The 72,089-nt window shown below is 41.2% G+C and overlaps 8 protein-coding genes across 8 annotated transcripts; all 8 read left to right on the top strand.

Moving 5' to 3' along the window:
- The first annotated feature begins 17,024 nt into the window (after positions 1-17,024).
- LOC145397094 (protein FAM200B-like) lies at positions 17,025-17,411 on the top strand. The gene has a single exon (XM_080270299.1). It carries the CDS (start codon positions 17,025-17,027, stop codon positions 17,409-17,411), a length of 387 nt encoding a protein of 128 aa, XP_080126425.1.
- A 4,425-nt stretch (positions 17,412-21,836) lies between these two features.
- LOC145397093 (protein FAM200B-like) lies at positions 21,837-22,223 on the top strand. Its single transcript, XM_080270298.1, has one exon. It carries the CDS (start codon positions 21,837-21,839, stop codon positions 22,221-22,223), a length of 387 nt encoding a protein of 128 aa, XP_080126424.1.
- Positions 22,224-26,645: 4,422 nt separating this feature from the next.
- LOC145397092 (protein FAM200B-like) lies at positions 26,646-27,032 on the top strand. The gene has a single exon (XM_080270297.1). It carries the CDS (start codon positions 26,646-26,648, stop codon positions 27,030-27,032), a length of 387 nt encoding a protein of 128 aa, XP_080126423.1.
- Positions 27,033-31,458: 4,426 nt separating this feature from the next.
- LOC145397091 (protein FAM200B-like) lies at positions 31,459-31,845 on the top strand. Its single transcript, XM_080270296.1, has one exon. The coding sequence runs from the start codon at positions 31,459-31,461 to the stop codon at positions 31,843-31,845; it is 387 nt and encodes a 128-aa protein (XP_080126422.1).
- A 4,429-nt stretch (positions 31,846-36,274) lies between these two features.
- LOC145397090 (protein FAM200B-like) lies at positions 36,275-36,661 on the top strand. The gene has a single exon (XM_080270295.1). The coding sequence runs from the start codon at positions 36,275-36,277 to the stop codon at positions 36,659-36,661; it is 387 nt and encodes a 128-aa protein (XP_080126421.1).
- A 4,424-nt stretch (positions 36,662-41,085) lies between these two features.
- On the top strand, positions 41,086-41,472 carry LOC145397089 (protein FAM200B-like). The gene has a single exon (XM_080270294.1). It carries the CDS (start codon positions 41,086-41,088, stop codon positions 41,470-41,472), a length of 387 nt encoding a protein of 128 aa, XP_080126420.1.
- Positions 41,473-46,665: 5,193 nt separating this feature from the next.
- LOC145397087 (protein FAM200B-like) lies at positions 46,666-47,052 on the top strand. The gene has a single exon (XM_080270293.1). The coding sequence runs from the start codon at positions 46,666-46,668 to the stop codon at positions 47,050-47,052; it is 387 nt and encodes a 128-aa protein (XP_080126419.1).
- A 4,428-nt stretch (positions 47,053-51,480) lies between these two features.
- Positions 51,481-51,867, top strand: LOC145397086 (protein FAM200B-like). The gene has a single exon (XM_080270292.1). It carries the CDS (start codon positions 51,481-51,483, stop codon positions 51,865-51,867), a length of 387 nt encoding a protein of 128 aa, XP_080126418.1.
- Positions 51,868-72,089: the final 20,222 nt, after the last annotated feature.

Here is a 72,089-nt window from a genome sequence, read left to right as displayed (position 1 = left end):
AGATATAAGTGTTATATAGTAATAGAAATATAAAGTGTGAGGGGTTTTATGAATAATAAATGACAGAGTACCAAGAGCAAACTAGTGCCAGTGCGACGATTAGATGCGCTCGTAATTTCCATTGCTTTCACAGTGTTTTTTTTTTGGAGTATGGATCCCAAACTACTTGAAAATTGTAGAATAGTGTTTATAGTGTTTGTATCTGGCTGTGGTAATCACATTACGGGTTGTCGGGAAGTGTAAAGTGGAGACTTCGTTACCCTATTTCAGAGGTCTCCACAAGTCCTACGGTAACAGGCGAAGGCTCAACAATCATTCTAGGAGAAAGCTGAAGGTAAGTGCCATAAGCATATGTAATTTTATTATTCTAGGACTAATAACTGATTTTTGGCAAATATTTGTTGAGAGTCTGTCGGAGCCCAAATAACCCCGCGGCACATGCAAGTCATTGGTAAACAAGCCCGCAGTGTAGGGGTTAAGATGCCATGTGCAATGGCAAAGCTTTCGCCAAAGTCTTGAATGGTTGTATAATGTGACCTATATTTTCTATGATATTATCGTCAATTGTATCATCTCTGTGTAAATACTTTTGCTGTACTTCTGTCATAGTGAAGAGAAGGGCGAATATCAAATAAGGTAGTGTCAGATATAAAATGCATATGAAAACTACTACTATCTATCTATGATGTATGAAAGTTATACAGTTACAATAATGTAATATTTGATAACAAATTCATTGTCGGTATATCAGATCACCAGTTGTCCGTGTTTTAGATAAAAACACACTGTTGGTATGTAATGCCATTAAACATATGTGTAGGTAAATTTACAAGTGTTTTACTTCTAATCGATCTGTCTTTGATGCAGTTGAACTAACACATGTGGTGAACGACAAACAGAATTATAGGGCTGAAACTGATGTGAACTTTTATTTATTTTATATATATATATATATATATATATATATATATATATATATATATATAAACTATATATATATATATATATATATATATATATATATGTACAGTATATATATATATATATATATATATATATATATATATATATATATTAAGTAGAAGAAAATAAATGGAATGTTAGAGTTGAAACCTGTAAATCAGAGGTTCTTAACCTGGGGGCACGCCTCCTAGGGGGGGGCTTGAGTAATTTCCAGGGGGGAGGAGTGAGCCCAGGGGAAAAAGTAGGAATTTCTCTAATTATATTTGTAATTCTCTTAACAAGAGTGTAGCTAATATTGAGATGATAATGAAAACAAAACAAAACTATCGCCTTTACTAATTTTAGTATTCTATACACTTCTAGGCTTACCATTTCCTGTGCTTATTAACCCGCCGACTCCCAATGACGTACATATACATCCACACATTTTGTCACTGTGACTCCCGTTGATGTATATAAATGCACAGCAATTGTAAGATCCCTAATTAGCACAATTTTCATATTTTACACGTGATTTTTGGTACATATACATGGGACATCTTCCGCTACAAGATGCCAGGGAAGGTCGATGCCTTACCCTGATGACCTCCCCCTCCCACACACCATTGTCTCGGCAATTCACCTGTTACCAGTGACCTGGCCAGTAAAGACATGTCACCCACGGTACAATATTCAAGGCCAGAGTGATTCCCCAATCGATGACAATGTGGGGGACAAAGTTTTCGTAGAATTAGAGGAAGAAACAGTCAGAAATGAAAATCAGGTCATGTCGCCAAAAAAGGTCAGGTATGTTGATGTGTTTGGTGAGTGAAACAATGCTTATATTGCCTATATTACTGTGTGAAAACCAATATACTCTCGCACTACATATAAATTCATACCAAATAAATAAATAAATACTGTTTATGAGTGGTGTGGAATAGTTACCCTCCCACTGAACTCATTTTCTTTGAAGCCAGTCTGATAGGAAACCCAGTAAGATAAGGGGTACTGCTACATGTAACCAGTATTTTAAACCTCAGGTGAGTGATTTGTTTGTGAATTTTTGATGTTTCTCACCAAAAGTGGAGGTTTGAGCTAAAACAATTTTTTTTCCAAAATTGGTCGGGACTGGGGGGAGTCAGTGGTAGAAAATCGGTCAGGACAGGGCGTGTTGTCATGTGGTGGTGATATGACCATGTAGTGGTGCTTATGACCATGTTGTGATGTTTGTTAACCCTCTCAAGCACAGTCACGCGATTTGCATTCCATGTGGTTTGTTACAGAGAAGCACAGTCATGCGAATCGCGTTCCTAAGCAAAAAAAATTCACCAAAAATTAAGTTTCCGGGTGATTTGCATCAAATTTTGATGGTGTTCTAGCGAGTGCTTTGCTTTCCCGTGGAAAGGCATTGGCAACACTGAGGCACTTCATGAGGCCCAGCACGTAGCAATAAACCTCAGTCTTTTTCAATCAGCCAGGCGATACAGCTGCATCAAGTGTCCTGTCCCTTAAACTCCTACTAATTCTCCCCCTCCCACCTGAGTCGAAGCCCCTATGGACTCAGTGTGATAATCCATTATATGTGAGCATATTTGTATGTGATATTGCCAATGGAACATAGATATATGTCATGAAAAGGAATGATGCCCATTATCATTCGAGGTTTCGCCTCTCGCCCTACCCTAGGCCGTATGGCATGAGTACAAATACATATATAATGAAGCCAATCCCTAAACTCTATTTTGTGTGAAAGATGTTGTGGCTGGCTTGGTGAGATTATCGAACTAGTTAGTGTTATGGACACCATAAATCATAGTGTGGAATGAGGCAGGCATCATGTATGCTTTATAGTCGGGAAGGGATAATTAGAGGTGTTTAGGGATGGAATTATTGTGATTCTGATAGTGAAAATGCATATGGAATTGCGTGAAATATACGTCAAACATGCTGCAAGTGTCTGTGAAGGAGTGTGGTATGTGCCAATACAATAGTGTTGCATTGTACTCTCCTGGCGAAGGATGCGCATCACAGTCACGTTGAACCGTAGTAAGGACGGGAATAATTGCGGAGGTTGGGGTGGAATCATTGCGGTAGTCATGTATTTGTGTATGATATAGTGTGAAGTGTAAGTGAAATGTGCCACGTATCCTCGTGATGGCATAAGTTATGGTGCGTAGTGGAGGTTAACAATACCTTAGCGGCAGGTGTCCTCAGGAGATAGGGACGCCTAGGAATGATGGACATCATTGAACAGGCACTGTACCTTGGTCTGACATTTAGTGATAACTTATACATTGTGTAAATATACATGAACTGTGCTGTGAGTGTTAGTTTAGGTGCATAGTGTAGCTAAGTGATACTTTAGTGGCAGGTGTGCTGGGAAAGGTAACGACACCAAGGAACAAGGGACGTCAGTGGACAGGTACTGTGCCTTGCTAAAACAATTGTTGAAATTTATTATTCTTATGTGAAATGTTTGTGATGTGTGCCATGAGTGTTCGTGGAAAATATTGTATCATGTGTTGGGGGAACATTTGGGGAAGGAGGGGAAAATATGTCTGTGTATATATATATATATATATATATATATATATATATATATATATATATATATATATATATATGAGGGAGTATATCATATTTGGGGGAAACCTTTAGATATTGTGAGGGAGTATATCATGTGTGTGGTAAAACTTAGGGGAAGGAGGGCCGAAAAATAAAATAAATAAATAAAATATACCTATCTATCTATCTATCTATTGCCAGATGCTTGAATCCCGTTCAGGGTGGCCACAAACAAAGATATACAATTATATATATATATATATATATATATATATATATATATATATATATATATAAGGCATCTAGCAGCAGAGTTACGTATGTGCTAGAGGGTTACTGTGGGTTATTAACGCTTAAATTTGAAGAGTGTGTACAGTCACGCGTACTAATTTCTGCTCAGGGGTTACCCCTTCCTTCCCCCCTCTACCCTGGACAGAGGGAAGGGGGGAATCGCGAACAAGTCTACCCCGCCTTCTGCCCCCAACTCCCCCACCCTCCACCTCCAGCTACCAGTTACTGATTAGACACAAATTTTCTCATGTCCTGTAAACATGACTAAACTGTCATCGCACACGCTTTCAACGGCCAAGATTTGGACTATATTTTTAGAATAAATTATTACCGTATTGAACTGCATTCTCAAATTGAAAATATTCACCATCATTGTAATCCAGTGTCGTCCGCTGCACAATTCTGGGTTCCAGGCCACGTCCAAGTACTGGCCCAGCTGAGGCTGGGGGCCAGTACTTGGACACGGCCTCCCAATGGCTAGACACTCGTGGTGCATATGTTCCTCTGCCATGTGGGAGCAGACTTCCTCTATAGGTTTTCAAGGTCTAAAACACATGACGCTTGCCCATCTGCCAGCCAGCCATAAGGGTCATTTTTGTATGAAGCTTTATACAGGGAGGATCTAGAATGCTCCACCTACATATTGATGGGAATAACTCACCATCGGTCATTTTTGGCGCATAAGTCACTCTGCCGCTAGACGCCCCATATATATATATATATATATATATATATATGGCACACACTCACGGAGGCCAGTGGACAGTTATGAGACTGAGAAAAGACACTGAAAAGATATCCTTTATGTGAACTGTTTGTAAATGGCGTAGCAATTGGCCGTATGGAAAGATATAACATGACTTGAGTAGTGCTACTCTCAATGGAAGGTGTTGTGTGACAGTGAATAATATCTCATCTTTTCCAGCTGAGACCCTAAAAATCTCATGCATGACTTTCTGTGCCAGTGCTTGCCAAAATGGAGAAGAAAGGTTTGTCTTCTGATGAGTGGCAAAAGGTTCTCTTCAAGGAGAAGACCGAGAGCGATGTAGATGAGCTGAGCGATGTTTCAAGTGAGGAGGGCTGGGTCGATGTCCAAGAGCATTCCCCTCGGGCGGCTTTGCCCACACTTGTCCCACGACGGGAGCAGACACTGCCACCACCAGCTTCGGGACTATCGGCCCAGCCATTGTCTTCAATTGGACAACAGGCATCGCCTTGGCTTCGACCTCGCTCCTACAGCCATCGCGGTCTCTCCACCTCAATCCTCCAGTTCCCCATTGGCCAAGCCTATGTCACCGGCAGCAGGGCCTAGTTACATGACACTGGCACCTGCATGCGGCGCAGTGTCTGTGGCGCAACTGGTGCAGGCAACGACTGTGTCATCGTCCCCAGTCCAGTCGACAAGGGCACTGTCTCCAACAGCATTCATCCCCCCTGACGTTTTCCAGCAGCAGGAGACAGTCTCGTTGTCCTCATCGTCGGAACCCTCTCCATCTCGACGAGGCCAACGTGGTCTACGGCCTGGCTATGGGGAGCGGCCAAAGGGTGTCCGAGGAGGCACAAGGGTGTCGGTACACCAACCCACTGCCACCACTGTGGGAGGAGTTGCCGCAGTGGATCCAGGGTGGAGAAGTGGCCCTTTCACACCAGCTAATGGGCCCTTCACAGGATCCCCAGGAATGAAGGTGGATCTGCCAACAACTCCTTTCCAGTTCTTCCAGCTGTTCTTCACCAGGGAGTTGTTGACATTTTTCATCCATGAGATCAACAGCTCTGCATCATTCCTGGGGACTGCATTGGATGCATGGTTCATCTGCAATGAAGAGGAGATGGCCAAGTTCCTGGGGCTGTACATTTTCATGAGGGTGATGAGTCTGTTGAGCATCAGGCATTACTGGATGAGATCCCGCCTCCAGAACTACCCCATGTTCACGCAAGTGATGAGTGGAAGGCGATTCAGGGCCATCCTGAAACACATCCATGCCTTCATCTCACTTACCATACCCCAGGACAATAACAACCGGCTCATCAGGGTTCACACGGTGATGGAGTACCTCCTTCAGCAGTTCCAGAACACCTACTTATCCAAGGAGCACCTCAGCCTGGACGAGGGCTCACTGCCGTGGAAGGGGCGTCTAAGCTTCCGAGTATACATCCCCATGAAGCCCTCAAAGTATTCAATCAAGCTTTATATCCTGGCTGAGGTTTCCTTGGGTTACTTCTGGAATTTCGAGGTGTATATGGGGCAGAAGAGGGTGCTGGAGACCACCGTGTTGAGCCTCATAAAACCATGGAAGGATCAGGGATACAAAGTTTACATGGACAACTATTATAACTCTCCATCCCTGTGCAAACGCCTCTTTAGTGCAGGAACCTATGTGTGTGGAACCCTACCCCTGGCAAGAGGAGCACCAAAGCGGCCGCACGACATCGCAGGGACCAAGAACCTGCCAGAGGGGGGGCATGACAGCGATGCACAAGGACAACGTGATGATATTGCTGTGGAAGGACAAGCACATCGTCAATATGGTCCCCACCTTCCACAGCACAAGCACTGTCCAGAAGCAGGTTCAAGGGAAGACCAGGGCTCCTGACAGGAGGACAGCCTATGTCTAGAAGACCGTGGACAAGCCCGTCGAGGTGGATGCCTACAATCAACACATGGGTGGGGTGGACCACTTCTGCCAGGTGGTCCAGTACTACCCCATCCAGCGGTGGGCTGTGAAATGGACCAAGAGGATCACCTTCTATTTCATCCACATGGCCATTTTCAATGCATTCGCCCAGTACATGAAGTGCTCACTCAGGTCAGTCAGGCTGCTTGAATTCGTGGAGGTAGTGGACAAGCTCCTCTACTTTGATGAAGCAGAGTGGCCTGCATCAGGGCGCATCATCCACCATGACCCTGACCTTCCAACCCAATGGCCATTTGGATATCCAGCACCTGTGGCACCTGCTGCAGCACCAGCACAGGTGCTTATCACCACTGGCTTCTGCACCAACACCACCATCTCCAGGAGGAGGGACAGCACAGGAGTCAACACCACCATTACCTGCAGGACCAGCTCAGGTGCTGAGAGAACCTTCACCAGTTCCAGGTCCATCGGGAGAACCTGCTGAAGCTGCCATGCCCAGGCCTGCAGGTGCACCTCCAAGACAACAGGACCGGGGAACACAAAGAGGACATCCAACCAAGCTTCGTCGTTTCATCAACGACAGAGTGTGGTTGGATAACACACTGGGCGAAGATGAGGAGGGACACAAGTCACATGTTTCCTGTTTATGATGTGGCACTGTGCGTGGGTGATTGCTTCAAACGGTTCCATGCCGAATGAAGTATTCCCTAGTGCAGCGTACACACACACACACACACACACACACACACAAATGAGGACAGTAATAAAGGAAAAGATGTCTGGATGGAGGGAAGTAACAAGTGGAGTCCCTCAAGGCTCAGTGTTGGCGCCAGTAATGTTCCTGATTTACGTAAATGATATGGTAGATGGAGTGAACAGTTATGCGAGTCTGTTTGCTGATGATGTAAAGATCTTGAGGAAGATAGAGGTTGAGGAGGATTGTAAAATACTGCAGGAGGATTTGGATAGGATACACAGTTGGAGTCGGATGTGGGAAATGAAATTAAATGTAAAGAAATGTAAAATATTGGAAATGGGTAAAAGTACCAGGAGACCATCACTGAATTATTTTTTGGGTAATGAATTAATCACAAAAAGGAGAGAAGAGAAAGATTTGGGAGTGCTGGTCCAAGATAGTTTGTCACCAGAAAAGCACATTAACAAGATAGTTGGAGAGACTTATAAGCTCTTGACTAACATAAGAGTAGCATTTCATTATATGGATGAGGAAATGATGAAAAAATTGATAGTGGCCATGATCCGCCCCAGGTTAGAATATGCAGCGGTAGTGTGGTCCCCACACAAAAAGAAAGATATAAACAAGATTGAGAGAATACAAAGAACAGCAACCAAGATGGTCCCCAGTCTGACAGACCTGTCATACAGAGAGAGGCTGGAAAAACTGGATTTGCCTTCGTTAGAGGAAAGAAGAAAGAGGGGAGACATGATTGCGGTGTTCAGGACCATGGTGGGAGTAGATAAAATTGACAAAGAAGATCTGTTTGTATGGGATAAGAGAACAACAAGAGGACATGGAATGAAATTGAAAAAGTCAAGCTGCTCGAAGGATATTAAGAAATATAGCTTTCCTTACAGAAGTATAGACTTATGGAATAGCCTGGACAAAGAGATCGTCCAGTCTAAAAACTTAAACGAGTTTAAAGTTAAATTCGACTTATTGAGAAACAGTGACGGAAACCCACGAGCATAGTACATTCCGTGTATATCACAATTAGGTATATTCTTAAATATTTGGAACGACTTAGACAAAGAGGTGGTGCATGAGAAAAACATTCATGTGTGTAAAGGTAGACTTGATAAATGTGGATATGGAGACAGGACAACAGGAGCATTGCTCAATTCCTGTATACTACAAATAGGTAAATACAAATAGGTAAATACACACACACACACACACACACACACACACACACACACACAAACACTCACACTAACACACCTACACAGACACTCACACAGACATTCACACACACACATACACACACACACACACACAGGGAGTCAATCGATGCAGACGTGCGACATCGGAGCTCCGTATCAAAACAACACGGCCAGTGGCATTACCTAAATTAGTATCTTTGTATGAGTCAAGCTCTGTACCAGGTTAGACTAAATGATTTTTCATTATTAAAAGGAAAAAAATAATAAGTTTAAACAAGACTTGTTCAAACAGAAAAGAGAACCAAGATGAAAAAAATGCGCTGAGTCAGCTGAGGTTTGTTTAGAATACAGCAACACAGGGAAAGTGTACATACTCCGTAAGTACATACTCTGTTCTTTTAGTATTGCAAAATGGATACATACTTTAGTAAAGTAAATTTGGAAAAGAAAAGGGATAAAGGTAAAAAGCAAAATGATGATTTCTACCAAGAACTGGTTGAAGTAGAGACTCACAATAGACTGGTTGAACGTGTACACAAACTAGAAATGGCTTTCAAAAATGAAATTGATGAAATAAAGAAGCAGATGCACTTGCAAAAGGAAGAAATAGAAAAACTAGGAAGGGAGGCCAACAAGAAAGACACAACCATCAGTGAACTAACAGTGGAATTGAGTACACTTAGGAAGAAAATGGGTGAAATGGCAAGTACAGTAGTCAGTCATGAGAGTGTTATGGAAGGGTTAAAAAATGACACAGAGACAATTAGGCAAATAAGCAGTCTTATAGACCAGAGCAGTGATATTGAGGAGAAGATAACACAGGTAAATGAAGCTGTGCAAAGCTACAAAAATGATATGGAAACCACGTATGCTGAAATGGTGAAAGTAAGGAAAGACTTAGAAACAAGGGTGGAGGAAAAAAGCATTAAACAGGAAGTGAAAAGAATAATCCAAAACAATCCAAAGTTAGTCAGAGATTCAGTAGATATAAACAAATCTATAGTAATAACTGGTATAGAAGAGGAAGAAGTAAAAAACAAGATCACAAGAGACAAAAAGGCAATGGCAAATGTAATGAGCTTACTGAAAGAAGTATCAGAGGAAATCTGTAGTAAAGACATAGAGGAACACAAAAGGTTAGGGAAATACGAGAAAAGCAAGACAAGACCTCTAAAGGTGACTTTCCTGAGTTTAAACACTGTGGAGGAGGTACTAAAAAATGCAAAGAATCTTATGGAAAAAGAGGAGTTCAAAAATGTATGGATAAAAAGATGCCTAACACAAGAGGAACTGGAATTACTGAGAGAGAAGAGGGAGGAAGCAAAAACAAAAAATGAGGGAAGATCAGAAGAGGAGAAGAAATTTTTTTTTACAAAGTAAGAGGATTGCAGGTACGAAAGTGGTACATAAACAGGATGGAAAAAAAAGGAAGAAGGTAGTAAAACCATGTCATGACAAGTTTATAAACAAGATGATAAAGTTGATGTACTCAAATGTGGATGGAATGGTATCTATATTACTAGAGATGAATGATTATGTCAGAGAAAATGAACCACAAATAATATGCCTAACTGAAACAAAATTATCACCAAGGATATCCAATGACATACTAAGCTTAGAGGAATACAATATATGGAGAAGAGACAGAAATTTAAAAAAAGGAGGAGGAATTATAATATTAACTAAGAAAAATCTAAAAATCAATGAAATAAAACTAGATATACCATCACAAGTAGAACTGATTGCAGTAGAGATCAACACATCTGAAGGGAAATTAATTGTTGCCAATTTGTACATGCCACCCAGATCAAACACATGGGAAAGAGACGAATATGAGGACCTGGCAGAGAGTACAATCCAGAGTTTAAGATCATTACTACATAAAATGGAAGAGAAATCAGAAAGAATTATACTAACTGGGGACTTCAATACAAAAATAAATTGGAATACTCTAGATATAATTAGCCAAGTAAGCTGTTGGGACCAAAAGCTCCTGGATCTCGTGCAAGAGTTTTTCCTAACGCAACATGTGAGGGAAACCACCAGAAAAAGAGGACTCGATATACCTTCAGTGCTAGATCTAATATTTACTAGGCAAAAAAATGATATTGACAGTTTAATATATCACCCTCCACTTCGCAAAAGCGATCATGCAGTACTAAATTACAACTTCAGCATAGCATATGACAGTTAACAGCAATGAAAGTTACATAAAGAGCCTAAACTATAAAAAAGGAAATTATCAAGACCTAAAGAAGTATTTCTTAGAAGTTGATTGGGAAAATAAGCTTAGAGGACAAGATTTAAATGCTGTATATTTAAAAATTCTGTGAATTTTATGAAATAGGAGGCCAGAAGTACATCCCACAGCACAAAGAAGCAGATAAGAAAATACAGAAATGGTTCAATACAGAATGTAAAAAATCAAAAGAAAGAAGAGATTTGTTGTGGAATAGATACAGAAGATACAATAGTGAAAGGGCGTATAATAATTACAAACAGGCAAGAAACGATTATACAAGAATAAGGAGGGAAGCCCAAAAACAGTTTGAGGAGGATATAATAAATAAAGGTACTGATCAACCAAAGCTGTTTTACAGCTACATCAGAAGGAAAACCAAATTAAAAGATATAATACAATCCATTACGGATGAGGGAATCACTTTTACACAAGAGAAAGATATTTGTGAAGCACTAAATAAGAATTTCCAATTAGTTTTTACAAAAGAAAAAAAATTTGAAAAGGACTATGTGGAACATGCATGTCCACACATACTACCAGATATACAAATAGCAGAAAAAGCAATACAGGAGGAGTTAAGTAAATTAGACAGAGGAAAAGCAAGTGGTCCTGATGAAATTTCATGTTGGGTACTACGAGAATGTGCAAAGGAGTTAACCCTTTAACCGCGGGTATTGTTTTGGTCTGACTGTCCTCTCCCGCGGGGGTTTCAGCCAAATGTAAACAAACCTTTAAACCTTAATAACTCTGCACAGAATAAAGCTAGAGAAAAAAATAAGGTACCATTAGAAAGTACTAACCTTCAGCTTTCCATTGATGTAGGTTTCATGACTTTATTGACTTTCACAGGACAGGCAGTGCCGTTAGAAGTGAGGGGTGTAAAATCACTATTTTTCGCTCACACACCATTACCTTCGCTCATACACCATTACCAAATGCCAACCTCATTCTGATAATAATACTATAAACATATATGAACACTGCACATACGATAAACACCCACTCTGTGTTCACTGAGGCAGGTATAAGGCACTGTAATTACCCACACTTCACTGCCACATCAGCGGTGTTGTAATCACTATTTTTCGCTCACACACCATTACCAAATGCCAACCTCATTCTGATAATAATACTATAAACATATATGAACACTGCACATACGATAAACACCAACTCTGTGTTCACTGAGGGAGGTAAAAGGCACTGTAATTGCCCGCACTTCACTGCCACATCAGCGGTGTTGTAATCACTATTTTTCGCTCACACACCATTACCAAATGCCAATCACATTCTGATAATAATACTGTAAACATATATGAACACTGCACATACGATAAACACCCACTCTGTGTTCACTGAGACAGGTAAAAGGCACTGTAATTGCCTGCACTTCACTGCCACATCAGGATGTGTTGTCACTCACACAGCTGGACAGATACTGATGCGTGCTTGGTCAGGGGTGGGGTGGGGGGCCCAGGGGGTGGGAGGTGGGGCCCCCGGGGGGGGAGGAGGCAGGTGGGGGTCGGCTGGAGTGAAAGAACTTAATAGCTACTCTCCCTTGAAACAATTGGCGCACGGAAAAAACGCGGGGTATTCAAAATATTCACAAACATTCGAGAATGACACCCGCGGTTTGGTCCAGTTTTTGCAACGTCATTCTGGAATGACACCCACGGTTAAAGGGTTAAGTATACCATTATTTTTAATTTTCAAGAAATCCTTCACTCAAGGTAAACTACCTGACATTTGGAAGAAAGCAAATATTGTCCTCTTATTCAAGAAAGGAAATAGACAAAATCCACTCAACTACCGACCAGTATCACTGACCAGTGTTGTAAGCAAGGTATTAGAAAAGCTTATAAGAAAAGCTTGGGTAAATCATCTAGAAGAACACAGTATGATAACAGAAAGACAGTTTGGTTTCAGAAAAGGAAAATCATGTGTTACTAATCTGTTGAGCTACTATGACAGAGTAACAAACACAATACAGGAAAGAGAAGGATGGGTGGACAGTATCTATTTAGATTTCAATAATGCTTTTGACACAGTACCACACCAAAGACTTTTATGGGAACTACCATCAAGGAGAAAATTCGAGGCAAACTGTTTTGTTGGATGCAAGATTTTCTCATAAAAAGAGAAATGAGAACAGTACTAAGAGGAAACTACTCATCATGGAAAGAAGTGACTAGTGGAGTACCACAGGGTTCAGTGCTGGCACCAATCATGTTTTTAGTGTATATAAATGTTATAAACGGTAAAACTGGAAATGAGAGCTATCTGAATATGTTTGCAGATGATGCAAAAGTACAAAGGAGAATTACTAACACAGACTCTTGTAAAGAGCTACAAGAAGAATTAAATAAACTTCATGAATGGAGTAATACATGGCAAATAGAATTCAATGTGGACAAGTGTCATGTAATCATGTTTGGTAAAAGTGGAAAAAGACCTGATTGGGATTATAAGTTAGGAAATAAAACCCTACACACATCAGAAAGAGAGAAGGACCTAGGTGTGATTATCAATAACAAACTATCTCCGGCTGACCACATCAGCGAGAAGGTACGGAACATGTATGCACTGCTTGCAAATATGAGAATAGCATTCACATATATAAATGAAGACATGCTAAGAAGGATAATAGCATCATTCATTAGACCAACCCTGGAATATGCATCAGTAGTCTGGAGCCCTCATCTCAAAAAACACATAGACAAGATAGAAAAGTTCAAAGGGCCGCTACAAGATGGATACCAAGCTTAAGGTACCTAAGTTACGAAGAAAAACTAAATAAACTGAATTTACCAACACTACAGGAGAGAAGGAAAAGAGGTGACATGATAATGCTATATAAGTGCATATCAGGGAAGGAGAATATAGACATAAATGATTAATTAACATATAGAGAAGCATCAGCAAGAGGACACTGCAAAAAAATGCATAAGAAGAGAGGTGATAAAGACGTAAGGAAATTCAGTTTCCCAAACAGAGCAATTGATCAATGGAATGCACCACCGAATGAAATAGTGTGTGCCAAAACAATTCACAAATTTAAGGATATGTACAATAAATATGGTTTAAGACACGGGACAGTACGAGCTTGACTCATTCCTGTAAAGATACAATTAGGTAAGAACAATTAGGTAAGAACACACTCACACACACTCACACACACACACTCACACTCACACACACACACACACACACACACACACACACACTCACACACAACACATAAATCATCTTCCAATCCCAGAAGGTCCTACAACTCCATCAACACCCCTGGAGGAAGTGAGTTCTCCGAATTTTGTTGATATGTACTTTAACCTGTTATCAATACCCCTATAATATTCATCCAAATAACCATCTCCTACATATTACACATATGACAGAAAGTACAGCTTCATTAGCAGTAACTTGGAAAAAGTAGTGTTCATGTGTAGTAGGTTACAACCATTAAAAAAAAAAAAAAACAACCTTGGAAGATTTTACAGTCTGTACATTAAAAAAAAAAAAAAAAAAAAAAAAATGGGAGCATAGTCTTTAGGCAAAGGGGGAGAAAACACTGTTCTTTTTTCATTTGCAGTAAAAGTAGGTACCGACCGGAAGAGTAATCTAGCTTTGTCGTCCTATTACTCGAAAACTATTGGGAGTATCGACCTCCTGAATGAACCTTGATAAAGAGCAGTAAATTCTACACATGTTCATTACCAGAATATAAGCCTTTGGGAGCATTTTTGGTAGGAAAAGGCGGGGGAACAGACTTCGTTTTTTTCCTTGCTTCCTGTAAAAATCAAAAGCACTCGGAGGAATAATCTCATATTGGCAGCCAATTACTCGAAAACTATTGGACGTATCGATTTCCTGTAAGAACCATGATAAAGAGCAGTAAATTCTACGTATGTTCATTTGCAGAATATAAGCCTTTGGGAGCATTTTCTGTTGGAAAAGTTGGAGGAACAGACTTTGTTCTTTTCCTTGCTAGCAGTAAAGTCGAAAGCACTCGGAGGAGTAATTTCAGTTTGTCGGAAAATTACTCGAAAAGTATTGGACGAATCGATATCCTGTAAGAACCATGATAAAGAGCAGTAAATTCTACTTATGTACAAGACATAACAATGTAACATCTATGATAAGAATTCGTTGTTTCGTGGGAGGGAATATAGCAAATGCTGTGCATGCATCACGAAAGTGACTCACGAACGTGAGTTCCCGGTCGTTTTTGGTGATTTACTCAAAAACTATGAGGCGTATCGAAACCAACTGGTGCTCATTCGAAAGCTTGTGAAATTCTGCATAATATTATGCAATAAAAACATAAGATGTGAGAGAAAAGTTCAGAATGAGAGCTCATTGATTTTTTTCAAGAATGACTTTCAGTTTTTGGCTATTTTCTCGAACATTACAAATCCTATCACAACCGGATTTGTCTCTTTAGAAAGCTGATGAAATTCTTTATCAAAACTTCAAATAACATTTTCTGTATGATGGAAATCATTCGAATGATGATGCTGAAAAGTGAAATTGACAGGGCAAAATGTTTATTCATGGCCGGCTAATGTTGTTTTATTCGAGTTTTCTCGCTTTTTGTGGTGCTTATCAGCTAGAACAAACATCGGCGAATAACATGACATTGGTTTCATGGCAATATATTGATGTTTGGATGGCAAAAATAAGGCGAGAATACCTGTTATTTGCCGTGCGCGGGCTGCCGGGCCAGGAGGCCAGGCAGATATAATCGTGTGCCAGAAACTTACCAAAACTTATCGTGCGTGAGAGGGTTAATAATCAGGTGTTGTTTATCATCACATGATGTTTGTTAACCATGGTAAACATTCGATTTTTTTTACCACATTCGTGGTCACTATTGTTTACCAGTTTTTGGAAATTATAAAAAGAAATACCTGAGTTGTTTACAAGGTATGGACTTAAAATCTAATCTTAACACTACCGTCTGAAGAAAAGAAAAACTAAAAAAACAAATTGTGTATTTCTCCATGGGTAATTAAAGACAACTATTAAAATAATTTAGTTGCATGATTGTAATGGATGGATCCCGATGTCCGTTGACCAATGGGCAGTGGGGGGGGGGGGCGTAGCAAGCCGACTCCCAGTCTCCTGGCAGCAAAACATCAATTTTTTCCAAGCACTAAAAATGTCTAGTACTGTAACACATTCGTGGGCACTTTTGTAGCCAACACCTATGTTATACGAAAAACCTAGCCAAGGAGCACGCACCAACTACCTTCATCTGACACAGTTCATAATTAATGAAGCTACTGTGAACACCACCCACTTGGGTGGCAAGGGCCATGTGGCCAAAGTTAGCATGGGTCACAATAGTGTCCTCGAATGTGTTCCAGGGTTGATCATGTGATGGTGTTTATGATCATGTAGAGTTTATGATCATGTTGTGTTTGCTGTTGATCATATGGTTGTGATTATCATCATGTTCTGGTGTTTATGATCATGTGTTTCTTAATGATCATGTTCTGGCATTTATGATCATACGGTGATGTTTATCTTAGCTTACACGTGCCTTATGTTTTGCTCACAGATTTGCATTGTCCACTGCACATCAGATAATTCCCAATGAGTGTAAAGAAGCGGAAGTATCTTAAATTATATTCGATTAGGATTCGTGTCCCTCCAAAAGGGTGACACAGAGGTCCCCTAGTGTGTGATATGTTACAAAACTCTGAGCAATGATGGAATGCGACCCTCATGCTTGGAACACCACTTGAAGACAACAGATCCTGCTCTAGCTGACAAGCCCAAGGCATTCTTTGAAACAAAAAGACAATCCTTGAAGAAAGCTAAGATGGATGGCACTGGGGCATTTCGGCAACAAACTTCAAAGGTTGTTGAGGCTTCCTATGAGATCGCCTTGTTGACTGCAAAGTGAAAGAAGAGCCATAACGTCGAGGAGTCTCTCATAAAACCAAGTCTACTGCATGCAGCAGAACTTATTCTGGGAAAAGATAGTGCAAACAAGTTTTCCCAAATTTCTTTATCAAACTATAGCGTCAAGGGAAGAATCGATGAAAATCTAAAGACATCAAAGATCTAATTCTTGACAAAGTAAGAGCTTCTCCTGTATTTGCCATCCAGTGTGACGAAACGACTGACATCGCTCAGCGTTCTCAGCTACTGATGTATGCTCGTTTCTTGTCAGGCAACCATGTAAAAGAGGAAATGATCTGCCACCCCATTGAAAGTTATACAACAGCAGCAGCAATTTTTACGTGATATCAAACTTCTTTCAGGAAAATCAACTCTCCTGGGACTCGCTGGTAGGGGTGTGTACTGATGGAGCTCCAGCCATGTTTGGTCTGCAGTATGGATTCATAACAAGGGTGAAAGAAAGAAGTCCATCTGTTGTTGGTACACACTGCATACTTCATCGTGAAGTCTTACCATCCAGAACTCTAACTGCTGAAATGAGGGATGTCCTGAACGTGGCTATCAAGGTAGTCAACTTTATCAAAACTGGAGCCTTAAACAGTCGTCTCTTCAAACTGCTGTGTAAGGATATGGAATCTAAACATCATGCATTGCTTTTTCACACAAATGTACGATGGCTTTCAAAGGGAAACATGCTTGGACAGCTTTATGAACTACAAGAAGTAGCAACATTTCTAGAATCACAGCAGAAGGCAGATCTCCATGACAAATTCCAGTCCGAAGGCTTTCTGCTGTCTCTAGCTTACCTGGTGGACATCTTCGAAGCGCTGAATGCAATCACCCTTAAACTACAAGGGAAAAACATCAACATCATCATGCACCACTGCACCATTCGAGACTTCATGGCCAAACTGGACCTCTGAAAATGTCGAATTCAGGATGGAAATACAGCCAGTTTTAGTAACTTGGATTCTGTCCTCACTGACAGTTACCTTGATTCTGAGTTAAAGAAACAAACAATCACTCATCTGACTAACCTGAGGGCAGAATTCATCAGATACAGGGTGACCCCCCAAAAAACTCCCACATTTCGAAAGGCTGTAGCACTGACAGTAGTGAGGCGGGAGGGGTGGGGCTAGGGTCTGTTGGTAGCCCAACCCCAACCATCCTCAGTTGCCAACATGGCATGGTCGAGAGCACACCATGCATTCAGTGTCGAAGCGTTCTTCATAAACAACCATTCCGTGATTGCCATGCAGAGGGCCTTTCGAAATCGTTTCAGTATTCCACGGAACCGAAACATTCCAGATCGGAAAACCATCTTGCAGTGGGTTGAGAACTTCAGGGTAACAGGCTCACCTTTAAAAAGAAAATCATCTGGTCGACCTAGGAGCACTCGTGCACCTGAGAATATTGAAGCATTAAGGCAATCTGTTGCGCAGTCTCCGAGACATTCTGCGCGGAAGCATGCTTTAGCTGTAGGGATATCTCGGGAAACTGCAAGGTGAATCTTACCCAAAGACCTTCACTTCCATCCATACAAAATGATGGTTGTTCAAGAACTCAATATGAGAGACTGGATATGGTGCAGGGAATTATGCGAGAACATTCTTCAATGTATTCCGGAAGATGCTGTTCTCTTGTGCAGTGACGAAACTAATTTTCATTTGAGTGGCTCTGTAAACAAAAAAATTTTCACTATTGGTCTGAAGACAACCCTCGCATGCTACACAAAAGACCGCTGCACTCTGATCAAGTGACTGTGTGGTGCGCTGTTGCCAATGTTGGCATCGTGGGTCCTTATTTCTTTGAAAAAGGGTGGTGTAACTGTTCCGATAACTTCTGACCGTTACAATGATATGCTTAAAAACTTTCTAAGGCCACAAATCGAACACCTTGAGCTTGAAGAACATGATGTGTGGTTTCAGGAAGATGGAGCTACAGCACACACACAGCTCGAAGATCATTGCAAGTGCTGAGGGAAATGTTTCCGGATCGGGTGATCTTGTTGTGTGGCGATGTTGGAGGGCTTGCCCATTCCCCTGACCTTGCTCCTTGTGATTTTCATTATGGGGCTACCTTAAATCACGAGTGTATACTCATCGACCCCAAACTCTTGAAGCCCTTAAGGTTGCTGCTGAGCAGGAGATAGCCGCTGTTCCACCCAACATGACCCGTCGAGCCATGGCAGCCTTCAGAAATTGCCTCCAAGTGTGTATAGACAATGACAGCCACCATTTGAAAGATGTCATCTTTAAAATATGATAAATAAAAACTACATATTACACATATGACAGAAAGTACAGCTTCATTAGCAGTAACTTGGAAAAAGTAGTGTTCATGTGTAGTAGGTTACAACCAATAAAAAAAAAAAAAAAAAAAAACCTTTGAAGATTTTACAGTCTGTACATAAAAAAAAAAAAAAAAAAAAAAAAAAGAAATTGGGAGCATAGTCTTTAGGCAAAGGGGGAGAAAACACTGTTCTTTTTTCATTTGCAGTAAAAGTAGGTACCGACCGGAAGAGTAATCTAGCTTTGTCGTCCTATTACTCGAAAACTATTGGGAGTATCGACCTCCTGAATGAACCTTGATAAAGAGCAGTAAATTCTACACATGTTCATTACCAGAATATAAGCCTTTGGGAGCATTTTTGGTAGGAAAAGGTGGGGGAACAGACTTCGTTTTTTTCCTTGCTTCCTGTAAAAATCAAAAGCACTCGGAGGAATAATCTCACATTGGCAGCCAATTACTCGAAAACTATTGGACGTATCGATTTCCTGTAAGAACCATGATAAAGAGCAGTAAATTCTACGTATGTTCATTTGCAGAATATAAGCCTTTGGGAGCATTTTCTGTTGGAAAAGTTGGAGGAACAGACTTTGTTCTTTTCCTTGCTAGCAGTAAAGTCGAAAGCACTCGGAGGAGTAATTTCAGTTTGTCGGAAAATTACTAGAAAAGTATTGGACGAATCGATATCCTGTAAGAACCATGATAAAGAGCAGTAAATTCTACTTATGTACAAGACATAACAATGTAACATCTATGATAAGAATTCGTTGTTACGTGGGAGGGAATATAGCAAATGCTGTGCATGCATCACGAAAGTGACTCACGAACGTGAGTTCCCGGTCGTTTTTGGTGATTTACTCAAAAACTATGAGGCGTATCGAAACCAACTGGTGCTCATTCGAAAGCTTGTGAAATTCTGCATAATATTATGCAATAAAAACATAAGATGTGAGAGAAAAGTTCAGAATGAGAGCTCATTGATTTTTTTCAAGAATGACTTTCAGTTTTTGGCTATTTTCTCGAACATTACAAATCCTATCACAACCGGATTTGTCTCTTTAGAAAGCTGATGAAATTCTTTATCAAAACTTCAAATAACATTTTCTGTATGATGGAAATCATTCGAATGATGATGCTGAAAAGTGAAATTGACAGGGCAAAATGTTTATTCATGGCCGGCTAATGTTGTTTTATTCGAGTTTTCTTGCTTTTTGTGGTGCTTATCAGCTAGAACAAACATCGGCGAATAAGATGACATTGGTTTCATGGCAATATATTGATGTTTGGATGGCAAAAATAAGGCGAGAATACCTGTTATTTGCCGTGCGCGGGCTGCCGGGCCAGGAGGCCAGGCAGATATAATCGTGTGCCAGAAACTTACCAAAACTTATCGTGCGTGAGAGGGTTAATAATCAGGTGTTGTTTATCATCACATGATGTTTGTTAACCATGGTAAACATTCGATTTTTTTACCACATTCGTGGTCACTATTGTTTACCAGTTTTTGGAAATTATAAAAAGAAATACCTGAGTTGTTTACAAGGTATGGACTTAAAATCTAATCTTAACACTACCGTCTGAAGAAAAGAAAAACTAAAAAAACAAATTGTGTATTTCTCCATGGGTAACTAAAGACAACTATTAAAATAATTTAGTTGCATGATTGTAATGGATGGATCCCGATGTCCGTTGACCAATGGGCAGTGGGGGGGCGTAGCAAGCCGACTCCCAGTCTCCTGGCAGCAAAACATCAATTTTTTCCAAGCACTAAAAATGTCTAGTACTGTAACACATTCGTGGGCACTTTTGTAGCCAACACCTATGTTATACGAAAAACCTAGCCAAGGAGCACGCACCAACTACCTTCATCTGACACAGTTCATCATTTAATGAAGCTACTGTGAACACCACCCACTTGGGTGGCAAGGGCCATGTGGCCAAAGTTAGCATGGGTCACAATAGTGTCCTCGAATGTGTTCCAGGGTTGATCATGTGATGGTGTTTATGATCATGTAGAGTTTATGATCATGTTGTGTTTGCTGTTGATCATATGGTTGTGATTATCATCATGTTCTGGTGTTTATGATCATGTGTTTCTTAATGATCATGTTCTGGCATTTATGATCATACGGTGATGTTTATCGTAGCTTACACGTGCCTTATGTTTTGCTCACAGATTTGCATTGTCCACTGCACATCAGATAATTCCCAATGAGTGTAAAGAAGCGGAAGTATCTTAAATTATATTCGATTTGGATTCGTGTCTCTCCAAAAGGGTGACACAGAGGTCCCCTAGTGTGTGATATGTTACAAAACTCTGAGCAATGATGGAATGCGACCCTCATGCTTGGAACACCACTTGAAGACAACAGATCCTGCTCTAGCTGACAAGCCCAAGGCATTCTTTGAAACAAAAAGACAATCCTTGAAGAAAGCTAAGATGGATAGCACTGGGGCATTTCGGCAACAAACTTCAAAGGTTGTTGAGGCTTCCTATGAGATCGCCTTGTTGACTGCAAAGTGAAAGAAGAGCCATAACGTCGAGGAGTCTCTCATAAAACCAAGTCTACTGCATGCAGCAGAACTTATTCTGGGAAAAGATAGTGCAAACAAGTTTTCCCAAATTTCTTTATCAAACTATAGCGTCAAGGGAAGAATCGATGAAAATCTAAAGACATCAAAGATCTAATTCTTGACGAAGTAAGAGCTTCTCCTGTATTTGCCATCCAGTGTGACGAAACGACTGACATCGCTCAGCGTTCTCAGCTACTGATGTATGCTCGTTTCTTGTCAGGCAACCATGTAAAAGAGGAAATGATCTGCCACCCCATTGAAAGTTATACAACAGCAGCAGCAATTTTTACATGATATCAAACTTCTTTCAGGAAAATCAACTCTCCTGGGACTCGCTGGTAGGGGTGTGTACTGATGGAGCTCCAGCCATGTTTGGTCTTCAGTATGGATTCATAACAAGGGTGAAAGAAAGAAGTCCATCTGTTGTTGGTACACACTGCATACTTCATCGTGAAGTCTTACCATCCAGAACTCTAACTGCTGAAATGAGGGATGTCCTGAACGTGGCTATCAAGGTAGTCAACTTTATCAAAACTGGAGCCTTAAACAGTCGTCTCTTCAAACTGCTGTGTAAGGATATGGAATCTAAACATCATGCCTTGCTTTTTCACACAAATGTACGATGGCTTTCAAAGGGAAACATGCTTGGACAGCTTTATGAACTACAAGAAGTAGCAACATTTCTAGAATCACAGCAGAAGGCAGATCTCCATGACAAATTCCAGTCCGAAGGCTTTCTGCTGTCTCTAGCTTACCTGGTGGACATCTTCGAAGCGCTGAATGCAATCACCCTTAAACTACAAGGGAAAAACATCAACATCATCATGCACCACTGCACCATTCGAGACTTCATGGCCAAACTGGACCTCTGAAAATGTCGAATTCAGGATGGAAATACAGCCAGTTTTAGTAACTTGGATTCTGTCCTCACTGACAGTTACCTTGATTCTGAGTTAAAGAAACAAACAATCACTCATCTGACTAACCTGAGGGCAGAATTCATCAGATACAGGGTGACCCTCCAAAAAACTCCCACATTTCGAAAGGCTGTAGCACTGACAGTAGTGAGGCGGGAGGGGTGGGGCTAGGGTCTGTTGGTAGCCCAACCCCAACCGTCCTCAGTTGCCAACATGGCATGGTCGAGAGCACACCATGCATTCAGTGTCGAAGCGTTCTTCATAAACAACCATTCCGTGATTGCCATGCAGAGGGCCTTTCGAAATCGTTTCAGTATTCCACGGAACCGAAACATTCCAGATCGGAAAACCATCTTGCAGTGGGTTGAGAACTTCAGGGTAACAGGCTCACCTTTAAAAAGAAAATCATCTGGTCGACCTAGGAGCACTCGTGCACCTGAGAATATTGAAGCATTAAGGCAATCTGTTGCGCAGTCTCCGAGACATTCTGCGCGGAAGCATGCTTTAGCTGTAGGGATATCTCGGGAAACTGCAAGGTGAATCTTACCCAAAGACCTTCACTTCCATCCATACAAAATGATGGTTGTTCAAGAACTCAATATGAGAGACTGGATATGGTGCAGGGAATTATGCGAGAACATTCTTCAATGTATTCCGGAAGATGCTGCTCTCTTGTGCAGTGACGAAACTAATTTTCATTTGAGTGGCTCTGTAAACAAAAAAATTTTCACTATTGGTCTGAAGACAACCCTCGCATGCTACACAAAAGACCGCTGCACTCTGATCAAGTGACTGTGTGGTGCGCTGTTGCCAATGTTGGCATCGTGGGTCCTTATTTCTTTGAAGAGGGTGGTGTAACTGTTACGATAACTTCTGACCGTTACAATGATATGCTTAAAAACTTTCTAAGGCCACAAATCGAACACCTTGAGCTTGAAGAACATGATGTGTGGTTTCAGGAAGATGGAGCTACAGCACACACACAGCTCGAAGATCATTGCAAGTGCTGAGGGAAATGTTTCCGGATCGGGTGATCTTGTTGTGTGGCGATGTTGGAGGGCTTGCCCATTCCCCTGACCTTGCTCCTTGTGATTTTCATTATGGGGCTACCTTAAATCACGAGTGTATACTCATCGACCCCAAACTCTTGAAGCCCTTAAGGTTGCTGCTGAGCAGGAGATAGCCGCTGTTCCACCCAACATGACCCGTCGAGCCATGGCAGCCTTCAGAAATTGCCTCCAAGTGTGTATAGACAATGACAGCCACCATTTGAAAGATGTCATCTTTAAAATATGATAAATAAAAACTACATATTACACATATGACAGAAAGTACAGCTTCATTAGCAGTAACTTGGAAAAAGTAGTGTTCATGTGTAGTAGGTTACAACCAATAAAAAAAAAAAAAAAAACAACCTTTGAAGATTTTACAGTCTGTACATAAAAAAAAAAAAAAAAAAAAAGAAATTGGGAGCATAGTCTTTAGGCAAAGGGGGAGAAAACACTGTTCTTTTTTCATTTGCAGTAAAAGTAGGTACCGACCGGAAGAGTAATCTAGCTTTGTCGTCCTATTACTCGAAAACTATTGGGAGTATCGACCTCCTGGATGAACCTTGATAAAGAGCAGTAAATTCTACACATGTTCATTACCAGAATATAAGCCTTTGGGAGCATTTTTGGTAGGAAAAGGCGGGGGAACAGACTTCGTTTTTTTCCTTGCTTCCTGTAAAAATCAAAAGCACTCGGAGGAATAATCTCACATTGGCAGCCAATTACTCGAAAACTATTGGACGTATCGATTTCCTGTAAGAACCATGATAAAGAGCAGTAAATTCTACGTATGTTCATTTGCAGAATATAAGCCTTTGGGAGCATTTTCTGTTGGAAAAGTTGGAGGAACAGACTTTGTTCTTTTCCTTGCTAGCAGTACAGTCGAAAGCACTCGGAGGAGTAATTTCAGTTTGTCGGAAAATTACTCGAAAAGTATTGGACGAATCGATATCCTGTAAGAACCATGATAAAGAGCAGTAAATTCTACTTATGTACAAGACATAACAATGTAACATCTATGATAAGAATTCGTTGTTTCGTGGGAGGGAATATAGCAAATGCTGTGCATGCATCACGAAAGTGACTCACGAACGTGAGTTCCCGGTCGTTTTTGGTGATTTACTCAAAAACTATGAGGCGTATCGAAACCAACTGGTGCTCATTCGAAAGCTTGTGAAATTCTGCATAATATTATGCAATAAAAACATAAGATGTGAGAGAAAAGTTCAGAATGAGAGCTCATTGATTTTTTTCAAGAATGACTTTCAGTTTTTGGCTATTTTCTCGAACATTACAAATCCTATCACAACCGGATTTGTCTCTTTAGAAAGCTGATGAAATTCTTTATCAAAACTTCAAATAACATTTTCTGTATGATGGAAATCATTCGAATGATGATGCTGAAAAGTGAAATTGACAGGGCAAAATGTTTATTCATGGCCGGCTAATGTTGTTTTATTCGAGTTTTCTTGCTTTTTGTGGTGCTTATCAGCTAGAACAAACATCGGCGAATAACATGACATTGGTTTCATGGCAATATATTGATGTTTGGATGGCAAAAATAAGGCGAGAATACCTGTTATTTGCCGTGCGCGGGCTGCCGGGCCAGGAGGCCAGGCAGATATAATCGTGTGCCAGAAACTTACCAAAACTTATCGTGCGTGAGAGGGTTAATAATCAGGTGTTGTTTATCATCACATGATGTTTGTTAACCATGGTAAACATTCGATTTTTTTACCACATTCGTGGTCACTATTGTTTACCAGTTTTTGGAAATTATAAAAAGAAATACCTGAGTTGTTTACAAGGTATGGACTTAAAATCTAATCTTAACACTACCGTCTGAAGAAAAGAAAAACTAAAAAAACAAATTGTGTATTTCTCCATGGGTAACTAAAGACAACTATTAAAATAATTTAGTTGCATGATTGTAATGGATGGATCCCGATGTCCGTTGACCAATGGGCAGTGGGGGGGGGGGCGTAGCAAGCCGACTCCCAGTCTCCTGGCAGCAAAACATCAATTTTTTCCAAGCACTAAAAATGTCTAGTACTGTAACACATTCGTGGGCACTTTTGTAGCCAACACCTATGTTATACGAAAAACCTAGCCAAGGAGCACGCACCAACTACCTTCATCTGACACAGTTCATCATTTAATGAAGCTACTGTGAACACCACCCACTTGGGTGGCAAGGGCCATGTGGCCAAAGTTAGCATGGGTCACAATAGTGTCCTCGAATGTGTTCCAGGGTTGATCATGTGATGGTGTTTATGATCATGTAGAGTTTATGATCATGTTGTGTTTGCTGTTGATCATATGGTTGTGATTATCATCATGTTCTGGTGTTTATGATCATGTGTTTCTTAATGATCATGTTCTGGCATTTATGATCATACGGTGATGTTTATCGTAGCTTACACGTGCCTTATGTTTTGCTCACAGATTTGCATTGTCCACTGCACATCAGATAATTCCCAATGAGTGTAAAGAAGCGGAAGTATCTTAAATTATATTCGATTTGGATTCGTGTCTCTCCAAAAGGGTGACACAGAGGTCCCCTAGTGTGTGATATGTTACAAAACTCTGAGCAATGATGGAATGCGACCCTCATGCTTGGAACACCACTTGAAGACAACAGATCCTGCTCTAGCTGACAAGCCCAAGGCATTCTTTGAAACAAAAAGACAATCCTTGAAGAAAGCTAAGATGGATAGCACTGGGGCATTTCGGCAACAAACTTCAAAGGTTGTTGAGGCTTCCTATGAGATCGCCTTGTTGACTGCAAAGTGAAAGAAGAGCCATAACGTCGAGGAGTCTCTCATAAAACCAAGTCTACTGCATGCAGCAGAACTTATTCTGGGAAAAGATAGTGCAAACAAGTTTTCCCAAATTTCTTTATCAAACTATAGCGTCAAGGGAAGAATCGATGAAAATCTAAAGACATCAAAGATCTAATTCTTGACGAAGTAAGAGCTTCTCCTGTATTTGCCATCCAGTGTGACGAAACGACTGACATCGCTCAGCGTTCTCAGCTACTGATGTATGCTCGTTTCTTGTCAGGCAACCATGTAAAAGAGGAAATGATCTGCCACCCCATTGAAAGTTATACAACAGCAGCAGCAATTTTTACATGATATCAAACTTCTTTCAGGAAAATCAACTCTCCTGGGACTCGCTGGTAGGGGTGTGTACTGATGGAGCTCCAGCCATGTTTGGTCTTCAGTATGGATTCATAACAAGGGTGAAAGAAAGAAGTCCATCTGTTGTTGGTACACACTGCATACTTCATCGTGAAGTCTTACCATCCAGAACTCTAACTGCTGAAATGAGGGATGTCCTGAACGTGGCTATCAAGGTAGTCAACTTTATCAAAACTGGAGCCTTAAACAGTCGTCTCTTCAAACTGCTGTGTAAGGATATGGAATCTAAACATCATGCCTTGCTTTTTCACACAAATGTACGATGGCTTTCAAAGGGAAACATGCTTGGACAGCTTTATGAACTACAAGAAGTAGCAACATTTCTAGAATCACAGCAGAAGGCAGATCTCCATGACAAATTCCAGTCCGAAGGCTTTCTGCTGTCTCTAGCTTACCTGGTGGACATCTTCGAAGCGCTGAATGCAATCACCCTTAAACTACAAGGGAAAAACATCAACATCATCATGCACCACTGCACCATTCGAGACTTCATGGCCAAACTGGACCTCTGAAAATGTCGAATTCAGGATGGAAATACAGCCAGTTTTAGTAACTTGGATTCTGTCCTCACTGACAGTTACCTTGATTCTGAGTTAAAGAAACAAACAATCACTCATCTGACTAACCTGAGGGCAGAATTCATCAGATACAGGGTGACCCTCCAAAAACTCCCACATTTCGAAAGGCTGTAGCACTGACAGTAGTGAGGCGGGAGGGGTGGGGCTAGGGTCTGTTGGTAGCCCAACCCCAACCGTCCTCAGTTGCCAACATGGCATGGTCGAGAGCACACCATGCATTCAGTGTCGAAGCGTTCTTCATAAACAACCATTCCGTGATTGCCATGCAGAGGGCCTTTCGAAATCGTTTCAGTATTCCACGGAACCGAAACATTCCAGATCGGAAAACCATCTTGCAGTGGGTTGAGAACTTCAGGGTAACAGGCTCACCTTTAAAAAGAAAATCATCTGGTCGACCTAGGAGCACTCGTGCACCTGAGAATATTGAAGCATTAAGGCAATCTGTTGCGCAGTCTCCGAGACATTCTGCGCGGAAGCATGCTTTAGCTGTAGGGATATCTCGGGAAACTGCAAGGTGAATCTTACCCAAAGACCTTCACTTCCATCCATACAAAATGATGGTTGTTCAAGAACTCAATATGAGAGACTGGATATGGTGCAGGGAATTATGCGAGAACATTCTTCAATGTATTCCGGAAGATGCTGCTCTCTTGTGCAGTGACGAAACTAATTTTCATTTGAGTGGCTCTGTAAACAAAAAAATTTTCACTATTGGTCTGAAGACAACCCTCGCATGCTACACAAAAGACCGCTGCACTCTGATCAAGTGACTGTGTGGTGCGCTGTTGCCAATGTTGGCATCGTGGGTCCTTATTTCTTTGAAAAAGGGTGGTGTAACTGTTACGATAACTTCTGACCGTTACAATGATATGCTTAAAAACTTTCTAAGGCCACAAATCGAACACCTTGAGCTTGAAGAACATGATGTGTGGTTTCAGGAAGATGGAGCTACAGCACACACACAGCTCGAAGATCATTGCAAGTGCTGAGGGAAATGTTTCCGGATCGGGTGATCTTGTTGTGTGGCGATGTTGGAGGGCTTGCCCATTCCCCTGACCTTGCTCCTTGTGATTTTCATTATGGGGCTACCTTAAATCACGAGTGTATACTCATCGACCCCAAACTCTTGAAGCCCTTAAGGTTGCTGCTGAGCAGGAGATAGCCGCTGTTCCACCCAACATGACCCGTCGAGCCATGGCAGCCTTCAGAAATTGCCTCCAAGTGTGTATAGACAATGACAGCCACCATTTGAAAGATGTCATCTTTAAAATATGATAAATAAAAACTACATATTACACATATGACAGAAAGTACAGCTTCATTAGCAGTAACTTGGAAAAAGTAGTGTTCATGTGTAGTAGGTTACAACCAATAAAAAAAAAAAAAAAAAAACAACCTTTGAAGATTTTACAGTCTGTACATAAAAAAAAAAAAAAAAAAAAAAAAAATAAATTGGGAGCATAGTCTTTAGGCAAAGGGGGAGAAAACACTGTTCTTTTTTCATTTGCAGTAAAAGTAGGTACCGACCGGAAGAGTAATCTAGCTTTGTCGTCCTATTACTCGAAAACTATTGGGAGTATCGACCTCCTGGATGAACCTTGATAAAGAGCAGTAAATTCTACACATGTTCATTACCAGAATATAAGCCTTTGGGAGCATTTTTGGTAGGAAAAGGCGGGGGAACAGACTTCGTTTTTTTCCTTGCTTCCTGTAAAAATCAAAAGCACTCGGAGGAATAATCTCACATTGGCAGCCAATTACTCGAAAACTATTGGACGTATCGATTTCCTGTAAGAACCATGATAAAGAGCAGTAAATTCTACGTATGTTCATTTGCAGAATATAAGCCTTTGGGAGCATTTTCTGTTGGAAAAGTTGGAGGAACAGACTTTGTTCTTTTCCTTGCTAGCAGTACAGTCGAAAGCACTCGGAGGAGTAATTTCAGTTTGTCGGAAAATTACTCGAAAAGTATTGGACGAATCGATATCCTGTAAGAACCATGATAAAGAGCAGTAAATTCTACTTATGTACAAGACATAACAATGTAACATCTATGATAAGAATTCGTTGTTTCGTGGGAGGGAATATAGCAAATGCTGTGCATGCATCACGAAAGTGACTCACGAACGTGAGTTCCCGGTCGTTTTTGGTGATTTACTCAAAAACTATGAGGCGTATCGAAACCAACTGGTGCTCATTCGAAAGCTTGTGAAATTCTGCATAATATTATGCAATAAAAACATAAGATGTGAGAGAAAAGTTCAGAATGAGAGCTCATTGATTTTTTTCAAGAATGACTTTCAGTTTTTGGCTATTTTCTCGAACATTACAAATCCTATCACAACCGGATTTGTCTCTTTAGAAAGCTGATGAAATTCTTTATCAAAACTTCAAATAACATTTTCTGTATGATGGAAATCATTCGAATGATGATGCTGAAAAGTGAAATTGACAGGGCAAAATGTTTATTCATGGCCGGCTAATGTTGTTTTATTCGAGTTTTCTTGCTTTTTGTGGTGCTTATCAGCTAGAACAAACATCGGCGAATAACATGACATTGGTTTCATGGCAATATATTGATGTTTGGATGGCAAAAATAAGGCGAGAATACCTGTTATTTGCCGTGCGCGGGCTGCCGGGCCAGGAGGCCAGGCAGATATAATCGTGTGCCAGAAACTTACCAAAACTTATCGTGCGTGAGAGGGTTAATAATCAGGTGTTGTTTATCATCACATGATGTTTGTTAACCATGGTAAACATTCGATTTTTTTACCACATTCGTGGTCACTATTGTTTACCAGTTTTTGGAAATTATAAAAAGAAATACCTGAGTTGTTTACAAGGTATGGACTTAAAATCTAATCTTAACACTACCGTCTGAAGAAAAGAAAAACTAAAAAAACAAATTGTGTATTTCTCCATGGGTAACTAAAGACAACTATTAAAATAATTTAGTTGCATGATTGTAATGGATGGATCCCGATGTCCGTTGACCAATGGGCAGTGGGGGCGCGTAGCAAGCCGACTCCCAGTCTCCTGGCAGCAAAACATCAATTTTTTCCAAGCACTAAAAATGTCTAGTACTGTAACACATTCGTGGGCACTTTTGTAGCCAACACCTATGTTATACGAAAAACCTAGCCAAGGAGCACGCACCAACTACCTTCATCTGACACAGTTCATCATTTAATGAAGCTACTGTGAACACCACCCACTTGGGTGGCAAGGGCCATGTGGCCAAAGTTAGCATGGGTCACAATAGTGTCCTCGAATGTGTTCCAGGGTTGATCATGTGATGGTGTTTATGATCATGTAGAGTTTATGATCATGTTGTGTTTGCTGTTGATCATATGGTTGTGATTATCATCATGTTCTGGTGTTTATGATCATGTGTTTCTTAATGATCATGTTCTGGCATTTATGATCATACGGTGATGTTTATCGTAGCTTACACGTGCCTTATGTTTTGCTCACAGATTTGCATTGTCCACTGCACATCAGATAATTCCCAAATGAGTGTAAAGAAGCGGAAGTATCTTAAATTATATTCGATTTGGATTCGTGTCTCTCCAAAAGGGTGACACAGAGGTCCCCTAGTGTGTGATATGTTACAAAACTCTGAGCAATGATGGAATGCGACCCTCATGCTTGGAACACCACTTGAAGACAACAGATCCTGCTCTAGCTGACAAGCCCAAGGCATTCTTTGAAACAAAAAGACAATCCTTGAAGAAAGCTAAGATGGATAGCACTGGGGCATTTCGGCAACAAACTTCAAAGGTTGTTGAGGCTTCCTATGAGATCGCCTTGTTGACTGCAAAGTGAAAGAAGAGCCATAACGTCGAGGAGTCTCTCATAAAACCAAGTCTACTGCATGCAGCAGAACTTATTCTGGGAAAAGATAGTGCAAACAAGTTTTCCCAAATTTCTTTATCAAACTATAGCGTCAAGGGAAGAATCGATGAAAATCTAAAGACATCAAAGATCTAATTCTTGACGAAGTAAGAGCTTCTCCTGTATTTGCCATCCAGTGTGACGAAACGACTGACATCGCTCAGCGTTCTCAGCTACTGATGTATGCTCGTTTCTTGTCAGGCAACCATGTAAAAGAGGAAATGATCTGCCACCCCATTGAAAGTTATACAACAGCAGCAGCAATTTTTACATGATATCAAACTTCTTTCAGGAAAATCAACTCTCCTGGGACTCGCTGGTAGGGGTGTGTACTGATGGAGCTCCAGCCATGTTTGGTCTTCAGTATGGATTCATAACAAGGGTGAAAGAAAGAAGTCCATCTGTTGTTGGTACACACTGCATACTTCATCGTGAAGTCTTACCATCCAGAACTCTAACTGCTGAAATGAGGGATGTCCTGAACGTGGCTATCAAGGTAGTCAACTTTATCAAAACTGGAGCCTTAAACAGTCGTCTCTTCAAACTGCTGTGTAAGGATATGGAATCTAAACATCATGCCTTGCTTTTTCACACAAATGTACGATGGCTTTCAAAGGGAAACATGCTTGGACAGCTTTATGAACTACAAGAAGTAGCAACATTTCTAGAATCACAGCAGAAGGCAGATCTCCATGACAAATTCCAGTCCGAAGGCTTTCTGCTGTCTCTAGCTTACCTGGTGGACATCTTCGAAGCGCTGAATGCAATCACCCTTAAACTACAAGGGAAAAACATCAACATCATCATGCACCACTGCACCATTCGAGACTTCATGGCCAAACTGGACCTCTGAAAATGTCGAATTCAGGATGGAAATACAGCCAGTTTTAGTAACTTGGATTCTGTCCTCACTGACAGTTACCTTGATTCTGAGTTAAAGAAACAAACAATCACTCATCTGACTAACCTGAGGGCAGAATTCATCAGATACAGGGTGACCCTCCAAAAACTCCCACATTTCGAAAGGCTGTAGCACTGACAGTAGTGAGGCGGGAGGGGTGGGGCTAGGGTCTGTTGGTAGCCCAACCCCAACCGTCCTCAGTTGCCAACATGGCATGGTCGAGAGCACACCATGCATTCAGTGTCGAAGCGTTCTTCATAAACAACCATTCCGTGATTGCCATGCAGAGGGCCTTTCGAAATCGTTTCAGTATTCCACGGAACCGAAACATTCCAGATCGGAAAACCATCTTGCAGTGGGTTGAGAACTTCAGGGTAACAGGCTCACCTTTAAAAAGAAAATCATCTGGTCGACCTAGGAGCACTCGTGCACCTGAGAATATTGAAGCATTAAGGCAATCTGTTGCGCAGTCTCCGAGACATTCTGCGCGGAAGCATGCTTTAGCTGTAGGGATATCTCGGGAAACTGCAAGGTGAATCTTACCCAAAGACCTTCACTTCCATCCATACAAAATGATGGTTGTTCAAGAACTCAATATGAGAGACTGGATATGGTGCAGGGAATTATGCGAGAACATTCTTCAATGTATTCCGGAAGATGCTGCTCTCTTGTGCAGTGACGAAACTAATTTTCATTTGAGTGGCTCTGTAAACAAAAAAATTTTCACTATTGGTCTGAAGACAACCCTCGCATGCTACACAAAAGACCGCTGCACTCTGATCAAGTGACTGTGTGGTGCGCTGTTGCCAATGTTGGCATCGTGGGTCCTTATTTCTTTGAAAGGGTGGTGTAACTGTTACGATAACTTCTGACCGTTACAATGATATGCTTAAAAACTTTCTAAGGCCACAAATCGAACACCTTGAGCTTGAAGAACATGATGTGTGGTTTCAGGAAGATGGAGCTACAGCACACACACAGCTCGAAGATCATTGCAAGTGCTGAGGGAAATGTTTCCGGATCGGGTGATCTTGTTGTGTGGCGATGTTGGAGGGCTTGCCCATTCCCCTGACCTTGCTCCTTGTGATTTTCATTATGGGGCTACCTTAAATCACGAGTGTATACTCATCGACCCCAAACTCTTGAAGCCCTTAAGGTTGCTGCTGAGCAGGAGATAGCCGCTGTTCCACCCAACATGACCCGTCGAGCCATGGCAGCCTTCAGAAATTGCCTCCAAGTGTGTATAGACAATGACAGCCACCATTTGAAAGATGTCATCTTTAAAATATGATAAATAAAAACTACATATTACACATATGACAGAAAGTACAGCTTCATTAGCAGTAACTTGGAAAAAGTAGTGTTCATGTGTAGTAGGTTACAACCAATAAAAAAAAAAAAAAAAAAAACAACCTTTGAAGATTTTACAGTCTGTACATAAAAAAAAAAAAAAAAAAAAAAAAAAAGAAATTGGGAGCATAGTCTTTAGGCAAAGGGGGAGAAAACACTGTTCTTTTTTCATTTGCAGTAAAAGTAGGTACCGACCGGAAGAGTAATCTAGCTTTGTCGTCCTATTACTCGAAAACTATTGGGAGTATCGACCTCCTGGATGAACCTTGATAAAGAGCAGTAAATTCTACACATGTTCATTACCAGAATATAAGCCTTTGGGAGCATTTTTGGTAGGAAAAGGTGGGGGAACAGACTTCGTTTTTTTCCTTGCTTCCTGTAAAAATCAAAAGCACTCGGAGGAATAATCTCACATTGGCAGCCAATTACTCGAAAACTATTGGACGTATCGATTTCCTGTAAGAACCATGATAAAGAGCAGTAAATTCTACGTATGTTCATTTGCAGAATATAAGCCTTTGGGAGCATTTTCTGTTGGAAAAGTTGGAGGAACAGACTTTGTTCTTTTCCTTGCTAGCAGTACAGTCGAAAGCACTCGGAGGAGTAATTTCAGTTTGTCGGAAAATTACTCGAAAAGTATTGGACGAATCGATATCCTGTAAGAACCATGATAAAGAGCAGTAAATTCTACTTATGTACAAGACATAACAATGTAACATCTATGATAAGAATTCGTTGTTTCGTGGGAGGGAATATAGCAAATGCTGTGCATGCATCACGAAAGTGACTCACGAACGTGAGTTCCCGGTCGTTTTTGGTGATTTACTCAAAAACTATGAGGCGTATCGAAACCAACTGGTGCTCATTCGAAAGCTTGTGAAATTCTGCATAATATTATGCAATAAAAACATAAGATGTGAGAGAAAAGTTCAGAATGAGAGCTCATTGATTTTTTTCAAGAATGACTTTCAGTTTTTGGCTATTTTCTCGAACATTACAAATCCTATCACAACCGGATTTGTCTCTTTAGAAAGCTGATGAAATTCTTTATCAAAACTTCAAATAACATTTTCTGTATGATGGAAATCATTCGAATGATGATGCTGAAAAGTGAAATTGACAGGGCAAAATGTTTATTCATGGCCGGCTAATGTTGTTTTATTCGAGTTTTCTTGCTTTTTGTGGTGCTTATCAGCTAGAACAAACATCGGCGAATAACATGACATTGGTTTCATGGCAATATATTGATGTTTGGATGGCAAAAATAAGGCGAGAATACCTGTTATTTGCCGTGCGCGGGCTGCCGGGCCAGGAGGCCAGGCAGATATAATCGTGTGCCAGAAACTTACCAAAACTTATCGTGCGTGAGAGGGTTAATAATCAGGTGTTGTTTATCATCACATGATGTTTGTTAACCATGGTAAACATTCGATTTTTTTACCACATTCGTGGTCACTATTGTTTACCAGTTTTTGGAAATTATAAAAAGAAATACCTGAGTTGTTTACAAGGTATGGACTTAAAATCTAATCTTAACACTACCGTCTGAAGAAAAGAAAAACTAAAAAAACAAATTGTGTATTTCTCCATGGGTAACTAAAGACAACTATTAAAATAATTTAGTTGCATGATTGTAATGGATGGATCCCGATGTCCGTTGACCAATGGGCAGTGGGGGGGGGGGCGTAGCAAGCCGACTCCCAGTCTCCTGGCAGCAAAACATCAATTTTTTCCAAGCACTAAAAATGTCTAGTACTGTAACACATTCGTGGGCACTTTTGTAGCCAACACCTATGTTATACGAAAAACCTAGCCAAGGAGCACGCACCAACTACCTTCATCTGACACAGTTCATCATTTAATGAAGCTACTGTGAACACCACCCACTTGGGTGGCAAGGGCCATGTGGCCGAAGTTAGCATGGGTCACAATAGTGTCCTCGAATGTGTTCCAGGGTTGATCATGTGATGGTGTTTATGATCATGTAGAGTTTATGATCATGTTGTGTTTGCTGTTGATCATATGGTTGTGATTATCATCATGTTCTGGTGTTTATGATCATGTGTTTCTTAATGATCATGTTCTGGCATTTATGATCATACGGTGATGTTTATCGTAGCTTACACGTGCCTTATGTTTTGCTCACAGATTTGCATTGTCCACTGCACATCAGATAATTCCCAATGAGTGTAAAGAAGCGGAAGTATCTTAAATTATATTCGATTTGGATTCGTGTCTCTCCAAAAGGGTGACACAGAGGTCCCCTAGTGTGTGATATGTTACAAAACTCTGAGCAATGATGGAATGCGACCCTCATGCTTGGAACACCACTTGAAGACAACAGATCCTGCTCTAGCTGACAAGCCCAAGGCATTCTTTGAAACAAAAAGACAATCCTTGAAGAAAGCTAAGATGGATAGCACTGGGGCATTTCGGCAACAAACTTCAAAGGTTGTTGAGGCTTCCTATGAGATCGCCTTGTTGACTGCAAAGTGAAAGAAGAGCCATAACGTCGAGGAGTCTCTCATAAAACCAAGTCTACTGCATGCAGCAGAACTTATTCTGGGAAAAGATAGTGCAAACAAGTTTTCCCAAATTTCTTTATCAAACTATAGCGTCAAGGGAAGAATCGATGAAAATCTAAAGACATCAAAGATCTAATTCTTGACGAAGTAAGAGCTTCTCCTGTATTTGCCATCCAGTGTGACGAAACGACTGACATCGCTCAGCGTTCTCAGCTACTGATGTATGCTCGTTTCTTGTCAGGCAACCATGTAAAAGAGGAAATGATCTGCCACCCCATTGAAAGTTATACAACAGCAGCAGCAATTTTTACATGATATCAAACTTCTTTCAGGAAAATCAACTCTCCTGGGACTCGCTGGTAGAGGTGTGTACTGATGGAGCTCCAGCCATGTTTGGTCTTCAGTATGGATTCATAACAAGGGTGAAAGAAAGAAGTCCATCTGTTGTTGGTACACACTGCATACTTCATCGTGAAGTCTTACCATCCAGAACTCTAACTGCTGAAATGAGGGATGTCCTGAACGTGGCTATCAAGGTAGTCAACTTTATCAAAACTGGAGCCTTAAACAGTCGTCTCTTCAAACTGCTGTGTAAGGATATGGAATCTAAACATCATGCCTTGCTTTTTCACACAAATGTACGATGGCTTTCAAAGGGAAACATGCTTGGACAGCTTTATGAACTACAAGAAGTAGCAACATTTCTAGAATCACAGCAGAAGGCAGATCTCCATGACAAATTCCAGTCCGAAGGCTTTCTGCTGTCTCTAGCTTACCTGGTGGACATCTTCGAAGCGCTGAATGCAATCACCCTTAAACTACAAGGGAAAAACATCAACATCATCATGCACCACTGCACCATTCGAGACTTCATGGCCAAACTGGACCTCTGAAAATGTCGAATTCAGGATGGAAATACAGCCAGTTTTAGTAACTTGGATTCTGTCCTCACTGACAGTTACCTTGATTCTGAGTTAAAGAAACAAACAATCACTCATCTGACTAACCTGAGGGCAGAATTCATCAGATACAGGGTGACCCTCCAAAAAACTCCCACATTTCGAAAGGCTGTAGCACTGACAGTAGTGAGGCGGGAGGGGTGGGGCTAGGGTCTGTTGGTAGCCCAACCCCAACCGTCCTCAGTTGCCAACATGGCATGGTCGAGAGCACACCATGCATTCAGTGTCGAAGCGTTCTTCATAAACAACCATTCCGTGATTGCCATGCAGAGGGCCTTTCGAAATCGTTTCAGTATTCCACGGAACCGAAACATTCCAGATCGGAAAACCATCTTGCAGTGGGTTGAGAACTTCAGGGTAACAGGCTCACCTTTAAAAAGAAAATCATCTGGTCGACCTAGGAGCACTCGTGCACCTGAGAATATTGAAGCATTAAGGCAATCTGTTGCGCAGTCTCCGAGACATTCTGCGCGGAAGCATGCTTTAGCTGTAGGGATATCTCGGGAAACTGCAAGGTGAATCTTACCCAAAGACCTTCACTTCCATCCATACAAAATGATGGTTGTTCAAGAACTCAATATGAGAGACTGGATATGGTGCAGGGAATTATGCGAGAACATTCTTCAATGTATTCCGGAAGATGCTGCTCTCTTGTGCAGTGACGAAACTAATTTTCATTTGAGTGGCTCTGTAAACAAAAAAATTTTCACTATTGGTCTGAAGACAACCCTCGCATGCTACACAAAAGACCGCTGCACTCTGATCAAGTGACTGTGTGGTGCGCTGTTGCCAATGTTGGCATCGTGGGTCCTTATTTCTTTGAAAAAGGGTGGTGTAACTGTTACGATAACTTCTGACCGTTACAATGATATGCTTAAAAACTTTCTAAGGCCACAAATCGAACACCTTGAGCTTGAAGAACATGATGTGTGGTTTCAGGAAGATGGAGCTACAGCACACACACAGCTCGAAGATCATTGCAAGTGCTGAGGGAAATGTTTCCGGATCGGGTGATCTTGTTGTGTGGCGATGTTGGAGGGCTTGCCCATTCCCTGACCTTGCTCCTTGTGATTTTCATTATGGGGCTACCTTAAATCACGAGTGTATACTCATCGACCCCAAACTCTTGAAGCCCTTAAGGTTGCTGCTGAGCAGGAGATAGCCGCTGTTCCACCCAACATGACCCGTCGAGCCATGGCAGCCTTCAGAAATTGCCTCCAAGTGTGTATAGACAATGACAGCCACCATTTGAAAGATGTCATCTTTAAAATATGATAAATAAAAACTACATATTACACATATGACAGAAAGTACAGCTTCATTAGCAGTAACTTGGAAAAAGTAGTGTTCATGTGTAGTAGGTTACAACCAATAAAAAAAAAAAAAAAAAAAACCTTTGAAGATTTTACAGTCTGTACATAAAAAAAAAAAAAAAAAAAAAAAAGAAATTGGGAGCATAGTCTTTAGGCAAAGGGGGAGAAAACACTGTTCTTTTTTCATTTGCAGTAAAAGTAGGTACCGACCGGAAGAGTAATCTAGCTTTGTCGTCCTATTACTCGAAAACTATTGGGAGTATCGACCTCCTGAATGAACCTTGATAAAGAGCAGTAAATTCTACACATGCTCATTACCAGAATATAAGCCTTTGGGAGCATTTTTGGTAGGAAAAGGCGGGGGAACAGACTTCGTTTTTTTCCTTGCTTCCTGTAAAAATCAAAAGCACTCGGAGGAATAATCTCACATTGGCAGCCAATTACTCGAAAACTATTGGACGTATCGATTTCCTGTAAGAACCATGATAAAGAGCAGTAAATTCTACGTATGTTCATTTGCAGAATATAAGCCTTTGGGAGCATTTTCTGTTGGAAAAGTTGGAGGAACAGACTTTGTTCTTTTCCTTGCTAGCAGTAAAGTCGAAAGCACTCGGAGGAGTAATTTCAGTTTGTCGGAAAATTACTCGAAAAGTATTGGACGAATCGATATCCTGTAAGAACCATGATAAAGAGCAGTAAATTCTACTTATGTACAAGACATAACAATGTAACATCTATGATAAGAATTCGTTGTTACGTGGGAGGGAATATAGCAAATGCTGTGCATGCATCACGAAAGTGACTCACGAACGTGAGTTCCCGGTCGTTTTTGGTGATTTACTCAAAAACTATGAGGCGTATCGAAACCAACTGGTGCTCATTCGAAAGCTTGTGAAATTCTGCATAATATTATGCAATAAAAACATAAGATGTGAGAGAAAAGTTCAGAATGAGAGCTCATTGATTTTTTTCAAGAATGACTTTCAGTTTTTGGCTATTTTCTCGAACATTACAAATCCTATCACAACCGGATTTGTCTCTTTAGAAAGCTGATGAAATTCTTTATCAAAACTTCAAATAACATTTTCTGTATGATGGAAATCATTCGAATGATGATGCTGAAAAGTGAAATTGACAGGGCAAAATGTTTATTCATGGCCGGCTAATGTTGTTTTATTCGAGTTTTCTTGCTTTTTGTGGTGCTTATCAGCTAGAACAAACATCGGCGAATAACATGACATTGGTTTCATGGCAATATATTGATGTTTGGATGGCAAAAATAAGGCGAGAATACCTGTTATTTGCCGTGCGCGGGCTGCCGGGCCAGGAGGCCAGGCAGATATAATCGTGTGCCAGAAACTTACCAAAACTTATCGTGCGTGAGAGGGTTAATAATCAGGTGTTGTTTATCATCACATGATGTTTGTTAACCATGGTAAACATTCGATTTTTTTACCACATTCGTGGTCACTATTGTTTACCAGTTTTTGGAAATTATAAAAAGAAATACCTGAGTTGTTTACAAGGTATGGACTTAAAATCTAATCTTAACACTACCGTCTGAAGAAAAGAAAAACTAAAAAAACAAATTGTGTATTTCTCCATGGGTAACTAAAGACAACTATTAAAATAATTTAGTTGCATGATTGTAATGGATGGATCCCGATGTCCGTTGACCAATGGGCAGTGGGGGGGGGGCGTAGCAAGCCGACTCCCAGTCTCCTGGCAGCAAAACATCAATTTTTTCCAAGCACTAAAAATGTCTAGTACTGTAACACATTCGTGGGCACTTTTGTAGCCAACACCTGTGTTATACGAAAAACCTAGCCAAGGAGCACGCACCAACTACCTTCATCTGACACAGTTCATCATTTAAGGAAGCTACTGTGAACACCACCCACTTGGGTGGCAAGGGCCATGTGGCCAAAGTTAGCATGGGTCACAATAGTGTCCTCGAATGTGTTCCAGGGTTGATCATGTGATGGTGTTTATGATCATGTAGAGTTTATGATCATGTTGTGTTTGCTGTTGATCATATGGTTGTGATTATCATCATGTTCTGGTGTTTATGATCATGTGTTTCTTAATGATCATGTTCTGGCATTTATGATCATACGGTGATGTTTATCTTAGCTTACACGTGCCTTATGTTTTGCTCACAGATTTGCATTGTCCACTGCACATCAGATAATTCCCAAAGAGTGTAAAGAAGCGGAAGTATCTTAAATTATATTCGATTTGGATTCGTGTCCCTCCAAAAGGGTGACACAGAGGTCCCCTAGTGTGTGATATGTTACAAAACTCTGAGCAATGATGGAATGCGACCCTCATGCTTGGAACACCACTTGAAGACAACAGATCCTGCTCTAGCTGACAAGCCCAAGGCATTCTTTGAAACAAAAAGACAATCCTTGAAGAAAGCTAAGATGGATGGCACTGGGGCATTTCGGCAACAAACTTCAAAGGTTGTTGAGGCTTCCTATGAGATCGCCTTGTTGACTGCAAAGTGAAAGAAGAGCCATAACGTCGAGGAGTCTCTCATAAAACCAAGTCTACTGCATGCAGCAGAACTTATTCTGGGAAAAGATAGTGCAAACAAGTTTTCCCAAATTTCTTTATCAAACTATAGCGTCAAGGGAAGAATCGATGAAAATCTAAAGACATCAAAGATCTAATTCTTGACGAAGTAAGAGCTTCTCCCGTATTTGCCATCCAGTGTGACGAAACGACTGACATCGCTCAGCGTTCTCAGCTACTGATGTATGCTCGTTTCTTGTCAGGCAACCATGTAAAAGAGGAAATGATCTGCCACCCCATTGAAAGTTATACAACAGCAGCAGCAATTTTTACATGATATCAAACTTCTTTCAGGAAAATCAACTCTCCTGGGACTCGCTGGTAGGGGTGTGTACTGATGGAGCTCCAGCCATGTTTGGTCTGCAGTATGGATTCATAACAAGGGTGAAAGAAAGAAGTCCATCTGTTGTTGGTACACACTGCATACTTCATCGTGAAGTCTTACCATCCAGAACTCTAACTGCTGAAATGAGGGATGTCCTGAACGTGGCTATCAAGGTAGTCAACTTTATCAAAACTGGAGCCTTAAACAGTCGTCTCTTCAAACTGCTGTGTAAGGATATGGAATCTAAACATCATGCCTTGCTTTTTCACACAAATGTACGATGGCTTTCAAAGGGAAACATGCTTGGACAGCTTTATGAACTACAAGAAGTAGCAACATTTCTAGAATCACAGCAGAAGGCAGATCTCCATGACAAATTCCAGTCCGAAGGCTTTCTGCTGTCTCTAGCTTACCTGGTGGACATCTTCGAAGCGCTGAATGCAATCACCCTTAAACTACAAGGGAAAAACATCAACATCATCATGCACCACTGCACCATTCGAGACTTCATGGCCAAACTGGACCTCTGAAAATGTCGAATTCAGGATGGAAATACAGCCAGTTTTAGTAACTTGGATTCTGTCCTCACTGACAGTTACCTTGATTCTGAGTTAAAGAAACAAACAATCACTCATCTGACTAACCTGAGGGCAGAATTCATCAGATACAGGGTGACCCCCCAAAAAACTCCCACATTTCGAAAGGCTGTAGCACTGACAGTAGTGAGGTGGGAGGGGTGGGGCTAGGGTCTGTTGGTAGCCCAACCCCAACCGTCCTCAGTTGCCAACATGGCATGGTCGAGAGCACACCATGCATTCAGTGTCGAAGCGTTCTTCATAAACAACCATTCCGTGATTGCCATGCAGAGGGCCTTTCGAAATCGTTTCAGTATTCCACGGAACCGAAACATTCCAGATCGGAAAACCATCTTGCAGTGGGTTGAGAACTTCAGGGTAACAGGCTCACCTTTAAAAAGAAAATCATCTGGTCGACCTAGGAGCACTCGTGCACCTGAGAATATTGAAGCATTAAGGCAATCTGTTGCGCAGTCTCCGAGACATTCTGCGCGGAAGCATGCTTTAGCTGTAGGGATATCTCGGGAAACTGCAAGGTGAATCTTACCCAAAGACCTTCACTTCCATCCATACAAAATGATGGTTGTTCAAGAACTCAATATGAGAGACTGGATATGGTGCAGGGAATTATGCGAGAACATTCTTCAATGTATTCCGGAAGATGCTGCTCTCTTGTGCAGTGACGAAACTAATTTTCATTTGAGTGGCTCTGTAAACAAAAAAATTTTCACTATTGGTCTGAAGACAACCCTCGCATGCTACACAAAAGACCGCTACACTCTGATCAAGTGACTGTGTGGTGCGCTGTTGCCAATGTTGGCATCGTGGGTCCTTATTTCTTTGAAAAAGGGTGGTGTAACTGTTACGATAACTTCTGACCGTTACAATGATATGCTTAAAAACTTTCTAAGGCCACAAATCGAACACCTTGAGCTTGAAGAACATGATGTGTGGTTTCAGGAAGATGGAGCTACAGCACACACACAGCTCGAAGATCATTGCAAGTGCTGAGGGAAATGTTTCCGGATCGGGTGATCTTGTTGTGTGGCGATGTTGGAGGGCTTGCCCATTCCCCTGACCTTGCTCCTTGTGATTTTCATTATGGGGCTACCTTAAATCACGAGTGTATACTCATCGACCCCAAACTCTTGAAGCCCTTAAGGTTGCTGCTGAGCAGGAGATAGCCGCTGTTCCACCCAACATGACCCGTCGAGCCATGGCAGCCTTCAGAAATTGCCTCCAAGTGTGTATAGACAATGACAGCCACCATTTGAAAGATGTCATCTTTAAAATATGATAAATAAAAACTACATATTACACATATGACAGAAAGTACAGCTTCATTAGCAGTAACTTGGAAAAAGTAGTGTTCATGTGTAGTAGGTTACAACCAATAAAAAAAAAAAAAAAAAAAACAACCTTTGAAGATTTTACAGTCTGTACAAAAAAAAAAAAAAAAAAAAAAAAAAAAAGAAATTGGGAGCATAGTCTTTAGGCAAAGGGGGAGAAAACACTGTTCTTTTTTCATTTGCAGTAAAAGTAGGTACCGACCGGAAGAGTAATCTAGCTTTGTCGTCCTATTACTCGAAAACTATTGGGAGTATCGACAACCTGAATGAACCTTGATAAAGAGCAGTAAATTCTACACATGTTCATTACCAGAATATAAGCCTTTGGGAGCATTTTTGGTAGGAAAAGGCGGGGGAACAGACTTCGTTTTTTTCCTTGCTTCCTGTAAAAATGAAAAGCACTCGGAGGAATAATCTCACATTGGCAGCCAATTACTCGAAAACTATTGGACGTATCGATTTCCTGTAAGAACCATGATAAAGAGCAGTAAATTCTACGTATGTTCATTTGCAGAATATAAGCCTTTGGGAGCATTTTCTGTTGGAAAAGTTGGAGGAACAGACTTTCTTCTTTTCCTTGCTAGCAGTAAAGTCGAAAGCACTCGGAGGAGTAATTTCAGTTTGTCGGAAAATTACTCGAAAAGTATTGGACGAATCGATATCCTGTAAGAACCATGATAAAGAGCAGTAAATTCTACTTATGTACAAGACATAACAATGTAACATCTATGATAAGAATTCGTTGTTACGTGGGAGGGAATATAGCAAATGCTGTGCATGCATCACGAAAGTGACTCACGAACGTGAGTTCCCGGTCGTTTTTGGTGATTTACTCAAAAACTATGAGGCGTATCGAAACCAACTGGTGCTCATTCGAAAGCTTGTGAAATTCTGCATAATATTATGCAATAAAAACATAAGATGTGAGAGAAAAGTTCAGAATGAGAGCTCATTGATTTTTTCAAGAATGACTTTCAGTTTTTGGCTATTTTCTCGAACATTACAAATCCTATCACAACCGGATTTGTCTCTTTAGAAAGCTGATGAAATTCTTTATCAAAACTTCAAATAACATTTTCTGTATGATGGAAATCATTCGAATGATGATGCTGAAAAGTGAAATTGACAGGGCAAAATGTTTATTCATGGCCGGCTAATGTTGTTTTATTCGAGTTTTCTTGCTTTTTGTGGTGCTTATCAGCTAGAACAAACATAGGCGAATAACATGACATTGGTTTCATGGCAATATATTGATGTTTGGATGGCAAAAATAAGGCGAGAATACCTGTTATTTGCCGTGCGCGGGCTGCCGGGCCAGGAGGCCAGGCAGATATAATCGTGTGCCAGAAACTTACCAAAACTTATCGTGCGTGAGAGGGTTAATAATCAGGTGTTGTTTATCATCACATGATGTTTGTTAACCATGGTAAACATTCGATTTTTTTACCACATTCGTGGTCACTATTGTTTACCAGTTTTTGGAAATTATAAAAAGAAATACCTGAGTTGTTTACAAGGTATGGACTTAAAATCTAATCTTAACACTACCGTCTGAAGAAAAGAAAAACTAAAAAAACAAATTGTGTATTTCTCCATGGGTAACTAAAGACAACTATTAAAATAATTTAGTTGCATGATTGTAATGGATGGATCCCGATGTCCGTTGACCAATGGGCAGTGGGGGGGGGGGGCGTAGCAAGCCGACTCCCAGTCTCCTGGCAGCAAAACATCAATTTTTTCCAAGCACTAAAAATGTCTAGTACTGTAACACATTCGTGGGCACTTTTGTAGCCAACACCTGTGTTATACGAAAAACCTAGCCAAGGAGCACGCACCAACTACCTTCATCTGACACAGTTCATCATTTAACCCGTGCCGTCCCGAGGACGTACTTCCACGTCCTCACGTTTTGTCACAGCTAATCCCGAGGACGTACTTCAACGTCCTGCAATTGCAAGGTTCATAATTTCCACAATTTTCAATTTTTGCGAGTCATTTTTGGTACGTATACACGGGACACCTGCCTCAACAAGATGCCAGGCAGAGACAATGTCTTACCCAGCATGACCTCCTCCCCCCCCCTGCATGCCCTTTTCTCAGCAATTCACCTGTTATCAGTGACCTGGCCAGTATAGCCATGTCATGCCACGGTACGAAATTCAGGGCCAGAGTGATTCTCCAATCAATGACAATGTGGGGGACAAACTTTACATAGCATTAGAGGAAGAAACAGTTAGAAATGATGATCAGGTAATGTGGCAAAAAAAAGGTCAGGTATTAGTGAGTGAAACAATGCTTATAATGCCTATATTACTGCTTGAAAACCAATATACTCTTGTACTACATATAAATTCGTAACAGTAAATAAATAAATACCGTTTATGAGTGGTGTGAAATAGTTATCCTCCCATAGAACTCGTTTTCTTTGGTGCTAGCCTGATAGAAAACCCAGTAAGGTAAGGAGGCTCTCCTACCTGTAATGAGTATTTTAAACCTCAGGTGAGCGATTTCTCTATGAATTTTCGATGTTTCTCATCAAAAGCGAAAGTTTTAGCAAAAAAAAAAAGGGTCGAAAAATGGCCGGGATTGGGGGGTACCAGTGGTCAAAAAGTGGTCGGGATGGGGCGGGTTAATGAAGCTACTGTGAACACCACCCACTTGGGTGGCAAGGGCCATGTGGCCAAAGTTAGCATGGGTCACAATAGTGTCCTCGAATGTGTTCCAGGGTTGATCATGTGATGGTGTTTATGATCATGTAGAGTTTATGATCATGTGTTTGCTGTTGATCATATGGTTGTGATTATCATCATGTTCTGGTGTTTATGATCATGTGTTTCTTAATGATCATGTTCTGGCATTTATGATCATACGGTGATGTTTATCTTAGCTTACACGTGCCTTATGTTTTGCTCACAGATTTGCATTGTCCACTGCACATCAGATAATTCCCAAAGAGTGTAAAGAAGCGGAAGTATCTTAAATTATATTCGATTTGGATTCGTGTCCCTCCAAAAGGGTGACACAGAGGTCCCCTAGTGTGTGATATGTTACAAAACTCTGAGCAATGATGGAATGCGACCCTCATGCTTGGAACACCACTTGAAGACAACAGATCCTGCTCTAGCTGACAAGCCCAAGGCATTCTTTGAAACAAAAAGACAATCCTTGAAGAAAGCTAAGATGGATGGCACTGGGGCATTTCGGCAACAAACTTCAAAGGTTGTTGAGGCTTCCTATGAGATCGCCTTGTTGACTGCAAAGTGAAAGAAGAGCCATAACGTCGAGGAGTCTCTCATAAAACCAAGTCTACTGCATGCAGCAGAACTTATTCTGGGAAAAGATAGTGCAAACAAGTTTTCCCAAATTTCTTTATCAAACTATAGCGTCAAGGGAAGAATCGATGAAAATCTAAAGACATCAAAGATCTAATTCTTGACGAAGTAAGAGCTTCTCCCGTATTTGCCATCCAGTGTGACGAAACGACTGACATCGCTCAGCGTTCTCAGCTACTGATGTATGCTCGTTTCTTGTCAGGCAACCATGTAAAAGAGGAAATGATCTGCCACCCCATTGAAAGTTATACAACAGCAGCAGCAATTTTTACATGATATCAAACTTCTTTCAGGAAAATCAACTCTCCTGGGACTCGCTGGTAGGGGTGTGTACTGATGGAGCTCCAGCCATGTTTGGTCTGTAGTATGGATTCATAACAAGGGTGAAAGAAAGAAGTCCATCTGTTGTTGGTACACACTGCATACTTCATCGTGAAGTCTTACCATCCAGAACTCTAACTGCTGAAATGAGGGATGTCCTGAACGTGGCTATCAAGGTAGTCAACTTTATCAAAACTGGAGCCTTAAACAGTCGTCTCTTCAAACTGCTGTGTAAGGATATGGAATCTAAACATCATGCCTTGCTTTTTCACACAAATGTACGATGGCTTTCAAAGGGAAACATGCTTGGACAGCTTTATGAACTACAAGAAGTAGCAACATTTCTAGAATCACAGCAGAAGGCAGCTCTCCATGACAAATTCCAGTCCGAAGGCTTTCTGCTGTCTCTAGCTTACCTGGTGGACATCTTCGAAGCGCTGAATGCAATCACCCTTAAACTACAAGGGAAAAACATCAACATCATCTTGCACCACTGCACCATTCGAGACTTCATGGCCAAACTGGACCTCTGAAAATGTCGAATTCAGGATGGAAATACAGCCAGTTTTAGTAACTTGGATTCTGTCCTCACTGACAGTTACCTTGATTCTGAGTTAAAGAAACAAACAATCACTCATCTGACTAACCTGAGGGCAGAATTCATCAGATACAGGGTGACCCCCCAAAAAACTCCCACATTTCGAAAGGCTGTAGCACTGACAGTAGTGAGGCGGGAGGGGTGGGGCTAGGGTCTGTTGGTAGCCCAACCCCAACCGTCCTCAGTTGCCAACATGGCATGGTCGAGAGCACACCATGCATTCAGTGTCGAAGCGTTCTTCATAAACAACCATTCCGTGATTGCCATGCAGAGGGCCTTTCGAAATCGTTTCAGTATTCCACGGAACCGAAACATTCCAGATCGGAAAACCATCTTGCGGTGGGTTGAGAACTTCAGGGTAACAGGCTCACCTTTAAAAAGAAAATCATCTGGTCGACCTAGGAGCACTCGTGCACCTGAGAATATTGAAGCATTAAGGCAATCTGTTGCGCAGTCTCCGAGACATTCTGCGCGGAAGCATGCTTTAGCTGTAGGGATATCTCGGGAAACTGCAAGGTGAATCTTACCCAAAGACCTTCACTTCCATCCATACAAAATGATGGTTGTTCAAGAACTCAATATGAGAGACTGGATATGGTGCAGGGAATTATGCGAGAACATTCTTCAATGTATTCCGGAAGATGCTGCTTTCTTGTGCAGTGACGAAACTAATTTTCATTTGAGTGGCTCTGTAAACAAAAAAATTTTCACTATTGGTCTGAAGACAACCCTCGCATGCTACACAAAAGACCGCTACACTCTGATCAAGTGACTGTGTGGTGCGCTGTTGCCAATGTTGGCATCGTGGGTCCTTATTTCTTTGAAAAAGGGTGGTGTAACTGTTACGATAACTTCTGACCGTTACAATGATATGCTTAAAAACTTTCTAAGGCCACAAATCGAACACCTTGAGCTTGAAGAACATGATGTGTGGTTTCAGGAAGATGGAGCTACAGCACACACACAGCTCGAAGATCATTGCAAGTGCTGAGGGAAATGTTTCCGGATCGGGTGATCTTGTTGTGTGGCGATGTTGGGGGGCTTGCCCATTCCCCTGACCTTGCTCCTTGTGATTTTCATTATGGGGCTACCTTAAATCACGAGTATATACTCATCGACCCCAAACTCTTGAAGCCCTTAAGGTTGCTGCTGAGCAGGAGATAGCCGCTGTTCCACCCAACATGACCCGTCGAGCCATGGCAGCCTTCAGAAATTGCCTCCAAGTGTGTATAGACAATGACAGCCACCATTTGAAAGATGTCATCTTTAAAATATGATAAATAAAAACTACATATTACACATATGACAGAAAGTAGAGCTTCATTAGCAGTAACTTGGAAAAAGTAGTGTTCATGTGTAGTAGGTTACAACCAATAAAAAAAAAAAAAAAAAAAAAACAACCTTTGAAGATTTTACAGTCTGTACATAAAAAAAAAAAAAAAAAAAAAAAGAAATTGGGAGCATAGTCTTTAGGCAAAGGGGGAGAAAACACTGTTCTTTTTTCATTTGCAGTAAAAGTAGGTACCGACCGGAAGAGTAATCTAGCTTTGTCGTCCTATTACTCGAAAACTATTGGGAGTATCGACCTCCTGAATGAACCTTGATAAAGAGCAGTAAATTCTACACATGTTCATTACCAGAATATAAGCCTTTGGGAGCATTTTTGGTAGGAAAAGGCGGGGGAACAGACTTCGTTTTTTTCCTTGCTTCCTGTAAAAATCAAAAGCACTCGGAGGAATAATCTCACATTGGCAGCCAATTACTCGAAAACTATTGGACGTATCGATTTCCTGTAAGAACCATGATAAAGAGCAGTAAATTCTACGTATGTTCATTTGCAGAATATAAGCCTTTGGGAGCATTTTCTGTTGGAAAAGTTGGAGGAACAGACTTTGTTCTTTTCCTTGCTAGCAGTAAAGTCGAAGCACTCGGAGGAGTAATTTCAGTTTGTCGGAAAATTACTCGAAAAGTATTGGACGAATCGATATCCTGTAAGAACCATGATAAAGAGCAGTAAATTCTACTTATGTACAAGACATAACAATGTAACATCTATGATAAGAATTCGTTGTTACGTGGGAGGGAATATAGCAAATGCTGTGCATGCATCACGAAAGTGACTCACGAACGTGAGTTCCCGGTCGTTTTTGGTGATTTACTCAAAAACTATGAGGCGTATCGAAACCAACTGGTGCTCATTCGAAAGCTTGTGAAATTCTGCATAATATTATGCAATAAAAACATAAGATGTGAGAGAAAAGTTCAGAATGAGAGCTCATTGATTTTTTCAAGAATGACTTTCAGTTTTTGGCTATTTTCTCGAACATTACAAATCCTATCACAACCGGATTTGTCTCTTTAGAAAGCTGATGAAATTCTTTATCAAAACTTCAAATAACATTTTCTGTATGATGGAAATCATTCGAATGATGATGCTGAAAAGTGAAATTGACAGGGCAAAATGTTTATTCATGGCCGGCTAATGTTGTTTTATTCGAGTTTTCTTGCTTTTTGTGGTGCTTATCAGCTAGAACAAACATCGGCGAATAAGATGACATTGGTTTCATGGCAATATATTGATGTTTGGATGGCAAAAATAAGGCGAGAATACCTGTTATTTGCCGTGCGCGGGCTGCCGGGCCAGGAGGCCAGGCAGATATAATCGTGTGCCAGAAACTTACCAAAACTTATCGTGCGTGAGAGGGTTAATAATCAGGTGTTGTTTATCATCACATGATGTTTGTTAACCATGGTAAACATTCGATTTTTTTACCACATTCGTGGTCACTATTGTTTACCAGTTTTTGGAAATTATAAAAAGAAATACCTGAGTTGTTTACAAGGTATGGACTTAAAATCTAATCTTAACACTACCGTCTGAAGAAAAGAAAAACTAAAAAAACAAATTGTGTATTTCTCCATGGGTAACTAAAGACAACTATTAAAATAATTTAGTTGCATGATTGTAATGGATGGATCCCGATGTCCGTTGACCAATGGGCAGTGGGGGGGGGGGGGCGTAGCAAGCCGACTCCCAGTCTCCTGGCAGCAAAACATCAATATTTTCCAAGCACTAAAAATGTCTAGTACTGTAACACATTCGTGGGCACTTTTGTAGCCAACACCTGTGTTATACGAAAAACCTAGCCAAGGAGCACGCACCAACTACCTTCATCTGACACAGTTCATCATTTAATGAAGCTACTGTGAACACCACCCACTTGGGTGGCAAGGGCCATGTGGCCAAAGTTAGCATGGGTCACAATAGTGTCCTCGAATGTGTTCCAGGGTTGATCATGTGATGGTGTTTATGATCATGTAGAGTTTATGATCATGTGTTTGCTGTTGATCATATGGTTGTGATTATCATCATGTTCTGGTGTTTATGATCATGTGTTTCTTAATGATCATGTTCTGGCATTTATGATCATACGGTGATGTTTATCTTAGCTTACACGTGCCTTATGTTTTGCTCACAGATTTGCATTGTCCACTGCACATCAGATAATTCCCAAAGAGTGTAAAAGAAGCGGAAGTATCTTAAATTATATTCGATTTGGATTCGTGTCCCTCCAAAAGGGTGACACAGAGGTCCCCTAGTGTGTGATATGTTACAAAACTCTGAGCAATGATGGAATGCGACCCTCATGCTTGGAACACCACTTGAAGACAACAGATCCTGCTCTAGCTGACAAGCCCAAGGCATTCTTTGAAACAAAAAGACAATCCTTGAAGAAAGCTAAGATGGATGGCACTGGGGCATTTCGGCAACAAACTTCAAAGGTTGTTGAGGCTTCCTATGAGATCGCCTTGTTGACTGCAAAGTGAAAGAAGAGCCATAACGTCGAGGAGTCTCTCATAAAACCAAGTCTACTGCATGCAGCAGAACTTATTCTGGGAAAAGATAGTGCAAACAAGTTTTCCCAAATTTCTTTATCAAACTATAGCGTCAAGGGAAGAATCGATGAAAATCTAAAGACATCAAAGATCTAATTCTTGACGAAGTAAGAGCTTCTCCCGTATTTGCCATCCAGTGTGACGAAACGACTGACATCGCTCAGCGTTCTCAGCTACTGATGTATGCTCGTTTCTTGTCAGGCAACCATGTAAAAGAGGAAATGATCTGCCACCCCATTGAAAGTTATACAACAGCAGCAGCAATTTTTACATGATATCAAACTTCTTTCAGGAAAATCAACTCTCCTGGGACTCGCTGGTAGGGGTGTGTACTGATGGAGCTCCAGCCATGTTTGGTCTGCAGTATGGATTCATAACAAGGGTGAAAGAAAGAAGTCCATCTGTTGTTGGTACACACTGCATACTTCATCGTGAAGTCTTACCATCCAGAACTCTAACTGCTGAAATGAGGGATGTCCTGAACGTGGCTATCAAGGTAGTCAACTTTATCAAAACTGGAGCCTTAAACAGTCGTCTCTTCAAACTGCTGTGTAAGGATATGGAATCTAAACATCATGCCTTGCTTTTTCACACAAATGTACGATGGCTTTCAAAGGGAAACATGCTTGGACAGCTTTATGAACTACAAGAAGTAGCAACATTTCTAGAATCACAGCAGAAGGCAGATCTCCATGACAAATTCCAGTCCGAAGGCTTTCTGCTGTCTCTAGCTTACCTGGTGGACATCTTCGAAGCGCTGAATGCAATCACCCTTAAACTACAAGGGAAAAACATCAACATCATCATGCACCACTGCACCATTCGAGACTTCATGGCCAAACTGGACCTCTGAAAATGTCGAATTCAGGATGGAAATACAGCCAGTTTTAGTAACTTGGATTCTGTCCTCACTGACAGTTACCTTGATTCTGAGTTAAAGAAACAATCACTCATCTGACTAACCTGAGGGCAGAATTCATCAGATACAGGGTGACCCCCCAAAAAACTCCCACATTTCGAAAGGCTGTAGCACTGACAGTAGTGAGGCGGGAGGGGTGGGGCTAGGGTCTGTTGGTAGCCCAACCCCAACCGTCCTCAGTTGCCAACATGGCATGGTCGAGAGCACACCATGCATTCAGTGTCGAAGCGTTCTTCATAAACAACCATTCCGTGATTGCCATGCAGAGGGCCTTTCGAAATCGTTTCAGTATTCCACGGAACCGAAACATTCCAGATCGGAAAACCATCTTGCAGTGGGTTGAGAACTTCAGGGTAACAGGCTCACCTTTAAAAAGAAAATCATCTGGTCGACCTAGGAGCACTCGTGCACCTGAGAATATTGAAGCATTAAGGCAATCTGTTGCGCAGTCTCCGAGACATTCTGCGCGGAAGCATGCTTTAGCTGTAGGGATATCTCGGGAAACTGCAAGGTGAATCTTACCCAAAGACCTTCACTTCCATCCATACAAAATGATGGTTGTTCAAGAACTCAATATGAGAGACTGGATATGGTGCAGGGAATTATGCGAGAACATTCTTCAATGTATTCCGGAAGATGCTGCTCTCTTGTGCAGTGACGAAACTAATTTTCATTTGAGTGGCTCTGTAAACAAAAAAATTTTCACTATTGGTCTGAAGACAACCCTCGCATGCTACACAAAAGACCGCTACACTCTGATCAAGTGACTGTGTGGTGCACTGCTGCCAATGTTGGCATCGTGGGTCCTTATTTCTTTGAAAAAGGGTGGTGTAACTGTTACGATAACTTCTGACCGTTACAATGATATGCTTAAAAACTTTCTAAGGCCACAAATCGAACACCTTGAGCTTGAAGAACATGATGTGTGGTTTCAGGAAGATGGAGCTACAGCACACACACAGCTCGAAGATCATTGCAAGTGCTGAGGGAAATGTTTCCGGATCGGGTGATCTTGTTGCGTGGCGATGTTGGAGGGCTTGCCCATTCCCCTGACCTTGCTCCTTGTGATTTTCATTATGGGGCTACCTTAAATCACGAGTGTATACTCATCGACCCCAAACTCTTGAAGCCCTTAAGGTTGCTACTGAGCAGGAGATAGCCGCTGTTCCACCCAACATGACCCGTCGAGCCATGGCAGCCTTCAGAAATTGCCTCCAAGTGTGTATAGACAATGACAGCCACCATTTGAAAGATGTCATCTTTAAAATATGATAAATAAAAACTATTGAATGAAGTTTCATTTGTGCAAATATTATTTTGATTATCTTTAACCATATTTTTTCTTCATTTACCTATAAATGAGGGTTTTTTTTCTGGGTCACCCTGTACTTCCCAGATATTGATGAGAAGCTTGAAGCCTGGATTTTCATCAGGAACCTTTTTCAGTGTGAAGTAGCTGATGTTTCAGATGAAGTGCAAGAAGAGTTTCTTGAGTTAAAGCTCAACTCCTCAGCTGAGGAAGACTTCAAAGAACAGGATCTTGAGACGTTCTGGGTCAAGTAACTTCGTGTTTATCCTTTGATCTCACATCAAGCACTTTGGATTCTGACAATGTTTGGATCTACGTATCTTTAGGAAGCTGCATTTCCTATGCTCATTGCTGTCAAGACCAAGTAAAGAACCGGCTGAATGTTGAAGGGGGCTTAAGTTGTGCACTCTCTGGGATCCGACCACGCATTCAAGATCTGGTAGCTAAGAAGCAGTGTCAAATATCTCACTAAATCTGTAAGAAAGTAACTTCATTAATTATGCTGGTTTTATACACAGAATTCATGTTCAATAAAAAGATTAAACACATCATTTCTTTTCAGTTTTTAACCCGCGGCATCCTGTCGACGTTCTTTAACGTCCACACGTTTTGTCATTGCCAATCACGTTGACGTACATAAATGCGAAAAAATTGCAAGGTCCCTAATTTGCACAATTTTCAATTTTCGCTAGTCATTTTTGGTACGTATACACGTGACACCTTCCTCAACAAGATGCCAGGCAGGGACAATGCCTTACCCAGCATGACCTCCTCCCCCCCCCTGCATGCCATTGTCTCAGCAATTCACCTGTTATCAGTGACCTGGCCAGTATAGCCATGTCATGCCACGGTACGAAATTCAGGGCCAGAGTGATTCCCCGATCAATGACAATGTGGAGGACAAACTTTACATAGCATTAGAGGAAGAAACAGTTAGAAATGATGATCAGGTAATGTGGCAAAAAAAGGTCAGGTATTAGTGAGTGAAACAATGCTTATAATGCCTATATTACTGCTTGAAAACCAATATACTCTTGTACTACATATAAATTCGTGCCAAGTAAATAAATAAATACCGTTTATGAGTGGTCCTCCCATAGAACTCGTTTTCTTTGGTGCCAGCCTGATGGAAAACCCAGTAAGGTAAGCAGGTACTCCTACCTGTAATGAGTATTTTAAACCTCAGATGAGCGATTTCTCTATGAACTTTCGATGTTTCTCACCAAAAGCTAAGGTTTGAGCAAAAAAAAAAAAAAAATCCTAAAATGTCGGGATTGGGGGGAGTCAGTGGTGGAAAAGTGGTCGGGATGGGGCAGGTTAAAATCTGGGAGGGAATGTTCTCAAGTTGGTTGAGGATGTGAGGGGGGCCTGGAGGAAAGGACCAATTGCTAGAGGAGGCGTGGTAGTAAAAAGGTTAAGAACTGCTTCTGTAGACGGAGGAAGAGGAACAGACGAGAGAACTTGGTGGACCATTGAATATTGCCAGTTTACTAGGACTAAATGGTGGAACCGGTGGTCAAGTCGGCAGAGAAGTGGTCGCAGGTTCCATAGGATGCAAGTTCGATTCCCATATGGGGCAAGGAATAGCATACGAGTATAAAATTTCGTTAAATAACAAACTTCCTTGATCTACCATAAGACCTGCAAGCATGTCGTAAGAACACCCTCATAAATACTAATACACCAGTCCTGTATAAGACAACCCTAGAATGGATGATGGGTGTTAGCGCCAAAATGGTGACATGTGGAGGTGTATGGTTACAGGATGTCATAAAAATGAATGTTTCATGGCAAAAGTGATAATCTGCTCATTTGATATTCTCTGGTTTCATCCTATATCAAAGAAATAACAGGAAATTCACCTTATAAACCCTATCAGGCCCAGTCATGCGATTCGCGTTTCATGGGGGTTGATTTCAAGATAATCAGTCACTCGAATTGCGTTTCTAAGCACAAAAAAAAAAGTTTCTGGCGAAATCGCGTCAAATATTGACACATTGTAGCGACTACTACTCTTTCCAATGGTAAGGCATTGGCAACACTGAGCTGCCTCACTGGGCCCAGCATGTAGCGATATACCTCAGTCTCTTCCAAGCAGCCAGACGGAGGATTGTGTTGTGTCTTCAGTCCCTTTAAACTCCTACTAATTCTCCCCCTCCTGCCTGAGCCGAAGCCTCTATGGACTCAGTGTGATAATGCAATATTTGTGAGCATATTTGTATGTGATATTGTCGATGGAACATAGATATATGTCACGAAAAGGAATTGTGTCCGTTATGAAGCGTTAGGCTTACGAGCCGATATGCGTGTTCACTGTTGCGGGGTTTCTCGTCTCGCCCTCCCCAAGGCCCATGGCGTGATTACAAATACGTATATAATGAAGCCAATGCCTAAAGTGTATTTTGTGTGAAAGATATTGTGGCTGGCTTGGTGAAATTATGGAACCATAGTGTGGAATGGGGCAGGCATCACGTACAGTTTTTATAGTCGGGAAGGAAGAATTAGAGGTGTTTAGTGATGGAATTATTGTGATTCTGATAGTGAAAATGCATATGGAATTGTGTGAAATATACGTCAAACATGCTGCGGGTGTTCGTGAAGGAGTGTGGTGTGTGCCAATACAATAGAGTCACAGCGAGTGTTCACAGAGAAATATTTCATGTTTTCACTGACTTAGTTAAAACAAAATGCAAGTGCCAGAGACAAGAAATATGCCACAGCCACATATACATATGTATGTCGTGCAGCGAATGTTCGTGGAGAAATCTATTGTGTGGATCGCATGTGTTTTAGGCAAATGTATCGCAAGGAAAGAAGAAAATATGCCGCAGCCACAGACACACACACACACACACTTACCCACACCCACACCCACACCCTCACCCACATGCACACGCTCACCCACACGCACACGCTCACCCACACATGCACACGCTCACCCACACACACACACGCTCACACACTACATAACTCCTCATCTTCAAGCTACTGCCAGCATCTCAACACCTCTGGAGGAAGTGAGTTATCCGTATTTTGTTGATCTGCATATTGACCTATTTCTATAGGTCAATATTTTTTACACAAATAAATAATGTTTTTTACATACACACATATGAGATGCAAGAAAGTTCAGGTTTGTCAGAACCTAGCAAAAAGACTAGTGGTCATGTCGAGTTTCTGACAGCATTATCAAAAACCTTATATTTTACGTGTATACTTTGAGTAAAAGAAGAAAATAATAAAACGTAACGAGCGAAAATATGTAGCCCTGGGTGAGGTAAGGAAAGAGTGTTTTTTATCTCGCGTGCTGGTGAGGAAGAGTATTCTACGTTTGTCGTCCAATTACTCCAAAATTATTGAACGTATCGATTTCCCGTAAGAACCATGATAAAGAGCAGTAAATTCTACGTATGTTCATTTGCAGAATATAAGCCTCTGGGAGCATTTTCTGTTGGAAAAGTTGGGGGAACAGACTTTCGGTAAGGTCGAAAGTGCTCGGAGGAGTAATCTCACTTTGTTGGCCAATTACTCGAAAATTATTGGACGTTTCGATTTCCTATAAGAACCATGATAAAGAGCAGTAAATTCTACGTATGTACACGACATAACAATGTAATATCTATGATAAGAATTCGTTGTTACATAGGCGGGAATATTGCATATGCTGTGCGCACATCAAGAAAGTGATGTACGGACGTGAGTTCCCAGTCGTTTTTGGCGATTTACTCGAGAAATATGAGGCGTATGGGAACCAAGAGGTGCTCATTCGAAAGCTGGTGAAATTCTTCATAATATTATGCAATAAAAACACAACATCTGCGAGAAAATTTCCATGTTAGAGCTCCTTGATTTTTTTTCAAAAATGGCTTTCGGTTTTTGGCTACTTTCTCGAAAACTACAAATCATATTAACACCGGATTTCTCTCTTTAGAAAGCTGATGAAATTCTCTATCAAAACTTATAATAACATTTTCCTGTATGATGGAAAACACTCGAATGGTGATGTTGGGAAGTGAACGTGAAGTAGCGAAATTTTATTCACGGCCGCCTAATGTTGTTTTATTCGTGTTTTCCTGTTTTTTTGTGGTGCTTATCAGCTAGAACAAACATCGATGAATAAGATGACATAGGTTTCATGGCAGTATATTGATGTTTGGGTAGCGGAAATAAGGAGAGAATACATGTTATTTGCCGCGCGCGAGCAGCCGGGCCGGGCGGCTTCGCAAAAAAAGTCGTGCGCCGGAAAACTTACTGAAACTTATGGTGCGCGAGAGGGTAAATATAAATATATTACAAATAAACAAAATAAGTTAACTCAATACACATGCCACTAACACACAACATACTCATTCTCACAACAATGATATCATTCAATAATACAAGCACACAATAGTCCAAGTATGCAACTCAGTAAAACAACCACCTTCACATAACAGTATACTCCGGTTTTGCAGTTGAGCAGTTGATCAATGGAAATCAGTTCATGCCAACATAGTAAATAATACATTTATTATTCGGACAAAAGGTACTGCAGACCAGGAAGGAGACTGATAGCTAGGTCCCATGGGCTCATCAATATAGTCTCCAGCAGACAGCGTCAACCCAGCATGACTGAACCTCAATCTATCTATCTATTACCAGTCGCCTTAATCCCAGACGGGGTGGCCACAAACAAATCGCCTCCATGTCGCCCTGTCCCCTGCCATTTCACTGTCCTGCTCCCAACTCACACACTCCTCTCTCATATACCTCTCCACTCAGTCAGTATATCTCATCCTTGGCCTCCCCCTCCCTCTTTCCCCCTCCACTTCACTCACACTCTCCTCGTCTGTCTCAAATAACTCATTTCCACTGCTCTCACTCTTGACTTGTGTCCCTCCAGCAAGGTCCAAGGTTCGCTTCCATACGTTAGAGTTGGTCTCACAATACTGTCATGTAGTAACTTTTTCACTTCCATGCTCACTTCCCTGTTTCTTATAACTGCTTTCAAGGAACAAGCAACCTTTCTTCCTTGTTGAACCCTTTCAAGCACTTCACCCTCCAAACTTCCATCCCTACTCATCACACTACCCAAGCACTTAAACGTACCCACATTTTCCATTTCCTCCTCATCCAACCTCACTGTACATTCACTGACTTCACTTTTCTCGAAGACCACAGCTTTACTCTTCTCTACATTTACCTTTAGATTTCGTTTCTGACACACTCTCCCAAACTCATCCACCGAGCCTTGCAGCTCCCTTTCGTCTTCACTTAACAACACAGTATCATCTGCAAACAACAGTACAGAGAGTTTCTAAACACTGTTCTCTCTCATTAGGGCCACTCCAACATCTGAACCTCTTTGCCCTAAAATCCTATAGACACCACTCCCGGACCAGATACAGTACAATCACATAGGTATGAGCAAGCATCTTGATCAGAAACCCTGATTATGCTGCTAGGATTTTACAGTGAGCTTTGGGCATCGTTACTGTTACCCAAACGCATGGCACTTTATGTAGGTCGTTTTATGAATCCTACTTCATTTCTTCCTCTTGTGTTGACTTTTTGTCTATGTAAAGTCGTGGAAAGGATGGTTAATAATAGGCCTCTTTTTGTTTTAGTTTTGAAAAATTCGTTAAATGATCGGCATGTGGCTTCCATAAAATTATTTTACTATATCATTTAATGAATTTGGAGCATTGTGTATTGTAAGCATCTGTCAATAAAGATCCCATGACAGAAGTGTTCTTGGACATCCATAAAGTCTATGACATGACGTGGTGACACTGTATACAAATGAAGCTCTACAATATTGACTTAAAAATTAATGTGCCCATTCTTCTTTTCAGATTACAGAGGGACAGAACTTTCTCTAGGAATCTGTCCCATTACATAATAGTAGATGTTTTTACCCATTAAAACGGAGTGCCTAAGGGCAACGTGCTTAGCCCTACTTTGTTTAATATTACGATTAATGATATTGTCATCAGCTCCCATCCCGAGGAATCTTAAATACTTACACCATGCTGACAGCTGTACAATGTGACGCTCCTTCTGTAATGTGCAACATTTGGCTAGGCAGATTCAATTAGACCTTGACTCCGTGGGCCTTACAGTGGGGACTTAAGTTTTCAGTTCTAAAGTGTGCTGCTCTTGTTTTATCACCCATAACGTCCCTGTCTTGCATTTGACTTTGGATAAGCAGCCAATACCTTTTTTCTGGGCATACATATTGACTGATGATTAAGCTTTAAATTTCATTTTAATGATTTTCTTCTTCGTTGTGATAAACCATTTAATGTCCTTAAGTACCTAGCGATTACTACTTGGGAAGCAGACGGAAATACTATTGAGGGTGTTTAAGACCTTAATTGTATTTAAGCTGGACTACAGCTCTCAGGTGCATAGGTCAGCACCTGATGCCACGCTGAGGAGGTTGGATGTGAAACAGAATAAATGTTTGCACATGTTTCTCGGAGCCTTAAAGTGTACAGGTGTAGCTCATAATGGAAGTGGAGGTGAGTTGAATGCACAGGCACAGACACAAGTATTTTCCCAAAGTGTGACGAATGCATAGCGGAAAAATCGAAGCATTTGAAACACGCACTGATATATCGCCAGTTGTATAATTTCTTCAGATAGATGTGGGAAGATAATTGTTTCTTCGACTGTACCTCTCCTTTATATTCGTCAGGATCACCTTCTTTTCTCAAACAGCATATGAACCCTTCCAAATAGTGATATAGGCAATGTGGCCTCTACCCCCCCTGCATCAACACCTACATCCCAGGTGGGGTGTTCGTCTGCCACTTGCCACTCACCTCCACGTACTGACTCAGAAGCTTGGTGTGAACATGAATGACTGTGGTTAGTTGTTTAAAAATATACTGCCTTGGAAGCCACCCAACTTCAGTGTTGATTTTTCATGGCTCCCTGCATCGAAGACAAAGGCTCCGGGGTCGGAGGTCCATTACTTGATTGATAACATCATCAGGCATGACACCTGATGATGTTCCACCAAATGTGTACCGATGACTTCAAGACGAGTGAAGGTGTGGTGCTAATTTGTGATTGAATATGTCCTCAAGTTTTAGTTGCCGACTTATACATCTGTGCTTACCTTTGAACTTTTTGCCACTAGCAAAACCATAGAATATGCTCTAAATTCTCGTTATGACTCATTTGTCATTTATTCAGACGCTACATCAAACATTTGGGGACTTATTTCTTGCACTGCTGATTCTCATGAGATGCAGGGCCGCATTATTAGTAAACTGCATTCATGCAACAAGTCCTTCACACTGATCTGGGTGACTGGTCATTGTCGTGTTTACGACACAGCAGGCTGAATTACTTGCAAAGTCAATTGTGGAACTCGCAGAGACTCGAAACGTTCCTCATGATCTACGGTCGAGTCTCTTCCTCAGAAAGCAATCATTAAATCTTTGGGGGCAAGGTCAGTGGACTAGACTGAATATTCTAACGTTCAAGCCACTCCTTGACGACTGTGATACTGTACATCGTCCCAGTCGCCTTGAGGAAAGATTTTTGACATGGTTAAGGATGAGCTGCATGTCCATTACCAAAATATTGCCATATATTGAGAGAAGGTTATTCACTAATTCATACAGAAAAAACACCTAACCAAAAATCGTAACACCAATAAACCCACCGGACAAATCGCCACCCTATAGAAAGGTCTAAAAATGCAAATACCTAAACCAAACTAAAGAGCCAATGTGCTTACACTAATGGGTAAAATACCTCAACCGACAGAACACAAGCGACTGCAAATATGTAATGTTTCTCTATAATACACTCCTTCTCATCACCTGCTGACTCTCAGGCGAGGCACAGGCATTACTATACGGAACAGCAATATTTGAAGGAGAACCAAGCAAGTCAAGAGCTGTTTCATATACATCAACAATTAAGAAAACTAAAAAAAAATAAATAAAAACGGATACAAAACATTAAGACATGTACAGTACAAAAATAGAATTACATCACCCAATTGAACCCATTCAACTGTATGTAACCAGTACCTCTTTGTATTACACATTTGCACTCATCAACGGGAATCTGTCAGGCGAGGCACATATTTAAATATTGGGGACATCAGTATAAGAAACAAAACCGTCATAAGCAGGAACTGTTCCAAATAAATCAACTGTCAACCCTAATTAAATCATACAAAATATACAAATGTTCACTCGGAAAAGAAATAACCAACATAGTAAAATGGTTACACTACTCTGACCAAACCAGTCTCCCTCATGAAAGCCATCAGTTTATTAATCATAATGAGCTCCCCATCACCGAAGATGGTGTGAAAGGTGAAGGGATGTCTGCTGCGCTGCAGTATTTAACCCCTTAACCGCGGGGCGTCACTTTCGTGACGCTCGGCTACAATGGATCATACCGCGGGGCGTCACTTTTGTGATTCTGTGTTATTTTGAATTATCCCGGGCTCTCAAGTGGTGGCTTGTATCATATATCAGTCCTGCCAATGTCCAACACTAGTCAGCACTCCAAATCTCATCTGTACTCCCATCCATTGTTGACATTTTAGCTATTTTATCCCCTTCCTGACTCCCCTCCCTACCTGCCCTCCATTACCCTCTCCTCTCACCTCCCACGCCGCGCTTTTTACGGAAATTTCCCCCTTCTCTTTCCACAGATTTCATCCATTGAAATAAGCCCTATGCCCTATATTTTTACCCAATAATATATACCAAAAAAAAAAAGGTAAGTGATAGCGTTATACTCCAGAAATTGCCTAATTATCACCTGACAACACCTCACGTGCATTCATTCGCTACATTACCACGGTAATTTCCCCTTTGATTTATGCCTTGTAATCGATGTCTGTAATAAAAAAATATATCAGAAAGGAAGGGAGAATCCTAATTGACATTTACATTCACCTGGAACTATCTATTTCTTTATTTATTGCCGAGATTTTCTACCTATAAAAAATTAGCATGTAAGTTAGCAGCAGTAAGCCTAAAGTGTCATTGTCAACCCTTCCCTTCTCAGATAATTTACACCCTTCGTGACTCCCCTCCCTACCTGCCCTCCATTACCCCCTCCTCTCACCTCCCACGCCGCGCTGCGCTACGGAAATTTCCCCCTTCTTTTTCCAGAGATTTCATCCATTGAAATAAGCCCTATGCCCAATATTTTTACCCAATAATATATACCAAAAAAAAAAAACAGGTAAGTGATTGTGTTATACTCCAGAAATTGCCTAATTATCACCTGACAAAACCTCACGTGCATTCATTCGCTACATTACCACGGTAATTTCCCCTTTGATTTATGCCTTGTAATCGATGTCTGTAATAAAAATATATATCAGAAAGGAAGGGAGAATCCTAATTGACATTTACATTCACCTGGAACTACCTATTTCTTAATTTATTGCCGAGATTTTCTACCTATAAAAAATTAGCCTGTAAGTTAGCAGCAGTCAGCCTAAAGTGTCAATGTCAACCCTTCCCTTCTCAGATAAGCCACGGCATTTAGTTCCTTGTCCTCCACTGCAGAGACATGTCGCACTCGCGCCCCGCCATTCCTGCCGCTTCTGCGCCCATTGCAAAGGGCCTCGTGACCTCTACCTCCAAGAAAAGTGTTGAGGCAAGCAGGAAAGGCCTCAGTGACTCTGCAGTGGCACAAGAACTTGCTGAATTGTCGATGATAATAATAGACAGCGATTTTGACGATTCCGGTGAATCGTGTGATGAGCTGGGTGAAGTTATCGTGGAAGAAACAGCGACAACAAGTGCTCCTACCAGTGAATCTGTGTCTAGCTCCAAGGGAAAGGAGCCTTTAGTGCAGGAAGGAAAAGAATTTGGGAAGGGAGTGAAAAGGCGGTGTGTTATCCCTAGAACAATGCCCCCACGTGACCCAGCCCGCCATGAGTCACAAGAGCATTCACCTCCCCGTTCCCCAAGCCCCGCTTTACTCATCTCGTCATCATCGTCGGCTGAGTTATCTCCGGAGTCTTCGTCGTCGGAGTCACCACCAGCATCAACAGTGAAGGCCGGCCGTAGAGGTAGAGGTAGATCTAAGAGAGTGAGAAGTAGTGTAGCTAGTAGGGTAAGGGCTGCTAGTGCTGTACGGCAACCTAGGGTCAGTGCGAGTGACCTTGACCGAGATAAGCCTCCCTCTCAGCCAACCTCCACCACCACCACCACCACCATCCCTCCACCGCCACGCCAGGGAATCCTGGACGTCTTCGCGTGGACGGAAGGGTCAGATTTTGTCCCCGAAAACCTAGTTTTCGATGAGAGCTCGTCAGGAGTTCAGCCTGCCTTCACTATGGACAAAAATGCTGAGTGTGTTGACTACCTTTTGGCCTTCCTAGATGACGAAGTCATGCAGCACATATGTGATGAGACCAACAGGTTCGAATCACAACGTGCTGCTAGTGGTACAGGTGCAGCCAAGATGCAACAGTGGACCATGCTGGGAGTGCAGGAGCTGTATGTGTTCTTTGCCCTCGTGCTTCTTATGCCACACTCCAAGAAGCATGAGTTGGAAGAATACTGGTCCATGGACCCCTTACTACCCTCACCGACCTTCAACAAGTACATGGCCAGAGATCGCTTCCGGAACATCATGGGAAACCTGCACTTTGCCGATAATGATGTACCTTCCCAAACCGACCCACTCTGGAAGATCTGGGAGATTCTGAACAGAATGAAGGATAAGTTCATGTCATTCTTCCACCCATTTCAGAAGGTTGTCATTCATGAGTCCTTGGTTCTGTTCAGAGGACGTCTTCGGTTTGTCCAGTACATTCCAAGCAAACGCCATCGCTTTGGAATTAAGTTCTTTGTACTGTGCGACTGTAAGACGGGGTACATCCTTGACTTCGTCATATATTCAGCCAGCACTGTCGATCTCGATAAAACACACCCCTTGGCTTCTCAGGCTGTGTAGTGAAAGTGCTCCTAGAAAAGTATTTTGGTGGGAATCATGTGCTGTATACAGACAACTACTATACAGCACCGAAACTTGCCAAATACCTTTCTGAGCATGGCATTGGCTCCTGTGCACTGTGAAAAGTAATGTCGTGCCAACTTCCCCAAATTCCCAGAGGCGGGAAACTCTTGCAGCGAGGAGATGTGCACCTACGCAAGTCTGAGAAGATGCCGGCAATACGGTGGCATGACAAGAGAGTCGTGCACATGCTCACCACCGTACATAAGGGGGAGATGAGAGACAGTGGGAAGGTCGACCGTAGGACAGGCGAACCTGTGATGAAACCTGATGCTGTGTTGGACTATAATATAAACATGCGGCTGGTGGACAAGTCCGACATGATGATTGGTGAGATCGACTGCCTCAGGAAGAATACTAGGTGGTACAGGAAAGTTTTTCTGCATCTCATAGATATGACGATGCTGAACGCCTTCATCCTGTACAAGATGAAGGTAAAGCCACCCAAGTCCTTCTCCCTGAGGTTGTTCGCCAGGACTTGTGTCCAGCAGCTGCTGGAAAAATATGGTAAGGTGCAAGCAGCGACTCCAAGGCGCCATCCAGTTACACTTCCCGACCGACTTGAGCAGAGGGCGTATATGGATCGGCACAGACTTGAACTAATGCCTGCCACAGGGAAAAGGAAGGCTGCGATTCGCAGGTGTCAGGTATGTGCGCATACCACACGCCGCACACCTGAGCATAAACGCACCTCTTGGCAGTGCGCTGAATGCCAGGTTCCCCTGCTTCTTCGATTATCACAGCCAGAAGCAGTTCTAATAGTGCAAGTGTGGAAGCAGAATTATTTGGAAATAATGTGTAAATAATGTGTAAATAGCAGGTGAAAGCAATGGATGTTCAGTTCATATGATTGAACAGTGTATTATAGTTTCATCTTACTGAAAGTGAGAGTGAATAACATATTGTAAGTAAAATAGAAGGGTAAATATTGAAAATAGAATAGAAAATGTAAATAGTAATGTAAGTAATTAGTAATATAAGAATATGAGTACAAATAATTTATGTTATAACAGTGAGAGTGAATCCGTGGCTCTCTACGTATTTTACTGACTGAAAAATAGAATGACTTCAGTGACAATAAAATAATACGACTGAAGGAAACTTATGGAGAAAGACTCCAGATATATATAAGTGTGATATAGTAATAGAAATATAAAGTGTGAGGGGTTTTATGAATAATAAATGATAGAGTGCCTAGAGCGAACTAGCGCAAGTGCGGCGATCAGACGCGCTCGTAATTTCCATTGTTTTCACACTGTTTTTTTTTTAGTATGGATCCCAAACTACTTGAAAATGGTAGAATAGTGTTTATAGTGTTTGTATCTGGCTGTGGTAATCATATAACGGGTTGTCGGGAAGTGTAAAGTGGAGACTTAGTTACCCTACTTCAGAGGTCTCCACAAGTCCTACGGAAACTGACGAAGGCTCAACAATCATTCCAGGAGAAAGCTGAAGGTATGTGCTATAAGCATATTTAATTTTATTATTCTAGGACTAATAACTGATTTTTAGCAAATATTTTTTGAGAGTCTGTCGGAGCCCAAATAACCCCGCAGGACACGCAAGTAATTGGTAAACAAGCCCGCTGTGTAGGGGTTAAGGGAAGCATGTTCACAAATAAATCGCCGACAGTGCAGGATGTTATGGCCAGTAGATAACACCACACCACAAATGTCCCAGTACGTTAATTTAGGTTGGGTTAATTAAAATGAACGGCAAGTTATGTCAGGTAGGTAAGTATAGGCTTAGCGTTCATCTAAATTAACTTAACCTAACCTTACCTAAATTTAACCTAGATTATCTTAGCCCAGTGATTCTCAAACTATGGGTCGCGACCCAAAAATGGGTCGTGAGAGGAATTTTGATGGGTCGCAGGGACATAGAATAGGCCTAATGCTTTCAATGTATTTTATTTACTTAACTGAAATTGCAATTATACTTATCACACTATTAGCATTTTCATAATAACTACGATAGTTTATATACCAGTTACACACTCTCTGTCTGTCTGTCTGTCTTTCTGTCTGTCTCTGTCTCTCTCTCCCTCTCTCTCTCTCTGTCTCTCTTATTTTTTTTACCCCGTGGGTCGCGAAGTCATGAAATATTCCAAATAGGGTCACCCACTAAAAAGTTTGAGAACCACTGTCTTAGCCGAACCTAACTGCTGCCTAAATTAACTTAGCCTAAATTATCCCGACTCAATTTACATTCCTTTCACGAACGTACTAGGTATTTCACGAATTTATTGATTTCACAGTCTGTCTGAACACACGCACACATACACATTAGAAATAACACATTATACCAGTATTATACTGTTAAGATGCGAGATTTGCCAGTTGGGTGGTCGAGAAGTTTTCCAGTGTTTACAGTAGCCAGCTCAGGTACGAGTCAGAGTTGCCAATTAGCCTGTTGTTTGTGAGCGTAGTTATTTCGTAAGGTGTGCATTAATTTTTGTGATCTTTTTCTCAATAATGTTTTATTTATGTGATGGTTTGTTATATTATGTTATTTATGCTTGTATTCTAAATAATTTAGAGTGTTGTGCAGTGTGGGAGAGCTCTGGCACGTTTTGATGTCTCCTAGTTGGTAACTGTTTTAACTGTTACCCTGTCGAGAGTGTGCTGGAATTTTCTAGAACAATGCAAATTTATATAAAGATGGGGAGGAGACTAGAGCAAAGTCAGTCGGTTTTCAGTTCAGTTTGAGTGTAGTGCTGTGTCAGTGATGTGTGTATATTTTCATAACTTGTGAAAACAGAGGCAAACAGTGAAATGTTATTGAGGTTTGTACATCATTGGTACTTGTGAAAAAACAGTGAAGTGTTGTTAAGCATTACGTATGATTGCAGTTAGTAAAGTTTCTATAGCTCCAGTGCTTGTGAGAATAGTGAAGTGAAGTTGGAAAGCATTCAGTGTAATTATTTTGAAAATAAAGACAGTGAACTTACGAAGCCAGTGTTTATTTACGATGCCTGAGCTGACCAGTGTATTGTACACCTGAAGGCTGACCATAGGAAGAACAACTCACTGGACAACGTCTTTCCTGTACCGTACTACTGCTGTTGGAGCCTGTGGCAATGTGGGGTGGGAACGTAACACTGGTGTCAGAAGTGCGCATAATATAGGTGCTGCAGTAAGTCTGATCTTCGACATGGAACAAGGTGGTGTACAGACAAGATTCCGAGCTGAGCAGGAGGAGGAGGTGACCCTGGCTGCAATTTAGAGGCTATTACAAGCTTCAAAGAAAGATATTAAAGAACAATTACAAGCACAAAGTGTCCAATTACCAGCACAGAATGAAAGACTACAGGCACAGAATGAAGGACAGAAAGAACTCCAAGAACATTTACAGGCTCAAAGCAAGGAACAGAAAGAGCTCAGGAATTAAATCAAAGAAAATTACAGGCACAGAATGAAGAGCAGAAAGAACGTTATGAACAGCTTCAGGAGGCATCACAGGAACAACAGAGGGAATTACAGCTGAGAATGCAAGGACTGCTACATTCTTTCATTGAAGTGAAGGAAGAACAGCAACAGTTTAAGAAGGAAGTAGATGCCAAGCTAGAGCAGCAGAAGTATGAGGTAAGCAATGTGATGGAGTGTAAACAACACGTATATGACCAGTTGAAGTCAGTTATTGAGGAAATAGTGACAGAATGCAAACAGCATGTAGATGACCAGTTGAAGACAATTAGTGAGGGAATTGTGATGGAGTACAGGCAGCATTTAGATAACCAGTTGAAGCATGTAGTTGACCATGTGTAGATAATTAGCGAGAAAATTGAGGCTGTAGAGCAATGATTCTCGAACTATGGGTCGCGACCCAAAAGTGGGTCACGAGAGGAATTTTGATGGGTTTTGGGGACATAGAATAAACCTAATGCTTTCAGTGTGTTTCATTTACTTAACTGAAATTGTTATTACCCTTATCACACTATTAGCATTTTCATAATAACTGCGATAGTTTATATACCAGTTACACACTCTCTGTCTGTCTGTCTCTCTCATTTTTTTTACCCCGTGGGTCGCGAAGTCATGAAATATTCCAAATAGGGTCACCCACTAAAAAGTCTGAGAATCACTGTCTTAGCCGAACCTAACCGCTGCCTAAATTAACCTAGCCTAAGTTATCCCAACTCAATTTACACTCATTTCACGAACGTACTAGGTATTTCATGAATTTATTGATTTCACAGTCTGTCTGAACACTCGCACACACGCACAAGAAATAACACATTAGACCAGTATTATGTTGTTAAGATGCGAGATTTGCCAGTTGGGTGGTCGAGAAGTCTCCCAATGTTTACAGTAGCTAGCTCCGGTACGAGTCAGAGTTGCCAGTTAGCCTGATGTTTCTGATCATAGTTATTTCGTAAGGTGTGCATTAACTTTTGTGCTCTTTTTCTCAATAATGTTTTATTTATGTGATGGTTTGTTATATTATGTTATTTACGCTTGTATTCTAAATAATTTAGAGTGTTGTGCAGTGTGGGAGAGCTCTGGCACGTTTTGATGTCTCCTAGTTGGTAACTGTTTTAACTGTGACCCCGTTGAGAATGTGCTGGAATATTCTAGAACAATGCAAGTTTATATAAGGATGGGGAGGAGACTAACCCCTTAAGCGTGGGCATGTCGGAGGCGGTTCATGCACCTCACGTGGGAATATTTGCGCTCCAACTGACTTTTTAAAAATATTTGCCAAAAATCAGTTATTAGACCTAGAATATTATAACTGAATATGCTTATGGCACGTACCTTCAGCTTTTTCCTGGGATGTTTGTTGAGCCATCGTCACTACCGTAGGACTTGTGGAGACTTCCGAAGTTGGGTAATGAAGTCTCCACTTTACACTTCCCCACACCCCGTAATATGATTACCACAGCCTGATATTATCACTAGAACGACTATTCTATGATTTTCAAGTAGTTTTGAATCGATACACCAAAAAAAAAACACTGTTAAAGAAATGAAAATTACGAGCGTGTACGAGCTTCCCATTTGCACTCGTTCGCCTCTGGTATTCTGTCATTTATTATTCATAAACACACTCACACTTTATATTCCTATTACTTTTTTACACACACACATATATATATATATATATATATATATATATATATATATATATATACAGTATTTATCCATAAATTTCCTTCAGTAGTAGTAGTAGTATATTTTCACTCCAGGCATTTTACTTTCTCATTCAGTAAACTTGCATAGAGAGCAAAGCTTTCACTGTCGTTACTCCAAGTATTTGTACTCATATTCTTATATTAGTAATTATTTACATTTCTATTTTACTTACACTATGTTATATACCGTCACTTCCAGTAACTAAGGGCTCCTTTCCCTTGGAGTCAGGATGAACTTGGGACACTGAAGCACTCGTAGTTTATCACCATTTCCTCCATTGGCTCATTACACGATTCACCAGAAAGATTGTAGTCACTGTCCAACATTATCATGGATAAATTAGCCAGTTCACGCTCCACAGCAGAGTCACCCCTTCCTACACGAGGTTTAGTAGGGGTAGAGGTCACAGGGCCCTCTAGAAGCAGCGGAAATGGAGGGGCACGAGTGCTATGTGCTATCATCTCAAGAGACAACACTGAACTGAATGACGAGGCGGATATGGGGCCGCCAAGGGTTGACAACATCAGCGAGGTGACAGCTGTTAATTTATATGCTGTGAAATGATTGGCAGGAAATAATGTAGTTCCAGGTGAATGTAAATATCACTTAGGCTTCTCCCTTCCTTTCTTATATATACTTTTATTATGAGAACAGGTCATACAGCATATTTCAAGGGGAAATAAACAGGGAAAATTTGCAAACGAGTGCATGTGGGGTGTTGCCAGGTGATAATTAGCCAATTCCAGGTGTATGGCACTATCAATTACCTTTATTCCTTTATATATATATATATTATTTTGGATGAGAATAAGGCATAGGGCTCATTCCAATGGATGAAATGAGTGGAAAAATCCGAGCAAGATTTGACTAGAGTGGTGCAGCTGGGGCAGGCGGGAGGAGAGGGTAATGGAGGGGAGTCAAGAATAGGGAAAAATGGATGGAAGTACAGATGACAATAGCAGCACTGACTATTGATAGACACTGGCAGTATTGACAGATGATACAAGCAAACACTTCAAAGCCAGGGCGAATTCAAAATAACACAGAATCACAAAAGTGATGCCCAGCGGTATGATCCATTGCACCCGAGCATCACGAAAGTGACACCCCGCGGTTAAGGGGCTAAAGCAAAGTCAGTCAGTTTTCAGTTCAGTTTGAGTGTAGTGCAGTGTCAGTGATGTGTGTGTATTTTCAGTACTTGTGAAAACAGAGGCAAACAGTGAAATATCATTGAAGTTTGTACATCAACAGTACTTGTGAAAAAACAGTGAAGTGCTGTTAAACATTATGTATGATTGCAGTTAGTAAAGTTTCTATAGCTCTGGTGCTTAGAATAGTAAAGTGAAATTGAAAAGCATCCCATGTAATTATTTGGAAAATAAAGTCAGTGAACTTATGAAGCCAATGTTTATTTACGATGCCTGAGCTGACCTGTGTACTGTGCACCTGAAGGCTGACCATAGGAAGAACAACTCACTGGACAACATCTTTCCTGTACTGTACGACTGCTACTGAAGCCTGTGGCAGTGTGGGGTGGGGACGTAACACTGGTGTTAGGAGTGTGGATAATTTAGGTGCTGCAGTGAGTCTAATCTTCGACATGGAACAAGGTGGTGTGCAGACAAGATTCCGAGCTGAGCAGGAGGAGGAGGTGACCCTGGCTGCAATTATGTAGCTATTACAAGCTTCAAAGAAAGAAAATACAGAACAATTAAAAGCACAAAGTGTCCAATTACCAGCACAGAATGAAAGACGACAAGCGAGAATGAAAGACTACAGGCACAGAATGAAGGACAGAAAGAACTCCAAGAACATTTACAGCCTCAAAGTAGGGAACAAAAAAGCTCAGGAATTAAATCAAAGAAAATTACAGGCACAGAATGAAGAACAGAAAGAACATTATGAACAGCTTCAGGAGGCATTACAGGAATAACAGAGGGAAATACAGCTGAGAATGCAAGGACTGCTACATGCTTTTATTGGAGAAGTGAAGGAAGAACAGCAACAGTTTAAGAAGGAAGTAGATGCCAAGCTAGAGCAGCAGAAGTATGAGGTAAGCAATAATGTGATGGAGTGTAAACAACATGTATATGACCAAAGTCAGTTAGTAGGCACATAGTGACAGAGTGCAAACAGCATGTAGATGATCAGTTGAAGACAATTAGTGAGGGAATTGTGATGGAGTGCAGGCAGCATGTAAATAACCACCTGAAGCGTGTAGTTGACCATGTGCAGATAATTAGTGAGAAAATTGAGACTGCAGAGCAGTGATTCTCAAACTATGGGTTGCGACCCAAAAGTGGGTCGTGAGAGGAATTTTGATGGGTTACAGGGACACAGATTGGCCTAATGCTTTCAATGTATTTTATTTACTTAACTGAATTTGTAATTAACCTTATCAGGCTATTAGCATTTTCATAATAACTACGATAGGTTGTATACCAGTTACACCCTCTCTCTCTCTCTCTCTCTCTCTCTCTCTCTCTCTCTCTCTCTCTCTCATTCTTTTACCCTGTGGGTCGCAAAGTCATGGAATATTCCAAATAGGGTCACCCATTAAAAAGTTTGGGAACTGCTGTCATAGAGAAATATTGCACTGCTGAGACTAAGTTTAGTGTACAAGGGGGATATGAAAGGAAAGGACAGTGTATGGTGAATCCTGATGGATCCCAGGCATCTTAAGGTAGCATTGCAGGGATGAATAATCAGAAGGCAGAAGT

The sequence above is a fragment of the Coenobita brevimanus genome, chromosome 40 (assembly GCF_032717465.1).
Source record: "Coenobita brevimanus isolate Jiangsu-jjx chromosome 40, ASM3271746v2, whole genome shotgun sequence".
NCBI classification, from domain to species: domain Eukaryota; kingdom Metazoa; phylum Arthropoda; class Malacostraca; order Decapoda; family Coenobitidae; genus Coenobita; species Coenobita brevimanus.
The sequence above is the reverse complement of the archived record's forward strand: the minus strand, read 5'-3'. Positions and strand labels throughout refer to the sequence as shown.

Excerpts from the sequence above, each read along its gene's own strand:
- LOC145397094 (XM_080270299.1), top strand. The coding sequence starts at position 17,025 with ATGAGGGATGTCCTGAACGTGGCTATCAAGGTAGTCAACTTTATCAAA.
- LOC145397093 (XM_080270298.1), top strand. The coding sequence starts at position 21,837 with ATGAGGGATGTCCTGAACGTGGCTATCAAGGTAGTCAACTTTATCAAA.
- LOC145397092 (XM_080270297.1), top strand. The coding sequence starts at position 26,646 with ATGAGGGATGTCCTGAACGTGGCTATCAAGGTAGTCAACTTTATCAAA.
- LOC145397091 (XM_080270296.1), top strand. The coding sequence starts at position 31,459 with ATGAGGGATGTCCTGAACGTGGCTATCAAGGTAGTCAACTTTATCAAA.
- LOC145397090 (XM_080270295.1), top strand. The coding sequence starts at position 36,275 with ATGAGGGATGTCCTGAACGTGGCTATCAAGGTAGTCAACTTTATCAAA.
- LOC145397089 (XM_080270294.1), top strand. The coding sequence starts at position 41,086 with ATGAGGGATGTCCTGAACGTGGCTATCAAGGTAGTCAACTTTATCAAA.
- LOC145397087 (XM_080270293.1), top strand. The coding sequence starts at position 46,666 with ATGAGGGATGTCCTGAACGTGGCTATCAAGGTAGTCAACTTTATCAAA.
- LOC145397086 (XM_080270292.1), top strand. The coding sequence starts at position 51,481 with ATGAGGGATGTCCTGAACGTGGCTATCAAGGTAGTCAACTTTATCAAA.